This window comes from Xiphophorus hellerii, chromosome 18 (genome assembly GCF_003331165.1).
Source record: "Xiphophorus hellerii strain 12219 chromosome 18, Xiphophorus_hellerii-4.1, whole genome shotgun sequence".
Lineage (NCBI taxonomy): Eukaryota > Metazoa > Chordata > Actinopteri > Cyprinodontiformes > Poeciliidae > Xiphophorus > Xiphophorus hellerii.
The window spans coordinates 32979644-33051732 of record NC_045689.1 but is presented as its reverse complement, the minus strand read 5'-3'; the positions used below and the strand labels follow the sequence as shown (position 1 = coordinate 33051732).

The following is a 72089-nucleotide window of genomic DNA, read 5'->3' as shown; positions in this document are numbered from 1 at the left end:
TCCAGTACGGCTCTGAAATGAGAGACTTGTTGAAAGACAACGTGCTATGATTGTTTAGTTTGTCTTGTCACCTTTATTTTACTAATCTGTTTAAAAAGATTTACTGTTCCTGAAGTTTTGCACACCCCGGAATGTTGAAAGAAGTCGATGAGACAGCCAAGGCTCCCATGTCAGCGCTGTTTATACTGAAACAGACCAAGCTTTTCCAAACTTGACTCAGCACCAGCAGTATGTGAGATGAGCCAGTGATAACACCTTCCAGCAAAGGTGGAAATTGATCACTGTTCTGCCTGACCCTGAGGATGCTCAACAATCCTTTCCCGTCACACAGAACTGCTTTGGTTCCACACACAGACATGTGATGACAGGTTTTAGATAGGCTAGTGTGCTTCACTTGTGTTGAAGAGAAACTTTTGAGAAGTTAATTCTGAAAACTACCTGAGGGAACAGCATCACAAGAGTACGCCTCCTCCTAACTGCAGATGGATCCAGGCTGATTAAACGAATGTCACACAGAGGAACCAACAGACCTCTGGTGTCCAAACTTTCTATCACCTGGGCCAAAATTCTACAGTCAAAAATACTTTTGAGGAGAAGGGAATAAGAATATATATATAAAAAATAATAAGACTACAAAAATATATAGATTTTTTTTACCTGTTCAACAGTAAACTAAGCATGCAATATTTCAGTTACAAGGGCTGTATTAAGTATCTTCCAGCCATTTTATAGCACAGTCAAGTATTTATGTTTCCTTCAGTTATGGTATAACAAATATGACTTAAAATAGATTTCACTTTGTCTTTTAACACCTTGAGAAACTCCTGCTTTTTCTAACACTCTGATTTCAGTAAGTCATCAAAACATCATTCCTCTATTAACCTTTTAACAACATTTATCCAGCATTACACTGAGAAAGGAGTAATATATTGAACTCACCAGATGTGTAGTTCCACCAGGTGTTTGCTAATTGCTTCTGGCTAGTCTGAAGGAGCTGAGTGTGGGAGTCGAGGGGGAGAGGTGTCTCTGTGAGGCTTAAGCTCGGAAGCTTGGAAACTGCAGCTCTGAGAAGGAACTACATCTCAATGGGGGCGCTCGATCCATCCAGGCATGTTGAAAAACGAATAGTTGCCATGGAGATGAAAGGATTTCCCAGTCATAAGAAAGCCCTGTATAGTTCACTTTAATCAAACTATAGTTAATTTGTCTAGAAAGTCTGCTTCATTTCAGGAGGTGTGAATGCATAATCGAACTCTGATGGCCAATAAAGTGAACTCTGGTTCACCTGCAAACTTAGTTGAATGCCAACCGAAGCTGAGACCGCTCCGAAAACAGTAAGTGGACTATAGTGCAGGGCTTGGTTGCTTCATTTGACACAGTGCAGTGTGAAAGTGAACCACACCATCTCAAAATGCAACAAATGTTGCAATTTTGGCTCCAATCGAACTGAGACTACCGGACTTTCAGGTGTGAAAACACTCTCGGACTCATTTAGAGAACCAATGTACACATGAACTGAATTAGAAATAAAAATGATCTGAGATGCCACCAAAGGTGTTAATTTTTTTAAAGTGTAAAATCCAAACACAGAAAGTAAAACACATAATCTGATCTGAACAAAAGCATGTTCACTTAAAATCACCAGAGTGAGCACACGGTTCGACACTAGAAGAGCAGAGGTGATGAGAATACTCTGCAGAGCAAACAAGGGAGTGGAGCCTAAACCTTCAAAAAAAATCTGGGGCTGAGTGGCCCTTGGGTGTCAGGGAGAGTCTACCTCTCACCTTTTCAATTGTGTTTGCTCTCACATGTGTTTGCCTGCCTGTCTGTGTGTATGTTTGCACATAAGTATGCCTGAAAGTGTAATGTTTGCTCTGTTAACCTGCTTGGCAGCTGTCTCTCAGGCAAAGCCCTATCCAGTCATGGCCTTTCACCAACACTGAGTGTTAATGGAAAAATAAGCTTTGAAAGGAGAGGCCATCTCAGAGAAGTCATTCAATTGCTGGCAGGCTTTTGTTTTCACTGACTTTGAGAAATGGGATGTCATTGATCACTGTCTTGATCACGTCTTCTCAATGTAGAGTACAAACACTCTTCTAAATGTATACAACCTTGCAAAATACTTAAACAAGACATGAGTTGACTTGTTGATCAGTAGGGTTTGATTTTGTCATATTTTAGTTGATCTGAAGCATGTTGCTGATTGCTGTTTCCCTGTTTTTGCAGAGATCTCCATGAATAGATAAGATAGAAACTAGAGAATTGTAAACTGTAAATGTTCTTTGAATTTCTGAAAGAGTTCAATATTGAGAATCTGGACTTCTCAAGAGGTTGTGAAATATTTATAATATCTGTAAATATTATCTTTAGTCCTGAATTAAGTTCCATCCTACTGACCCTGTCCCTTCTGCAGGACATCAATATCTAAGGTGCTCTCTTCAGTTTATGTTAATTTAGAGATGTTGGGTTACTGCAATTAAATGCAAGATGTTCAGTTTAGTCATCAACAGTAAATAGAGTAAAATCTTTCCTTCTCATTATCTAAAGACATTAAGTATGTCACTTTTTATGAAAGGTGCAGAAAAAATATTCTATAAAGAATTGCAATTCTAGTCTTAGGAATTCTGAATCAATTCAAAATGCTCCAAAATCTATTTTAAAATATGTTTATTTTGTATGTCTTTGCCACTGCACATTGCATTACGCTTCCACTCGGCCACCGTATACACGTTGAATAATTCTTTTATATTTTTTTTATTTAGGAAAACCCGTGGTAGCTAAGCTAACCTAGCACTGGTCTGTGTCTGAATCAAAAATCATTACTGAATTGAATTGTGATTGTGATCCTAAAAATCTGAGTCGAGTCGAATCGAATCATTAGACACTAAAAAATTAGGATCTCCACGTTTTATCATGATTTACTTTGTACATCAGCGTACTGCTCACAGGTTGAAACAGGGAGAGACGGAAAGGTTTATCACTGATCTGAATTTCTTAAACACCTTTTATGTAAGGTTTCATGGATGCAGAGCAGGACTAAAGATCAGAGAGGAGGAAGTTCAAACTCCCTTCTGAACAATTTAGAACCAACCTGATTCTGATTTTGAAGCTAAAGATGTTCAAATCAGCAAAATTTTTTATTAAATAGTTTTTCCAGGGGGCAGGGAATGTCCCCCACTATCCTGTCCTGTCCAAGTGCAGCCAGTTATTTACAGACCAGCAGCAGCCTGGTGTTGAACTCTTCCTTCCCCTCAATCACTTACAGTGTAGAGTACATGCTCCTGCTGCAGCAGACATACTGTCTTGTTAATTTCCTGAATGTGTAATTATATCAGGATGTTGTTTGTCCTACCAGCAATGTTGCTAGTCATTGTTTGGGCTGAGTGTGTTTGTGTGAGATGAGTGCCAGTGATAGCACAAGCACGGAGCCAAGGTTTGCTATCTCAGCCATCAGACACAGCAGCTTTGAGACTCGTTCACATAACACTCCCTTTCATCCAGTTCTGCTTTTTCAACCACTGGGACACATGGAGCGAAGAGAAGCTCCATGTTAAAACTGTTCTGTATCGGTGCCACAGCAAGGGAAACCTCAGGAGAAGGTGTGTGTGCAGGCTGAGCGGATGTTTTTCAAGCACAGAAGGCAGACAGAGATCCTATCCAGCCAATTAACTGTAATTGTGCTTGTTTAGATTTCATTTGGAGAAGAGTGAGGTCTGCAGGAAGAGGGCAACGGAAGGGGAGGTGTCATCCTCTCACATCAGACATGAGGCTCCTCGGCCAGGAGGAGAGGAGGTGAAAATGAGTTTAGGTCCCAGCGAAAGGGGACTGAGAGATGGGCGTGATAAATTCCACTGTTGCTGTCCGCCCTTCCTGGCCCTGGTGATGATAATCAGTCTGGTTGTTTTGCCTCTGCTGCTTCATGATAGATACCAAGAGCTTCATGACAAGACTCTAAACAAACTTGTAAACTGATTAAGGCAGACAAGCGTTTCAAACAAGTGAGACTTTGTGCTCCAGCAAAGTTTTTAACTCTCTGGAGAGGGGCTGTAATCATGATCCCTGAACACACTCTTTGGGTGTAATTTTCAGCTCACTGTGGAGCTCTTAAATAATTCAGCTTATCTGATTTTGAAATAATTTTTTATCTTCGACAAAAGAAACAAAATGCCTTTTGACTCAGATTTAGTCTAATTATATACTTATGGTCCAAAGAAATTGCTCAAAAGTTCAGGCAGTGAAGCATTTTGGGACATGGCAACATTTTCCTGGTATATAATGAAGAAGAATTAAAAAAAACATTTTTTAAAGTTTTGGATTTGTGTATAGATCAGATTTATCTACAGAGTCTGTATTTTCTTATACCACTTACAGCTACATCGAAAACAATTTGAATATCATAACTATTTTTGTCTCATTTAAGAAAATAAAACTCATAAATAGATTATTTGCACATAGAATGAAATATTGCAAGTCTTTGAATGAAAAGCCAAGATTCAATGTTTCAGAACATTATAATACTATATAAGCTCAGCAAAAAAATAATATTTTAGACAGAAATGTTAGGCTTCTTAAAAGTATGAACATCTTTATACACTCTATGCATACAGACCTCTTCTTGCATGAATTACTGCATCATTGCAGTGTGGCATGGAGGCCATCAGGCTGAGGCGCTGCATAGGCATGGTGGTTGCTTTGATAGCTCCCTCAGGTCATCTGCCTTGCTGGATGTGGTGTCTCATCTTCCTCTTGACAACAACACATAGATTTTCTATGGGGTTAAAGGTCAGTGGAGTTTCCTGGGAAACCAAAAACAGGAATACCATTGTTATTGAAGCAGCTTTTGGTACCTTTGTGGGCAGATCCCAAGTGTTTTTCCAAATCAGGTCATCCATCCAGCCTGTCAGCAGAGGGAAGCATGAAGTTCTCTAGAATTCTGGGAGATGGCAGAATTGACTCTGGACATCAGAAAACCCAGTGGACCAGAACCAGTAGATGACATGACACCCTAACCATCACTAACTGGAAACTTCACTCTGGACTTCAAGCAACATGGACACTGATCCTCTCCACTCTCTCTTCAGATTCTGGGACCTTAACAAATGAAATGCAAACTTCAATCTGAACCACTGAGCAACAGTCCAGTTCTTTCTCTCCTTAGCCCAGATGAGATGCTTGTAGTTGATGATTACGAGTCATCTCAGCGTAGAGGGTTTGCATGCTGACTCCAGCGTCACTCCACTCCTTGTAAAGTTTCCCGAAATTCTTCAATGGTTCCTGCTTGACAATTGTGTTAAGACTATAGTTTTCCCTGTGGTTGGTTCAGCTTTTGCACCACACTTTTTCCTTCCACTCAACTTTCTATGAATATACTTTGAAACAGCATTGTATTCAGCTGGCTTCTTTACAAAGACCTTTTGTACCTTACCCTGTCTTCTAGACATCTGTCAAATCATTGTGATGGTGTGGGCCATAATTTGACTATTGCATAACATTTATACAGTAAAAATGCTTTACTAGAATTATTATTATTTTTTTTTATACTGAATTTTGTGTTTTCAATTATAAGCCATATTCATCAAAATTGTAAGAAATAAAGGCTTGAAATATTTCAAAATTGAACTTTTTCTTGGTATTGAAATTTTTCAGTTTTGTAATTCTCTGGCATGGTGGTTTTTATTTTTTTATTTTTTTTTATTTTTTTTTTTTTTTATTTTTAACCCCTCCAGGGGGTCTTTTTGTGGGCTCTAGAGTCCCTTTTCATGAAGTAGGCTGACAGGAAAGGGGGAAGGAGAGGGGGGAAGACATGCGGTAAACGTCGCCGGGTCCGGGAATCGAACCCGCGACAGCCGCGTCGAGGACTTGAGGCCTCCAAATGTGGGCCGTGCTAACCCCTACGCCACCACGGCACGCCCGGTTTTTATTTTTTTAGTTAAATGTTCTGACAATCAGATTTTACTTTCTGAACCAAATCCAGCAGGTGGCCTGTTCTTACTTCATTCTTGATTGGAGCTGATCACAGTTTATTGTCTCCACTTGCCTTCTGAGAACACATTTTTTAATGTGACATTATGAAATTCACAGATGTTTTTTACCTTAGTCTAAGTCTTACCTGGGTAAGACTGTGAGGTAAATTCTCTCTTTAATGGGAAACAACTTGTTCTGCTGCTTGCTGGACAACAGTAGACATGACTGCAGATTATGAAATTATGAAGTACCACATAATCCAGAAAACTGCTGTCGCTTTTTTCTTTTTTTTTTTTTTTTTACAAGATGTTTAGCGGCTGTCTCCTTTCATGTGTGACCTTTTTGATGCAAAGGTTGGCTGCACACTTTTTGTTTTTTGAACATCTGTTCATCTTTATTAAAAATTGGTTTTATAATCAGATTAATAGAGATGAACTTTTTTGCAATTTCTGTTTGCTGTTAATGTGACTGTATCTGGTGGAAGTATGCTTTTGTCATGTAACGCTATAGACAAATATTGCTGTTTCAATCAGTTAATATTCATGGAGTTGCTCTCCACAAATCTGAAGCTGCAGATTTTCACAGCATTTATGTTGCTGCCACCACTTCTGACCATTACTGTTTAAACCCAAATGTAAAGGTTTCATACAACCCAAAAAGCTGACACCTGGTTATTTTAATATGACACTATTTGGAATCATTCTTTCTTTAAGCAGTAGGGTTTCCTTTTCTCTTAGGAGCTGAATACAACATCTCGTTTATAACTTTGTCAGGTTGCTTCTTTCATGTTGCATAAAAGCACATTTTTAGTGGTTAGAAACTGTCCAAACTATGAAATCAGGAAGCGTTATTAATTGCATGTACATTTTCATTTAGCCAAAACTTCCTTGTATAAATGAACATGACTGAACTGAATATAGCCCCCAAACACACAGATTGTGTAGTCATTATATTCAGGCCATGAGAAGCCTGAATCTGTTGTCAATCTGGGTGAGCGACAGCGACTGGTCTTTCAACCCGACATTTGTTCAAGTCTCAAAGATGTATCAGCAGACCCAAAGTTTCAGGAATATATAAAGCACCTTTCAGTCTTCAATACTTAAATAAAAAATGATAATTTTTGTCATTCTGTCACCTCACCACATGTTTTATTGTATCAGTCTAATTCACTCAATGTGACATAATCATGTAATGAGTAATCGCCTCGGGGATCACATGAGGTATTTGCAGGTCTGGGGGTGGTTGCATGTCCATAGGAGGACAGGCTAGAGATCCGCGCCCAGCTTTTATGACATCTGTTGATCATTGTCTGCCATTGACACAATGCATAATGAAGACAACCTTGATGCAGTTTAGCATGTGTCCTGTAGCGGTTTCCTGCCAAAAAAGGCTGTCAGAATCCTTCCTGGAGCTGTTTTGGAACACATTATGGAGATTTCAATCCTGCATAATGGGATCACCCTTTAAATACCCTTTCAAACAGCTACGCTAACAGGATATTCGACCCACTCTTCAGCCATCTCTCCGATCAACCTGGCTGGACTGCGTTAAGTAGACACCTGATTTGATAGTCGAGCTTTGTCAGATCGTCACAGCCTAAGCCTCGAGGGGATGAGCCACAAATCACCTGCTAAGAGTCTTTAGAGTCAGAGCTGAGGACCTAAATCCTCAAGTTTACCTTTATTACCTGTGCTTAGGCCTCTTACTATATGCCCACTTCACAGGACACAGGGTCCTGTCCTGGAAATGCCAGCTGGTAATCCAACACCTGCTGGAAGGACACCTGGTGTCCAGATTTACTGAGCTTGCCTTCCAGCAGCCAGGCATGTCTTTTACACCTCCATCAACCAGCTTATGAGATGATTTTTCTTTGGGTTTTATCGCTTTTTTCTGTTAATTTCTTTCCTTCAAGGTTGTGTTCTGACCTTCAGAAACAGGCAGTTGTGTTTAAGCCTGTAGCAATGAGAAATTAATGATAAACTAAATTTAGCTTGATAATTTCCAATTTGACAATTATTATTTTTTGAAAGGCAATTTTGTTTACAGAGACTTTATAATCCATTTTATTTATTGTTTTTGGTTGTGTTTTATTTTAGAAATTTAAAATATCTTCCAGTTCCAGTATGAGGTGTTCTTTGCACAATTAAAGTTTACAGATTTTTGTAAGAGCAAACTTGCCTTATCATCCCATTATCAATTTAATACGTGAAAATGGTCTCAAAACAATACCTTTATTGCAATAATTGCTGGGACAATTTATTTTCCAACAAAATCTTATTGTGACAGGCCTAGTTGAGTTGAAGGTAACTAGTGATTTTTTTTAGGTAGCATAACTGAAAGTATTAGCTGATTATTTTTTTTTACCCTCATAATCAAGGACCAAACTCTGAACTCTTAGTGGACACCAAATGTTGAGCTTTGATGCCTTCTTTTGATCAGAATCCTGCTTATTAATGTTGCCACCCAAGCTGAAAGCTTCCCTTCATCTGAACCACTCTGCGCTCCGAGTCATCAGGGAATCAAAACATTATTTCAACAGCCAATCACAAGTCTTATTAGGAACCATGAAGAAGGAAGTTCTTTCAGTTCAGCTTTCTTCTCTTCACTTAGCCTGTTGACCAAGAATTTTTAACAGTTTATGAGCTGTTCTGGTTGTTTCGGCTGTTTTAATCGTAGTTCTTAATCTGATATGGTGACAGAAGAACATGATGAATGAAAAGAAAAAGAAAAGCCACTTAATGTTTTGTACTTTCACATTAAGTGGGAGAAGATGGATGGATGGACGGACGGATGGATGGGCAGTATCAGAGCAGGAAGTGGGGATGAACTGGTCATGGTTGTGTTTTTCATGCAATCCTGAGCTCCACCTGTATAGAGCGTGCAAAAAGGACAAACTTAGTGGTCTTATACCTCTCACCCAGCCTTTCTTTAGACACTTAATCACCCTCAGAAGGATTGTTCCTCCTTTGGCTAACGTGCCTGTCAGCAGCATGTGATCCCCGGTAAACCGTACTTATCAAAGTAAATACTTGATCCGGACCAGGCCGGCTGCTAAACATGAAGCTCTAAGGAGCCGGCTCAAGGTATTGTCATTACAGGCTTAATAGAGGATAGTCATCTTGGTTGGACGGAAGCCACTGCCCTTTGAATCCGGCCCTTGCGTAGTCTGGGTTCAGTGTCCTTTTGAGCGATGCTACCTCACAGAGTGATTAGTGAACAAAAATAAAGTCAAATGTTTTTTCTGTCATTGGCTTTCCTAGAATTTACTGATAAATAACATTTTATTTACACAAGTTGAAAAGATGGAAGACAGGCAGACTGGAATCCCACAAGCTTTTTAGGTAGACTTATTAGGACTCCTCTGTTTAGTAGGCAACAAAACAAAAAAATGAAAAAAAGATTTAAGTATTATTACTTTAAAACATAATTAAATATATATTTTTCTGCCCACAACATAAAATAGAAAGGCATGTATAGATATATTTTCTGAACAGATAACATTAGAACATAAAATTTAATTCTCAGGTTCTGTCTGTAGTTGTTCTAAAGGTCCTTTATTTTACTCGACAGATATAAATCATAAAGATGTCATTATCTTTTGTAGTCCAGCCAGACATGCTGCTCAAAGCTCAGGGATCTGCTCTATGGTCCACTGTACCGAGACATGTTGGTCTTATCAATGCAACATGGTAGAATCCTACTTCTGTTTGACATTACACATTGTAGCCAGTAGAGGGTATGAGCACTCCAAGAAGAAATCCTCCTCCTCCCTGCTGACTCTTGCCGAACACAGCGTGGATGTGTGTATTGTCTAATACTACCTCCCAATAGATCAACTGGGGGAACTGGAAACCATTTTTTGTACTAATTAGCATTAATTTGTGCTTAGCGGATAGTGAGTGGCTTTTTGAAAGTTGGGGGAAATAAACTTGCTATGGCAAGTCAGAAAAAGCCTTCCATACTTCTAAATAAAGGTAAACACAAATCTTAATGTAGGAGAGTTCCAGTTGCTTTCAGTGCCGTTCAGTTCTCAGAAGTTTCCTGGGAGGTATGTATGTACTTTGAATGGGACCCACTAATCCCAGATGAATTTGGTGGTGTGGGGGTTGGAGAGACTTTGGGTCTTTGTGTTGTGGCTCTCGCCTGAACTGCCAGGCATCATCAGGACGCTCCAACCAGAGGGAAAAGTCGGTTCAGGAGGTTAAAGGGAAATTTACTAATCCAAGCTGTGAATCTTCATGCTGCAGTCAGTTAGCATTTCTCCTCATTGTCAGTTGTGTGTTTTCTTCTGCTTAAACTTGTTTTTAATGAAGCAGGCTTGCACCCTCACCTACCTCACCCTGCTTCTCTAAAGGAAAGGTAAACATAAAGCAAAATGAAAAGATACATTCAAGCTGCAGTATGTAACTTTTATACAAATATGTTCTTCAAATATTTGTTAAAACTGACACTATGTTGTGACAGTATAATATTCTCATTGTGTAATAATATATACAGTGTCTTGCAAAAGTATTCACATTGTCAGTTGTGAAGCAGCTGACAATGCCACTAACTTTTTATATTTTGTCACATTACAACTACAAATATATACATTTAATTAGAATTTAATGTGAAAGACCAACACAAAGTGGTATGCAAGTATGAAGTAGACAGAAAACATGATCCAAAACAATTTTTATATTTAAAAATTGAAAAGTGTGGTGTGCAAAAGTATTCATCCCCCTGAATAAATACTTTGTGGAACCACCTTTTTTCTGCAATTCCATCTGCTAGTCTTTAGGGTTTGTCTCTACCAGCTTATAAACATTTTTGCTCCTTCTTCTTTGTAAATCATTTCCAGCTCAGTCAGATTAGATGCAGAATGTTTGTGAACAGCAGTTTCCTGATCTTGCCACAGATTCTGGTTTGGGTTTAGGTCTGGCCTTTGAGCCATTCTAACATATAAATATGCTTTGCTTTAAATCATCTTATTTTAGCCTGGCTCTATGTTTAGGATGTTTGCCCTGCTGGAAGCTGACCCTCCGCTCCACTCTCCATACTCCAACAGGTTTTCTTCCAACATTGCTCTGTATTTGGTTCCATCCATCTTCCTATCAACTCTGACCGTCTTCCCTGTTCCTGCTGAAGAGAAGCACCCAGGGCATAATGCTGCCAACACCATATTTGACAACGGGGATGGTGTGTTCAGAGTGATGTGCAATGTTAGTTCTCCTCAACACACAGCGTTTTGCATTTTGGCCAAAAAGTAAATTTCTATTCTGGTTTGACCAGAGCTCCTTCCACATGTTTTCTGTATCCAATATGGCTTCTAGCAAACTGCTAACAGGACTTCTTATGGTTTTCTTTAGCAGCGACTTTGTCTTCTTGCCCCTCTTCCATAAAGATCACATTTTTCAGTGATGACTAATAGTTGTCATGTGGAACAGATTCCTCCTCTGAGTTGTGGATCTCTCCATCTGGTCCAGAGTCACCATGAGCCTCTTGGCTGCATGTCTGATAAGAGCTGTCCTTGTTCAGCTTGGAGATTTAGTTGGACGGCCTTGTCTTGGTAGGTTTCAAAGTTTTGTTCAAATTTGAGCTTCAAGTTTGAGCTCAATCACCCTTGTGTATGCTCTGCTCAATGTGCTAATGGCGGAGAAACAGCTTAAGGTTACAGGAAAACTATCTCCTGTCATCGGTGGCTATGCTAACTAGCCTGATTATTCATGTCAGATTTCACCGGGGGGAACCAGCTGTAGGGTAGCAGAGAGCAAGGGAGGAGGTTTGATCAGTATGAACACGAGGGTGATGGTCAGAGCTAAGACCCTCCTCCTGGCTCTGATTGATTGTTTCTGGCAGGAAATGGTATATTTGTTCATTTGTTTATTTATTTCTTTGAGGTAAAAGTTGAATAAATCTGGAAATAACACCCATCATCTTTAGGTTAGTAATGTCTAAAGGACCTTAGTAACAAACTTGCATCCAGTAATTTGCTCTGAGTGACAGTAATTTGTCCTGCAGTATCAATACATGTCTATAATAAAAATAAAACATTTCCAAAAGCACCTCCTTCCCTCTTAACATGATTGTTTAGACTGAAGGCCATGCAGAAAAATCACTCCACGCATTAGTTCTTTCAGTCTCAACTATTTAAGTTCGTTTTTGTCAGGATCTCCACAAGATTCACTATAAAGTTTTGAGCAGCAACAAAACTTTAAACATTAAAACCATATTTTGGCTGCTTTTCACGCCCTGCCTGATAAATCCAGAACAGAAGTGAAAATTATTTTTCTTCTCACAAATAAAGAAGCGGTGCATTCTGTCCTAGCATGGCTCTATATTTTACCAATAGAACAGTTCATTCTTTGTGAACTGACACATCATAAATAAACTGTGTAGAATTGAATTGAACATAAATATGATGGAGTTTGGACATTTAGTGCTTGAAAGGAAATGCTGTGGTGGATTTCACAGAGCGTTGTTTCAGGCCTGCTCAGTTACCTTCCATTTCTAACCTGAAAAAGAGCAGAAGGAAGGAAAGAACCTTACCAGGCCACAGCTATGCCTGAACTGTGTCATACGGATTAAAGGAAATTGGGCTGGCAGGGGATTTCAGTTACCTGGTGTCCCGCCAGGCTGCCTCGCTTGTCAATGTAACATATTAATATACCTCTAGAATACAGGACTATCAGTATGATTATAAGATGCTTCTGTTTAATATTAGTACCTTTTTTTAAATATACAATATGATATCACAGTAGGAAGGAGTAGCTCTACAGTTGGAGTGTTTATATATATATATATATATATATATATATATATATATATATATATATATATATATATATATATATATATATATAGATCTATATACAGTACAGACCAAAAGTTTGGACACACCTTTTAATTCAATGATTTCCTTTATTTTCATGACTATTGACATTGTAGATTCACACTGAAGGCATCAAAACTATGAATAACACATGTGGAAATATGCACTAAACAAAAAAGTGTAAAACAACTGAAAATAGCCCTTATATTCTAGTTTCTTCAAGGTAGCAACCTTTTACTGGGATTACTGCTTTGCACACACTCTGCATTTTCTTGATGAGCTTCAAGAGGTAGTCACCTGAAATGGTTTTCACTTCATAGGTGTGCCCTGTCAGGTTAATAAGTGGGATTTCTTATAAATAGTCATGAAAATAAAGAAAACCCATTGAATTAGAAAGGTGTGTCCAAACTTTTGGTCTGAACTGAGTACTGACCAAAAGGTTGGACACACAGTTGTGTCCAACCTTTTGGTCTGTACTGTATATATACAGTATATACAGTATATATATATATATATATATATATATATATATACAAATATACACACACGCATTTTTTATGTGAAAGAAACTAGAATACTACTATAGACACACATAGCAAAGCACAAATATATTGTATAAAATGCAATTAAACTTATATAATACACATACAAAAATAGAAATAAATACAATTAAAATAAATTGCACTGATAATCATACATTTACAAAGTTATGTGTACTTTGCATTTTCATTGAGCTGCAAATTTCACTGCACAACAGTCAAGAAAAATCTAAAAAATCTTTTTAATAAAACAATTTACAACATCACACTTCACAAAACATTAAAATGCACAGTTGTCATAAAAACATTCTACCTTTTGTAAAATAAGACACAAATAGGCAACAGATTTAACTTCACAACTGTTTACTAAAGGGGCAGCTTATGCCACCGTAGAGGAGAAGCCGCCCTGGGCAGCTACCCACTTTACTCATAACAGAAATTACTACTGGGGCCAGATTGATTTGGATAGCTCCATTCATTACTGAAATCATCATTTCAAAATGGCCACTTTGTATTTATTCAGGTTTGTCTGATATTAACATGAATCTGATGATTTGAAGCCTTTACTTGTGAAAAAAAAGAACTAGAAGAAACCAACAGGGGGCAGATAGTTTTCACATAAGTTTATTTCCAGTACAGAAATAAATAAAGTGCCTCTCTGCTTCCTGGATGATTAATCCTATAACTCCTCTTAAGAACTATTCGTTTTTCAAATGCTTTTATCCGAAGCCAGTTTAAAACACGCAGATCTTATTTATCCTGCAGATTTAGCTGTGGTTCAGATCGCTTCCAGCCATCTGCATGTTTGATCACACACGCTAACAGTTTAATGTCCCTCCATCGGAGCTTTGAACCCACCCGGTGCCCTTTTGGCCCAGTTCTCCAGCCTCCCGTGCCTCTGAGCTGGGCTCCCTGTTGTAATCCCTCTGTGACTCTTGTGTTCTTCTGGCCTCCAGAACACCATTAATCTTTTTTTATGAAGGAGCATAACAAAGATGACTTGGGAAAAGCTGCACATGCTCATTATGTTTTACTTAGTTGTAAATGTGACCTTTTGTTTGTGACACATGGACGGTGAGCTGGCGTGAAGCTTTATCTCTCCTAGACTCTCTCTGATCCACATGCAGAAACAAAACATTTCTGCATGTGGATCAAATCAAAATCATCCACTAATTGACTATTTATGGGGCTCCAGAAAAGCCCTAATGGACTTGATATTAAATCCCTCTTAGATATTTAAAGTGTCCCTTTGGAGTGGCTTGCTGAACAGCCAAAGCCCTTTCTTTTTTACAAGAAGGCCAATTTAAGCCCATCATTGTGTCGGAATGGAGCAGCCAAGCCCAGGCGGCTGTTAGGTGGGATTATGGGACGACAGTAGGGAAGGGCAGCGCGATGCAGGGGAGAGGGAAACAGCCAGTTCTACCATCAATGACTTCCAGATGGGCTCTAATACCCAGGTCCTCTTACTGAAGATACACACGCAGCATGCTCACTCTGCTCTCCATGAGGGGCTCAAACATGGGATTTTTCTAATGAGAGTGACTGGGCTTTTATGTGGAAAGTCAGATAACATAAATTTCAATATGGCTTTCCTGCTCTTTAATGCACCATTAAAGCTTTGACAAAAAAAACTTAGTCTATTAAACCAAAGTCAGGGATCTTTGGTGTCAGCTACTTTCCTTTTGATGTGAAGGGAACCTCACCTGAAACTCTGCAGGGTTTACTGCTGGATTTCAGCAAAGACGTTCAAGAAAATAGTAAGGTAATATCTTAATGTTTAATTGAAAATCTAACTTTATCCTTTTGTTGTTTGCAGATGTGGCTGGCCCCAGCTGCAGTCCATCTCTGTGCTTTTATTTCTGGAAAAACTGAAACGGAAGATTTTTCTTCGGAGCATTGAACGCACCATTTAGGTTGCTTTTGTGTTCATCTGTACTTTGTCGCTTTCACATAAATACCATCAATTAGTAAATGTTTTATCTTCAGTTGGTATTGTTTGTCATTTGTGTTGTACAGAATTCTTATTTTTTATTATGTATGTAATTATGTATTGTTTTTATAAGACTCAGATCAGATGTAAAATTGACATTAGGAGTGGTGATCCAGGTGAGAGAGACGTACCTGCAGCTCCTCTTCCACTGCACAGTGCAGACATCAGCTGATGCAGACGGTGTGGTGGTCAGAGGGAATGGATGTCATTTACATACTGACCGCTGACTCAGTCTGAACAGCTGGTCCACTTCCAGCACCACTGGTTTCAGCAGGATGGTGCTGAGGACCCTTTAATGAAACAGGATGGTTTGTTTTTGATTGTTGAATTATTAGTGCTGGTCATTGTTTTACATGTGCTTGTATATAATATATATTTAGCCTTTTTTGTTTTGGTTTAAAAAGCAGGATACTTAATGTTTTTCTATGACTAATAATATAAAGTGATTCTTGCCTGAATTGAAATAAATTGTAACATAAAACACAAATCAAATTTCATTTTAACTGCTCAGAAAAAATATTCAGAATTTTCTACACTAAATAGAAATATGATTTACACCAACAACAACAAAAACCCAGTATGAGTGTTTATGTCAGAGCAAGAAACTGTGCTTTACTCATCTCAGGTATTCCTGATTTTTTATCAGGTTCCACATTTGAAGATTGCCAGTTGATGATTTGTTGATTGCTCTGAGAGCAGAACTCCCTTCATGTGAACTGCATGAACAGTTGAGAGGGAGATAGAGGAAGAGGTGCTGATGTAAAACAGAACCTGCATAACTCATGATCCAACAGGAGGTAAAGCAGCACACAGCGCTCTGATCATCCCATCCTGCTGTTACTTCTCTCCTTTCAGCAGACTTTTTACAACTTCACTTTTAATTACAATCTATTTCACATTCTGACTCACATTGATACTAAACTATAAAAATGCTATGCAGCAGAATCACAAAGAAATTCTTTTGAAATGACCGATATAAACACTCTTTCTCTTAAACCACACCAGGAAGTGGGAAACTGTTTCAATTTAACTCTTTACACATCTTCTACATTCTACGGAAGAGGATTAGGGCCACCGAAAAAAAAAAAAGAATTCTGACTTTAAAGTCAGAATTCTGACTTTCTGGCTTTAATCTCAGAATTCTGAATTTAAACTCAGAATTCTGACTTTAATCTTTTTTTTTTTTTGGTGGCCCTAATCCTCTTCCGTAACATTCTCACAGTGTTGTTGAGTAATTATTTTATTGTTAGAGAAGAAAAAATGACCAGGACAGTGTAAATATTTTTCTCTTTTTATTTAAATTGTCTTTATTTTCCTAGTTTAATTTTTGAAAACTACTGCAAGTGAATATAAAAAGGTTAGGAGAAGTACTGTTATAATCTTTTTTTACTTTAATAAAACTGACTGCATATCACCAGGTTGTAAGGAACCAGATATATGCACCAGATTCTGTAAAAATTCAGGAGTTTGCCGTTTCTAACATTTCTCAGACGTGCAATCTGGAATTGCACGTCTCAGACGTGCAATTCCAGATGTGAAATGTTTGACATGGCTTAAGCAGCCAAGATCCCCTGGCAATAGGGAAGGAATCTGAGCTGTGTGGTGACAGTCACACCAAACTCAATCCATTAGAAAAATAACACCAAATAAAGCTGACTGGAAATTAAATGGTTAGAATCAAACTGCTGGAAGAGACATGAACTTGTACAAATAAGCTGTTAACAAGTGTAAAACTACTCTGCTTATGCACACAGTTTGATTTGTATAGTTACTTTTTCCTTTTTATATAAATTTTTTTAGAAGCACTACTTGAATGTTCTGAATGTTTGACTGCTGAACTTCCAAATGAACAAGGGAGAGGAACCTATCAGTTCCTTTTGCTCTGAATGACAGGCAAATGAATTGTTATAATAATAAACTCTGGATTTGGATGCTGAATTTTTGTTCGACTGATTGACTTAAAGCTTTGACCCACTGATTCTAATTTCTCTGTAAGAGTTATAATATAAGAAAGGCATTGAGAATATCTTTTCTCTCCCTCCTGCTACGGGCGTTTCTTCATTATCTATGTTAGGTCCAGACGGTGACGACCTGGAGGATGTAGTCCTTTATCTCAGCTCAGATGTCCAGTCCTCAAGCTAAATAAAAATATGTTGATTCTGCATCTTTAACAATCATTCAGTTAGTTGTGAAACAGCAACATATCAGCCTGTCTGCAACAGCTTTTCATATTTAAAATCTATAATTATTTTAAATCCATTTAAATGTTATTGTTTTCTGTTTGTCACAGGCATTAAGTTTGTTACCAAAATCCAAACAGACACATTGTAACCTGAAAACAAAGCCATTATTATTCTTTATTTATTCATGCATTGTTTTAATTTTTATTTTATCAGAACTGCAAATATATAATTATATATTCCCATTACCCTGGGAATATATAATATTGTAGAGAGTCACCTGTCATGGTATCACTAACCGCATCCAGGCGTCATGGCAATAATACTTAAGATGTTTCTCAATAATATATTCAATAACTTGACAACAGCAGTATGTAGCAAAGCATTCTAGGAAAACATATTATGGCATTAAAGCTGAATCCAGCTTTTATAAAAACTATGCTTTTTGCATATTTGTTGAAACTGTCTCCATGTGGTGACAGTATGTAGTGAGACAGATAATCTGTGAAAAGATCAGTCTCCATGCGCCACTCCCGACAGCCGATCAGAGCCAGGAGGAGGGTCTTAGTGCTGTCAATGGATCTTATGTACTTGCTGCTAAATGTGCTAATGGTGGAGAAACAATTTACCATTCCAGGCAAGCCATTTAGTCAAGGATTCAATATTTTTTTATTGTCATACCAGCTAGCATTTGCTTTTTTGCAGTATGAAATTCAGACTCAAGTCCCAGATCAAGAAGCCTAATAAATAAATAATAGAGTATGCTATACTATATCATCCACAGTCATGGCTGGCCATGCTAACTAGTCTTAGCATTCAAGACAGGCTGTGCTAGCTGCAGCATAGCAGTGAGCAAAGGGAAAAGACAGAAGGAGGGATGAGCAACGCCGCATGGAGGATGATTGACAGAACTAAGATACCTCTGGGCTCTGATTGGATGTTTCTGGGAGAAGGCAGAGGAGCTAAATTTTTTTCACAGATTATCTGTCTCACACCACACTGTCACAACATGGCACAACCTTTTCAACAAATATGTTAAAAATATTGGTAACACTTTATTTGACAGGTTGTGAATAAGACTGTCATGACACCGTCATAAACATGAGTAAGTCTTTATGAATATTTATGACTCTTGTCATAAAGTGTTATTCGGTAAATAATGAAACTTTTAATACAAAGTTGACATTATTCAAAATGTCTTCTTTATGACAACTTGACATTAACCAAGAAATCATGATCTGACATAAATTTGTTATAAAAGTATTAAAGTATTAAACTTTAGCTTTAATAACATAAAACTACATAATTTTTAAAGTTTAATACTTTAATAATACTTTTATAACACATTTATGTCAGATTTCTTGGTTAATGTCAAGTTGTCATAACGAAGACATTTTGAATAATGTCAGCTTTTTATTAAAAGTGTCATGATTTACCGAATGACACTTTATGACAACAGTCATAAATATTCATGAAGACTTACTCATGTTCATGACAGGCGTTATGTCATGTTTATGACGGTGTCATGACAGTCTTATTCACAACCCGTCAAATAAAGTGTTACCAAAATATTTTTATACAAGTTGCGTACCGCAACTTTAAAAGGCAACTCAGAAAATATTGGTAGTAATATCATTGACCATTTTCCCTTTTATGCTTTCTTCATCTTCCTGCTTCCATATTTCGTGTGTATCTCCTCCTGGCTTGTTGTTGTGACCTGGGTGTGTGTTAGACACGTTGTGCTCCTCACACACACAGTTTGCATTCGAGTCTCAGAGTCATCTCCAGTCTTTGCAGCATCTGTTATATACCAGTATAAGTGGAGAGGTGGGCACTGACCGTTCAGTATATGGGTCAGTGCCCACCTAGATTACAGATGTGCAGTGCAGTTCAACAGAGACCATGACTGCTGTTCAGTATCACCGTACTTCAGTATCTTCAGCCGCTATGGGCTTTCAGAAACCTTTCATAATGTCTCACCTGAACAGATGGGTTTATCCACACATTAGCTGTCGGTCCAATGACATCCTGCATTACTCAGCCCCACTTGGTACTGATGGGAGGAATCTCCAATAGGCATCATTCTCTGGCTAGAACACGCTGAATACTCTTTCAGAGGCTGGAGTGGGGAGCCTGACTTTTTGTGGTACAAAGGTTGATGACTTATTACATCACTGGAACCAGTAAGAACTGGAGAGCAGGATGAAGAGGAGGATGACTGCGGTATGACCGGCAGACCCCTCTGAACCACAGCTGAGTTGTAGACGCCCAGGTCGGCCTGCGGTCGGGGTAACATTGCTGAGGCTGGCTGTGGCAGCATGGGGTGGACGGCTGCGGTGTTGGAGAAGGGGTGAGAGGTGAAGGGCTGGTATGGGACGGCCTCCACGCCATAGCGGGAATATGGCTGCATCGGGGCCCACATGCTGCAGTTAACAGAAGGAGAGATGGTCCGCTCATCTTTCTCTGCCGCCCCTGGCAACGCTCCGGGCTGGGCCTCCATCCCGCTGTACATGCAAGCTTCTCTGGCAGTGATGGCTTCACCACAGTAGGGACGAGAGAGCAAAGGCGACTCGTAGGAGGGAGCAGAACGGAAGAAATGCTCCTCTGACATCACCGATGATGACTCCAGATATGGTTGCTTGCATCCGAGCTCCAGATGTCGGCTGTTATCTGCAGAGCAATAGAGTCAGTTGACATGTGGACCGCTGCATACAGAGTTTGATTTTGTATTATTTCTTTATAAAAACAGAAACGTACCTCTGTGTTTGAAGCAGTGGTAAACTAGACTGGGATCTCTGCTCTGAGGAAAGTGGTTGGAGAGAGAATCCTGGGATTCTAAGTTTGACAAAGAAACTCCTGTGTCATACGGATAAGAAGACAGGACCTGAGCATGGCTGGTCAATACTCCAGCCCGGAGCTTCCCTGCCAGATGGCTATGTGAGGAGATGATCCTCTGACGAACCATGTTCTTAGAAATGACTGGATAATCTTTCCTAAACATCAGGAACAGAATGGCTTTGTCAGACATTCCTTGAAAAGTCAACATTTTCAGAGAGAAGTACAGAGTTCTGTCCAAAACAGTCTTATATAACTAAAAAGTATGCCAGTATCAAGGGTATGAGTTAGGGGTGCACCTATGAATCGGCCCTGAGTTCCTTGGTTTTGGGAATCTGTGATCAGCTGATACTTAGAGCCGAATTTATCCATTCATCTTATCAACCTTGGCAAAGGTCTGAAAATCAGTCACTGTCTTCTTTTGCTCTGTCATGAGAGGGTCTGACTGACAGACCTGCCCACCAGGTCATGTCTGCACATTTGCTGTTAACTATAGTTAACACTGTTGCCAACTCAGTGACTTTTTTACTATATTTAGCAATGTTTCAGACAAAAAAAATCAGTATTGGCCAAAATCAGAATCTGTAGAACAGGATTTTTAAGGATTGGTAATCGGCCAGAAAACTGCAAATGGTGCAACCATAGAGTGAGTTGTAATATGTTAAAGGATTTATGAGATAATTTCTTCACTGGTGGCTTACTGTAGAAACGTACCCCTCTAGTCTTGAAGCACGCAGGTCTCCTTCTTCACTGCCTCGGAACCCTTTAGCAAAGGGATTGTTTTCAATCTTCAGCTGAGTGATCTAAGAAAAATTTTTAGTACAACTCTTAGACTTTTTGGGTTAAATCAGTAAGCAAGCCAATAATTAGAACTGATAAGCAAATTTGCTGTGTTGAACAGGATCTCAGCAATTCTTCAAATGTCATAGCAGTAGAAGTGTTTTGTTTCTATAGCTAACAGATCTCAAATTTAATCAGAAACTGAGATCTGAGATTCAGACATGGACTGGGGGGTGGGACCCCTGACTCATCTCTTATCCAACTCTTCAGGAAGCTGTAGACATGCTAAGTCATTAAGCTATAAAGGAAGCACCTGTGGTTGAACACTCGTCAACCACAGGAGTGTTGAGTGAGTGTGACTTTGTAATGCAATACAGAGCAGCAGCACAGTCTGCTATGAGGGGCCGTTTAGGACAAAATTTACGTTTTGTCTCTCACACACTACCAAAAACTCTCGCATACTCCAAAAAAGTAGCCACGCACACTCCAAAAAATTACGTTTTGTCTCTCACACACTACCAAAAACTCTCGCATACTCCAAAAAAGTAGCCACGCACACTCCAAAAAATTACGTTTTGTCTCTCACACACTACCAAAAACTCTCGCATACTCAAAAAAATTACATTTTGTCTCTCACACACTACCAAAAACTCACGCATACTCAAAAAAATAGCCACGCACACTCAAAAATTACTCACGCACATTCAAAAAATACTCAAATTGCGTATACACACACTACTAAAATGTCACACACACACACACAAACGTTAACTTTCTCGCTCACATACACTACTATCAGCTCGCTCACATACACTGTACTAACAGCTCGCACATTCACAAACGTTAACTTTCTCGCTCACATACACTACTACCAGCTCGCGCACATACACCCAAACGTTAACTTTCTCGCTCACATACACTGCTAACAGCTCGCGCACATACACACAAACGTTAACTTTCTCGCTCACATACACTGCTAACAGCTCGCACATTCACAAACGTTAACTTTCTCGCACACATACACTGCTAACAGCTCGCACACACACAGACGTTTATCTCTCACATACACAAGACTAAAGTTGAACACACACACAGTACTAAGACTCGTTTTATGAATGTGTGAGAGCGACACTCTTTATGAATGTGTGAGAGCCAGACTCTTTTTGAATGTGTGAGAGCGACACTCTTTTTGAATGTGTGAGAGTTGTCACGGAAGAGGCGGGGCATAATTTTTGGATCAAACTGCGCATGCGTAGATCCTAAACTATAAGTTTCGATTGTTGACTCACTGTATGTTCTATTACTTAGTATATTTGTGCTTTTAAATATATATAGAACGTTTAACTTTCTTGTAGATTAATTGTGCTATAGAAATAAATGAATCTGATTGATTGATTAAAAATAGCAAAATTGCTGTAGTACAATCTGTCCACTGGGTGCCAGTATTACAGGAATTATTAACCGGCGCCAACTAGTGCCGAAGAAGAAAGAGTTTGCTATACCGAACATGGCTAACTCTAATTCGAAACGAGAGAGAATTGGTCAGGCAGCTGCCATTTTAAACACCATTCTATCTTCTCCGGAGGCAACCAGCACTTTGACAGGCGCATTAAACGATTCAACGACTGCCCGCAGTGCTACAATCTGGCACCCAGTGGACAGATTGTACTACAGCAATTTTGCTATTTTTAATCAATCAATCAGATTCATTTATTTCTATAGCACAATTAATCTACAAGAAAGTTAAACGTTCTATATATATTTAAAAGCACAAATATACTAAGTAATAGAACATACAGTGAGTCAACAATCGAAACTTATAGTTTAGGATCTACGCATGCGCAGTTTGATCCAAAAATTATGCCCCGCCTCTTCCGTGACAACTCTCACACATTCAAAAAGAGTGTCGCTCTCACACATTCAAAAAGAGTCTGGCTCTCACACATTCATAAAGAGTGTCGCTCTCACACATTCATAAAACGAGTCTTAGTACTGTGTGTGTGTTCAACTTTAGTCTTGTGTATGTGAGAGATAAACGTCTGTGTGTGTGCGAGCTGTTAGCAGTGTATGTGTGCGAGAAAGTTAACGTTTGTGAATGTGCGAGCTGTTAGCAGTGTATGTGAGCGAGAAAGTTAACGTTTGTGTGTATGTGCGCGAGCTGTTAGCAGTGTATGTGAGCGAGAAAGTTAACGTTTGGGTGTATGTGCGCGAGCTGGTAGTAGTGTATGTGAGCGAGAAAGTTAACGTTTGTGAATGTGCGAGCTGTTAGTACAGTGTATGTGAGCGAGCTGATAGTAGTGTATGTGAGCGAGAAAGTTAACGTTTGTGTGTGTGTGTGTGACATTTTAGTAGTGTGTGTATACGCAATTTGAGTATTTTTTGAATGTGCGTGAGTAATTTTTGAGTGTGCGTGGCTATTTTTTTGAGTATGCGTGAGTTTTTGGTAGTGTGTGAGAGACAAAATGTAATTTTTTTGAGTATGCGAGAGTTTTTGGTAGTGTGTGAGAGACAAAACGTAATTTTTTGGAGTGTGCGTGGCTACTTTTTTGGAGTATGCGAGAGTTTTTGGTAGTGTGTGAGAGACAAAACGTAATTTTTTGGAGTGTGCGTGGCTACTTTTTTGGAGTATGCGAGAGTTTTTGGTAGTGTGTGAGAGACAAAACGTAATTTTTTGGAGTGTGCGTGGCTACTTTTTTGGAGTATGCAAGAGTTTTTGGTAGTGTGTGAGAGACAAAACGTAATTTTTTGGAGTGTGCGTGGCTACTTTTTTGGAGTATGCAAGAGTTTTTGGTAGTGTGTGAGAGACAAAACGTAAATTTTGTCCTAAACGGCAGCTACCAACAGCAGAGCCATCTAATCTAAGAAATATTTGGATCAGCAGACTGATGCAGATACAACCATGTTAGATACGGCACACAATAACTTTTCTTGTATTTAAAGCACTGCATGAAACATCACTTCCAAATATAATAGCTGTAGCTGTTGACTGTGTGGAGAATAAAAAGTCAGATTTGTATACCTTATGATTCTGATAAGATGTTACTGAGATGAAGGCCGTCTCATGGAAGACGTGAGAACAGTAGGCAGTGTTCTTTGACCCAAAGGCGTTGTTTTCATCAGCTTTGACAATGTGAAGCCTGGGCTGGTACTTATGCATGGAGTTAAGGATGATCTAGGAAAGGGAAGAAGCCACATTTAGTTGAAGCCACAGAGGAACAGAACATAAATCTAAGACATTTTCTTGGGTTGTTTAGCTTTCTACATCTGTTTTTATATAGATAGTGGTAAGCAAATCAAAAACATATGCAAAGATTATTTATTGACACTGGTAAAATAAGCCTGTGACATGAAGACATTTGTTATGTCAGAGTTAACTGTGTTCAGAGAATCCAACCGGGGTTGTTCCTGCAGAGCAACATTTGCATCTTTTAGCCTGTAAAATCAGCAGCGCTAGTTGTGTTCTGTAAAAAAGAAAAAATGGAAATCATTAAAGATTCACACTTGAGATCAGTTTAAAAAGCTGTGTTGTAGTATAGAAAGCATGTATAAGTTTAACTTAAGCTATTGTTTGTGACGCAGGTTAGCTCAAAGGACCACAGATGTAACAGCTCTGTCTGACAGACCCCAACTTTTGTTTACACTGTGCGCACAATTATTAGGAAAGTTTTAGTTTTGATCATATCATCATTTTCATGCATATTTTTCATCTCCAAACTGTATAAATTTGAATGCTTATTGAGTATAAACATATCAGCTGATGTCTATTTGTTTAATGAGGGAGGGTGGGGCCTAAGGAGATCAACATATATACCAAGGTGTGCAGAATTATTAGGCAGCTTCTTTTCCTCAGGCAAAATGGGCCAAAAATAGATTTAAGTGACTCTGAAACGTCCAAAACTGTAAAAAAAAAAAGTATTTCAGAGGGATGCAGCACTCTTGAAATTGCTAGAGGTTATTAACATTTGGGATTGACTGAGCGCGTTGTAGTTGTTCAACAATAAAACGAATCCTCAAAACTATAACTTGCGTAATAATTGGGCACACAGTGAACTATGTACTGTGGTTACTATGGTTACAGACTGCATATTAGAGCCCAAAGTTACCTGTCTCAGACTCTGATAGGTGATGGTGGTGAGATATGTGGTTGGTAGGTGATTCATGCCTTTATTACTGTGGTTCAGCTTTGATACAGTAGAGGTGAATTTCAGAGCTGTTGGATCGAATCTATATCAGACAGAAAACCAAGTGTTTCCTATTAAATATTTCTTTGAATCTGGTGCTTTTGAGCAGAAAGCTGTTGGAGTCATTGAGATAAGTGATGAACTCCATCTTTGCATATTTCATCTGACTTGATAGGGACTCTGAGTGCTGTGTAGCAGGTGGCGTGTGTTGTGCGTTTAGGTTGTTAGGTGGCTGCAGGTCAGCTGACTGACATCCCTCTGCTCACCGCAGCGCCATGCTGTGCCCAGTCAGGCATTAGCAGCAGTAGAGCAGGGTCACCACTGGTCCAGCCCTGTCAGCCATGATGAACATCAAGCTCCTCTTCCCCTCCTCCCTTTCTACACTCTACTGAGAAGCCTTCACCTCAAGGGGGCTCCCAAAGAGAGGCAAAGGTTGAAAAGGCCGTGGGCTGCTACGCTTTGCTCGAACACTGAACGACTCCTTCCTCATTTTCTCCTCTTGATGATGGAGACTGAAATAAGCTCAGTATTTTCCTACCTCTGCTCTGCTCTCCGTGGGCAATACTGAAACTCCTGGACTGCCAGTGACAGGCTAAAGAAAAAGATTAGCCTTGTGTTTGTTTTTCTTCATTCACCAGGATGTTAGTTTTGGATCAGTTGAAAAGTTCTTTTTATATTAAGAACCCTAATCCTGCCACCATACTTGCAATTGATATTCACCCATTTACAAGTGGAATGAGTAAAATTAAACTCAGTAGAAAGAGATAATAGTGTGATTTAATTCAATTATTTTATTTATCTCAGAAAATGAATTGTTGTTACTCATCATCCAGATACATATTTTCAGAGTTGTTGTGGATGGAGATACTGTGGGTATGAAGGATCTCCAGTTGCAGTCAGTCTTGCAACTAATATGAGGAAGCCCCTGACTGAAGGCTCAAAATCTCATCCTGCGTATGGAAAATGGAATGTATGACACTCTCATGACTGTCATAACATAATAACAGCTGATTATCCAGACAACAGAGATGATATTATTCAGTAACATGTCCTGGATAACACAGCAAGATCTGCTAATCCATCTCATTTGCTTTTGCTGCTCCTCTTTAACTTTTGTGTGGCCGTTTGCTTAGAAAGTCGGCAAAAAGATGTTGGAGTCTGAGATCTGATCCTGTTATGATGGATGGAAGAGATGCTTTGAACTTCCTCCAATTTCCAGTAAGTTTCATAGCATCAAACTGGTGCGTTACATATGCCACGGGCAAACATTGGCAATACATAGTTATCATGTGACATCACACTTCCTGGAACATTGTAGCTGACCGACATCTTGGTAGGTATCTGCCACTGCCATGACAGTGGCTATGAATAAATCAGCTAAACTATATTCTCTGTCTTATATGGGTCAATCCCGACAGAGCAATTCTGTTGATATATCTTTCTCTTGCACATTGGTCAAGATTGTCAATATAGTTTCTTTTTGTTGGCAAAAAGAAACTATAACCATCCATACTGAGGGTTTGGATGAGAATCCAAACCCTCAGTATGAGGGCAGTAGTGCAGAACATGGCGCTGGTTTTTACCAGGCTTGATATCTTCAATAAGGGAAGAATATACAGTAGTTTCTGTAGTGTTTGGGCCGCTGCAGCTTCCGTACCCACCATTACCTGATTATGCAGAGCTCAGCTCTCCTCTCCATACAGACAGAATGAACCAGTCAGCCATGGTGAAAAATTTGATGAAACGCTAACATCTTCCCAAAAAGTAAATAAATAACTCAAGCAAAGTTGAAGTTCATGTTATATGAAACAAGAGAACATTTTTTGTTTGTTTTGTCAGCACATGGTTGATTGCAGGCGCAAAGATATCACTACTACTCAGAAACATAGAATAAGAAGCTAGCTAACTGCTAGCTAACTGCTAACTTGGTCCCGAATCAGACATATTTTTTGCTGAGCATTTTTAAAAGGAAGATTTCCTTAAATATCAAAAGAAGACTCTTACTTTTGCACATTATGTTTGTTTAATGTTCAGTTGAATCACAGCAGTTTGTATCATTTGTGTATATATAAGTATTTTTATTTACACTTGGTAGCTGATTTCAGACTGTTTGTTGGCCAAAATTAGTTAACATTTATATTTATCTATTTTATATGTTCTTTGACACATTAAACTTATTGTGAGATTTTGTATATATTTATATATGAATATATTTTTGATTTTAGTGACTGTTTATGAAGGAAAGAAAAAAAACAAACTTCTGTTTTGAAGTTACATATTTGTTTGACCAAATCCAAAATAAAAGAAAAAGCAGAAAATGTGGAATTTCATCTGTGACGGCGCTTTCAAATCATTAAAAAATTATATCATATTATTTCATGGCAACATGTTCTACTTAGAACATGTTTGATGTTCAGACTTGACAATAAAGGTTTTAAACAGAAATTTACAACACACTTTTCCAGTAATATAACATTTCTCCAGTTGAGAGTGAAGAGAAGAAAACCTTCCAAGGCTTATTTACATAAAACAACTTCCTGAAGAACACATGGCTTAAGAGAAGTTCTAACAAAAACAAAAACTGATAAAAAAAACACTTGCATTTCCATCACATGTCAATAAGTCTAAATATTGTTCTATTATTTTTCTTGAAACATAATGCCATATTTATATTTTATGGATTATTAGGGTCTATCACTTTATGACATGATTAATTAAAAATTTTAATGTTGAAATAACCTTTGAAATTGTTGAATTAGGCCTAAGGACAAATAGTACAGGATTTAAAGGGGCAGTATTATGTAAAATCGACTTTTTTGAGCTTTACTTTAAAATATACGTGGAATGTTGCCTTGATTCTTTCATGCATGTTTGAGAAATCCTATAATCTCCTTGGCAACTATTCAGCTGTGCAAAATGTTTAAAAGCTGCAGTTTCCAAGCTTCTGCCTCACAGAGCAGCCCTGCCCAGAACTCACCCACTCAGCTCCTTCAGACTAGCAGCAATTAGCAAACACCTGGTGGAAGCATGCATCAGCTGAGCTCATTATAGGAGCTACTTCTCAGTGAAAGGCTAGTAAAAACATTGTTAAAGGATTAATAGAGGAGCCATGTTGCAATGACTTCCTGAAGGTTTCAAAAAGACCAGAGGGGTTTAAAGAGAAAGAGGTCCAATATAAAGGTGCTAAATTACTTTAAGTCAGATTTCTTTTAAGTTATATTTGCTTTATATAGCATTTTTATAACAACTGAATTTAATACTTACTTGATTATTCTACGAAATGGCACTGCCTGCCAAAATACGTAATACCGCCACTTTAAATTCCTAAGCTGCAGCAAAGCATTGATATAGGAAGACTAGATGTCTAGTGAGTTCCTCAAAGCTTGCAAAACGCTATCATGTTTCAACTAGGTGGTTATTATTTATGTAAAAGTCTAAATTAATTATAATAAAGCCTAGGATCAGTTATAATTCCAACCAATACAGCACCTCCACACATCTAAACCTGTTCCCAGAACAGAACTGCAGAATTTCACCTCCACAACAGTCTCAAGTATTCAACAAGTTTTTCTCTTGTCTCTAACAAGTTTTTAGTTCCATCAATCTTCCCTGAAACTCTGACCAGATTTCCTGTTTCTGCTGAAAAAAAGAAAAGCATTACCATGTAATGATGCTGCCACCACCAAATTTCACAGCGGGGATGGTGTGTTCAAGGCCATGTGGAGTATATTAGTTTCCACCAAGAATGGCATTTTGTATGAAGACCAAAACCTCCACATGTTTGCTGCATCTCTATATGGCTTGTAGCTAAATAAACTTAGAACTTCTTTCTTTCATTAGTCTCTTTTATGCTGCCACCCTCACGTAAAGGTCACAAGTTGACCTCACAGCCTAGTGTCAACTAGAATCTAATCAGAATCTTTGGAAAGTCTGTAACACGATGATAGGACTTGATAACACCTCAATCTCTACATGAAAAACAAGTCTTTGCTAATTAAGTGAGTATTCAGACCCCTTTAATGTTTCACTTTGTTTCATTGCAGCCATTTGCTGAATTCAAAAAAGTTCATATTTTTTCTAAAGAATGTACACTCAGCATCCCATTTTGACAAAAAAAACAGAAATGTAGAAATTTTTGCAAATTTATTAAAAAAGAAAAACTGAAATATCACATCGTCATAAGTATTCAGACCCTTTACTGTGACACTCATATTTAACTCACATGGTGCCCATTTATTCGGCTCCTCCTTGAGATGGTTCTACTTCTTCATTGGAGTCCAGCTGTGTTTAATTAAACTGATTGGACTTGATTAGGAAAGACACACACCTGTCTATATAAGACCTCACAGCTCATGTCAGAGCAAATGAGAATCATGAAGTGGAAGGAATTGCCCAATGAGCACAGAGACATGATTGTGGCAAGTCACAGATCTGGCCAAGATTCCAAAAACATTTCTGCAGCACTTAAGGTTCCTAAGAGCACAGTGGCCTCCATAATCCTTACATGGGAGAAGTTTGGGATGAGCAGAGCTCTTCCTAGACCTGGCCGTCCAGTTAACTGAGCAATTGTGGGAGAAAAGCCTTGGTGAGAGAGGTAAAGAAGAAGCCAAAGGTCACTGTGGCTGAGCTCCAGAGATGGAGATGGGAGAAAGTTCCACAAAGTCAACTATCACTGCAGTCCTCCACCAGTCAGGTGGAGTGGCTGGATGGAATCCTCTCCTCAGTGCCAGACATATGTAAGCCTTCATAGAGTTTACCAAAAGACACATGAAAGACTGAGAAATAAGATTCTCTGGTCTGATGAGATGAAGATTGAACTTTTTTGGTGTTAATTGTAACACCAATGAATGGAGAAAACCAGACACTGCTCCTCAAATGCCCACTACAATCCCAGCTGTGAAAGATGGTGGTGGCAGCATCATGCTATGTGGGTGTTTTTCACCTGCAGGGACAGGACAACTGGTTGCAATTGAAGCAAAGATGAGTACAGAGAGATCCTGGAAGAAAACCTCTTACAGAGTGCTCAGGACCTCAAATGGGCCAAAGGTTCACCTTCCAACAAGACAATGACCTGAAGCACAGAGCTAAAATAACAAAGAACAACTCTAAAACCATTCTTTACTGGCCCAGCCAGAGCCCTGACCTAAATTCAATTGAACATCTCTGGAGAGACCTGAAAATGGCACCACCAACATCCACCATCCAACCTGACAGAACTTTAGAGGATCTGCAAGGAAGAATGGCAGAGGATCCCCAAATCCAGGTGTGAAAAGTTGTTGCATCATTCCCAGGAAGACTCATGGCTGTACTAGATCAAAAGGTGTTTTTACTCAATACTGAGCAAATTTCTACATTTCTGTTTTTTCTGTCAAGATGGGATGCTGAGTGTACATTCATGAGAAATAATATGAACTTTTTTGATTTTCAGCAAATGACTGCAGTGAAACAGAGAGTGAAAAATGTTAAAGGGTCTGAATACTTTCCGTACCCACACGTGAATTTCCTCAGTTGTGATTGTGATGTTTAGGGATTAATGAGATGAAGATGAGAATGATTGTCCTATATTGTGTAATGAAGATAATGAGCAGACATGGGGATCTGTTGTCCTCTGTGGACAGCAGCAGACCTCCTGGTCCCGCCGTCCCCTGCTCGGCCTCCGACTCCTTCTGTTCTCATTACTCGACCTTTTCACTGCCCAGGCTCTCAACCCGATGTGACAACAGGCTCCACCACTGATCTGAGAGGTTATGAACCTAATGAGCCCAGTGATGGGATGGCTTCAGACAAGCTATCCCAGAGTTCCCCTGGGGAGAACTGCCACAGTCACACTCCTCACACACTCTCCTCTGCACTCATTCTCTCCTTCCATTCCATCATTTAGAAGTCAGCACATGAAGAGGCCCTCCATCATGGTGCTGCTCATCTCTCACTCTGGCAATATTAGGCTGTAAAGTAAATAGCTTAAACTTCACTTGAAGTGAAGAAACTGTCTTGGATGACTATTTGGTTTTGTTTATCCTAAAACAATTAGACAGAACTGATTCGATTTTGCTCTTTGAAACTCTATTAATAGATATGTTTGTGTAGATAGCTTATTCTAAAGAACATCAAGTCTTCTCATTAATTTTTCTGTTCAAACTCGATGGACTTGATTTCGGAACAGACTCAAGTGGCTTTTTAATTCTGGAAGAATGTCATACATTTTCAAACTGATTGTGTCTGTAGCATGGTATTTAATATATTGTAAAGTCCATCTAACAAATAATATCCTGTGAGAACCCACTGCTCCTTATGGGGCTCAAAACCTGGGCCCCATACGGAGCAGTACTGTTTTGGGGCTAGGAGTTACGTCTAGAGGCAAGGTGTGAATTTAGTTTTGGGTAGGGTTAGGGTAAGGAAGAGATTAGTAATGGTTGGGATTAGGAAAAAATACAATTTTTAAAACCAATAGAAATCAATACAAAGTCTTAATATGGCTAGAAAAACAAACTTGTGTGTCTGTGTGCGGGGGCGTGGGCATGTATGGGCGTGTATGGGTGTGTCGGCGTGTGCGGGCGTGTGGGGGTGGGTGTGTTTGTGTAATAATCACCAACATATGTATTTTAGATAAATGAGAGCACATCTACTCATTCCTGTCCGTCCATCTGTTTGCTCTGGTCTGGGAAACATGTGATGATGTTATGCAGTTTTTTCAGCACTATGTTTAGGGACAAAAGCTGTAATATCAGTGTCATGTTCCATTGTTTCTGTTATATTCTCAGTTATTTTAAACCCTCCAGGGTTTTAGGTGTTCATTCTTCTTGAGGGTTTAGAAAAATAGAATATAACTATCCTTTATTGCCCCAACATGGATACATTTTTGAAACAGCATTAAAGTGAAAGACAATCAAGTCAAGTAAATAGAATATAAAATATATAAAAACAGAAAAAGGAAAAAAAAATAGTGTACCTCCAAGGGCAAGATTTTAACAAAAATACCATGTAGTTATATACTTTACTTCCAACTCTCATGTTTTTCTTTGTGAATCCAGTTAACTTTTCTATTATTAGCCTTGTTCTGATGACTTCCTGAAGGTGGATTGAGTGAGAACCAGAGACAGAGGCCCAATTCAAAGGCATTATATTTTGCAATCTAATTTCTTTAAAGTCATATTTGATACATATAGCATTTTTATAGCAACTGAAGGTGACATAAGCTGTTTCCTTGCCAAATGTGCACAAATTTTTGTCTATATTCTGCTAGTGTCCCAATCGCTGTGCTTCCATCAAATAAGAAATTAAATTAAAATCATTCGAGACTAAGCTTGTTCACACAATAAGTCATTAAAAATTATGGAAGCGATGGATGTAAGTTTTGTAATTCAACTGTGGCGCTACACTCATCATCTATCAGCCATCAGAGGAGCCATCAGGTGGTGGAGCAACAGGCCTTTTATAAAGAGCAGCTGCATCTGTGGTGTTTTGGGGAAATTGTAGTTGATGATTTTACAGAAGACCTCTGGATTCAACATGTTAGAATGACACGTCCAACTCTGTGGACGTGTTGAATCCAAAGTTCTTCTGAAGAAGTCACTTTCTGTTTTCTTCTTCGTGGTTTTCGGCTGTTGATCATGTGACTTGTGTGATGCAAAAAAAAATTGTGTTTCCACTGCAATTCTGTGAAATACAAATATTTCGATATGGTTTAAAAACCACCTCATCCCAGCCCAAAAACGTGAGTTTTTTCAAATTCAGCATGTATCCATTAAGCAAAGTTATTTTCAGAATTTCAATTGGCACAACTAAAGTTAGTGACTTTAGTGACTTTCTATGAGTTACTTGATTGTGCTATAAAGTGTGTTATTATGCCCCCAATTTAAAGGGGCATAATACTGCCCCTTTAAATTGACATTTAGATCTTCTGGAACTCACTAAGATGAGAGCTACATGTAAATCATTTTTTAGACCCTGATGCACTCTGTCAGGTACTCACATGTCCGAATGGGTCCAGGTGATTATTTGTTAGTTTCAGCTTCTGAAATGACACCAGTTGCCTCATCCAATGAGCTCCTGTAGCAGGGGAGTCAGGATGAACGTAGAGTCTGCCTGGCATGGCAGGCTCCGCCTTACCAGCCACCATCCTGAAAACACATTGGGATGTGAGAGGAGTTGAGGCCTGTCATACATCGAGCTCATCCAAAGGGCTGTAAGAGTACAGTTTACCAGATACAGCGTCCTCATGCATTATGGTGAAACATTAAATCACTGCGGTTAATATGAACAGCTAAGAGGCTCACCAGAAACATAATCAATAATTATCTAACTTAAATATGTTGCTGAACAACAGCAGAACCCCCCAACACCAGGCATTAGAGTGCCTTGCAAAAGTATTCACACCTCACACTATTTCAATTTGTCACATTACTGTTCCATGAGTAACAAGCACAAACTTTAATGTTTATTCAGATGGTATGAGTCCCAACTAGTTTTACTTATTCTTGGTCTTCCTTCATATCTAATATCCTACATTTTTTTTATAAAGTGCAGAATCTTCCCATATTTGCCTCCAAAATAAGGAAGGGCTTGTCCCAAGGTGCAAATAAAGAATTTAAATATTCATGCAGTAATTAGTGTCAAAGTCAGCTACATATGAAGAAGCTTGTTTCATTGAGGGAGTTCAAATACAAACCATGTTAAGTTGTCAAACATCTGCAGCTGTTTTATTCTGATAATTTCTCTGATTTTACTGCCTCTCTTTTTCATTTTGTTTCTATCTTAGTGAACTTTGATGTTTATAATATGTAACATTTAGGGGTTTAATTGTACACTATAGTCATGATTTGGTACATACTTCGTTTTTACAATCGTGGTTCATTAATTTTTATATGCAAAAGAAAGGTTGGACAATTTCATAAAGAATATTGACTTAAATTTGTAAAATCTCAAAGAACTCTTTGTTTTTAAGGGAACTTTCATCAATAAGTAGCATTAATGAGTAAATCGAACAACCAGAAGAGAACAGATGTGCTTGATGTGTGTACTGAGAGGAGAAGCTCCCTGCGGTGCAGGCCTGTCTTTGCTGCATCTCTATCATCGTAAAACTTGTATTTTTCATGTGTAAAATCAAATCTTTCATTTTATTTTTCTCTGAGAATTCTGATATCTGTTGCTGTGTTACTGATCCACTGTTTACTGGGAGGAGTTTTGTTCAACCAGCCTTACCACTTGTTGTCACAGAACTTGTAGCGGTGGTCATCAGCTGGGACAACGTCAATGAGAAGGATGTATTTGGTCTTGGGGTTCATGCCACTCACTTTAACCTTGTAGCTAGGAAACATCCTCCTGTTAAAGAAAATAAAAAGACCTTTAGACACACTCACCTTCTGATCTGTTTCATCCTATAAACATAAAAACTGGCTCAGAGATAATCTGTTTAGCTTTGTTTTTCTCTGAGATGAAGACCCTAAAGGAGACATGGAGTGGGCATCAGAACAAGTTCATGGCAGACGGCTGCTCACACTGAGCCAGGTTTCTTCTTGTTAAAGGGGAGGTTTCTTCTCCACCGTCACTACATTGTTCCTCAGTATGAGGGATTGGTGCAAAGTCATCAATTCAGTGCAATGAGATGCTGCACTCAGCATCTCATTGCAAGTTTCTTAATGGCTTTAATAGATTAAAGTATAACAGGTGATTAATCTATTAGTATGTCCTTGTTTATGTTTTTCTTTGAAAAAAAAAGACCAAAACAAAGTCACATTTATTTGTGAAGGATTCATCGTTCTATTTTTTTTACAAGCAACAATAAGACAAGTACAACATGCATTTCTTCTCAGACCTCTTCATTCTGTTGCCACGAAATAAAATTAGACATAACCAACAGTCTTTAATTAGTGAAAGGTACAGCTGTGTTTAATTTGATCTCAGCAAAAATCCAGAGGTCTGTTGGAGAGCATTAGTGAACAAACAGCAGGGAGGAGACTGTGGAGACGTTTAAAGCTTCTAAAACAGTACACCAATCTTTAAACATTTTACAGAGTGCCGTTTAATCCCTCATTAGAAAATGGGAAGATAATGGAACAACTGCAAACTGACAGAGATCAAAGCATGGGAATAATGAATTAAAATGAATACAAACACCCACCACGTCTTTTCAGATTTCCACTTGTAAAAATGTAAAACTATGATGCATTTCCTTTTAACTTTACAGCTGCTTTTGAAAAACCTGAGGGAAAGTGTGGGATTATCTCTCATCCATTTAATGCTTCCAGACCAGAAGACAGAAGAGTCTAATACAGAAGTCAAGGCTGTAAAATACAAGAAGGAAGCTACATTTGGTGACCTTTCTGGGAAAGCAAAAACATTTTCATCCCATCTGCACCAAAGGAAATTTCACAAAGAACTGTCTGCCTTCTTATAAAACCCTAAGTGGTTTTTAATGGCACCCGGCTCGGACAGTTTAAACAGCTGGCTCGTCATTGCTTAAGAGGCTGCAGTCAGTAGGGCCTGCAGTTTGTGTGTGGGTACTGCCCATAGCGACATGCTCAAACATTAGACAGCACACTCAGAGCAGGCCTGCGTGCCTATCTGGGTTGATGGGAACGCAGCAAACCCCGTCGTCATACTTGCTTCTCCAATTGGTTCAATTGTTGATCTTCAAAGGCTCATGTCTCCGATCATGTTACTGTAAATATTCCCTTTCGTTAGACAGAGGGAGGGGAGAGGGATTGAGGGCAGGTAATTTAAATCTCTCTCTGAGGCTTCAAATCCAATCAGTGGGGCAGATCAGATCTGCTATCATCCTCACTGAAAGACAGGTTAATCTTAGGGGAACATTCAAAACAGACCTCTGCTCATCTCAGGCTTCTCTCCCAGCACAGACAGAGCAGATGGAGGCCTGCGTCAAGACATGTGGGCCCTGGATTTGGAGAATATGGTCATAACGGGGGAGGTGAGGCTGAGGCTCTGTGCTTCAATATGGAAGAGACTCAGTTAGTCCTGGCAAATAAAATGCACATAAATCTGTTCATACATTTATTAGGAAAGGAATATGAAACTCATTTTTTGTCAGGCGGATTCTGAGGTCTTCAGGCGTCAGTGTGGCGGTTCATGTTATTTGCTAAGCTAATATTTTTTACTGTCAGTTAGAAACCGGTGAACAGGTAACTCAGCCTCAAAGCATTTCAAATGTAGCCTTAATTATCCTAAATGCATTTTGTTTTGTCGGTTAGATGTTTTTTTTTTTATGAAACCAAAACTAAGTTAAGCTGTTTCCTCTTGGTAAAAAGGAAACTGGTTTCCACAGGCCTGCTGGATTTACCCAACATTAGAAATGTCATTTATGAGAAATAAAAAAACAGCATATAAACTGCTAAAACTTCAGTTTTAGCAGTTTGTAGTTTATATGCAGTTTTTTTGTTTCAACATCAGCTAAGGTTGGCCAGCCGGCCTGCTCTTGGCCAGCTTTGTTGTCATAATACAGACTAAATAATCACCTGTTATACTGACAATGAGAATGGAGAAAAATAAAGAAATTGGAAACAAAAAAGGTTGCAGATATTGGGAGTGAAGACTCTACAAGCTGAGAGCCGGGACAGGTTTGCAGTCCATCCCAGGACACCACAGATAGACACCATGTAGAGAAGCAAATTAACTGTTTTTAGACAAATAGCTGGAATCTCCATAGAAGACACATGTATGCATGGAGAGAACCTGTACTGCCTCTATCTATGATGTGAAACTAGAACCTTCTGGCTGCAGAGCCATCACAGCACTGTCAGCTCCGCCCTGCGTTATTTCATTTAATAACAGCAACAAGTGAGTGGAGGTAGTTGATTGTAAGTTTTCTCACTCTCCAATATTTTTTGAAAAGCGTTCATCATTCTACATCTGCTATCAGTTATAGTGAAGCAGAGGAACCTGACACAGACTTCAGCTTTCTAACCTTTATCTGTTGGAGATCAAAAGGATCTCATTGTACAATATGACTCAACATATTCATTGTGACTACAAGTAATATTAATATTTCATGGATTTTTCCAGTTATCAAATCAAATTGAACCAAATTTATTTATATAGCACAATCTCTTTTATAAGAGCGTTCTGAAACTTGTGTGTGAATATGTGAAGACCCTTTGGAAGGTTGCATAGTCAAATCAAGATATCAATCAATGAGTCAAATTTACATTTTACAACAGTCTCTACTGAGCCAAGGTGATTTCCATTAATTTAAGAATAAGGGCTAGAATAAAAACAAACCATTGTAGGAACATAGGAGTGTCACAATAATGCTATGTGCTGAAGGAAGCTCTAAACAAACCTGCTTTAGCTTAAACTGAACCAAAAACAGAACATTGAAGGCAGTGAATTTCACAGCTTTGGACCATTCTGTGAAACTCACTGTTTCACCTCACGGTTTCTCCTCATATTTCACTTCACTATTGAATCTGAATTTAAATACATCAATATGTGAAATCTTCAGAGTATTTATTGTGATTTTATTTGAATTTGTAAGCTCATCGTATACAGACAATGGTCTAAAACCGATGATGGAACTCTAAACACGAATAAGGAGAAACAAAAGACGAAGAGGTCAGATGAATACGAGCAGCATAAAAAGCTCTGAGCTCTGTGGTTTCCTTGCAGTGCTCCTACATGATGATGGAAGATGGCAGTTAAACACATTTTGAAATGTCAGAGAGTTCAGGTCCGCCGATCGCCAAAGACAAACAGTATTCCCTCCATTTGCTGGTGTGACTAAGTGAGTTTAAGAGAAGCATGAGAAACAGCAGTTGGAGAGTACATGTGTGATATCAGTGTCAGGGTGTATGTGTGTTTCTCTGGCCAGCCAGCTGTTTCTCCCAACAGTCCCACATGTGTAGGGCCTCCAGCGATCCGTTCCTTCTCTGGGAATCTCCACCGCTACGGCCAGATCAAAAGGAGCATCAGAGGTGGGGGTTAAAGTGTGTGTGGGGTGATGAAATGATCCAAACGTAGTACTCAGGCCTAGTGAGGGCGCCGGATTTCTCTTATCAGCCTGCTGCTGCGGCTCTCTGACGGGCTGTGTACAAAGAAGGAGAGTGAGGGAAGAACTGCACTGCGCCTGGCGCTTTGAAGAGGGAGGATTAGGCCTGGACAGTGACACTCATCATAACAAGCATCGGACCCGGTTGGTGCTGTTTGAGGAAAGGAGCGAGCTGGTGTTGGAGAAATGTTAAAAATGTGGGTTTGCATCTGTCCTTCCTCCCCACCGCCTCTGCACTCCCTCTTCACACCTCATAGATGGCATTCTCAAACTCACATCACATTTTTTTGTCTTGGTGCACGTTATAAATCAATCCATTGGTCTGTTAGTGTCCAAAACTTACTGCAAGGGGTCTGTTGTCTCAGACATGGCTGTTTTCTGATCATTACTTACACTGACAAAAACTATTACTATTTCTGGTAATAATTATTTCTAAACTGTATAAAAAGTTAATATTTGAAAAATTCACCTGCTTTGTTGATGTATTTTGAATTTGTTGTTTTGAAATATGGATTTTATTAAATCCCCATAAAACTACCAGGCAATTTTAAAATAAAGCACAAACAGCAATGCTTGGGAATTTAGTTCAAGAGTAGAAGAATGGCTCCCAACAAATCCTGCTTTGCATATTGTCACAGACTTTTTTCAGGTTTGATAAGCAATCAGAAATTTGTGCAACATGTGTTTTATTAGGATTCTATATGAGACCCAGACTACTCATTGAGCATGTAACTGCCCAAATTGGAATTATGAAAATAAATTTGCTTATTTAGAAAACATGCAAATTTTCTAAATTTCAAAATTTTTCTTTTAGAAAAAAAAGTTTTTTGATAAAAGGTTTTTCGGCTAGGATGAGATGATTTTCCAGCTCTACCAAAATTAGTATATTTCACAAAACTGCAACGGAAACTTTTTTTTTCGCATCACAAGAGTCATGTCACTCATCATCCTCCCACTATGTAAGAGGATGATGTTGTTGTAATGACTTATTGTGTGACCAAACTCATTCATGTGTGATTTTAATTGGGTTTCTTATTTAATGGACGCACCGCAATTGCAAAAGTGTTTTTTTTTTTTTACATTAGTGGATTTTAGAAAAAGTTTTGTGCACATTTGTAATGGAAATGCAGCTATAGAGAAGTGTGTAATTATTTAGGGTTTTGAAATAACACAGCAAAAATTGTATTATTCAGAATGTTACCAGAATTCATATTGCAAAAACAAAAAACAATGCCCCATGAAAACAGTGCATCAAATGCTGCTTCATGGTGCTTTATGATATAAAATCCCAATAAGACACACAAATTATAGTTTTGCAAAATAGTTTATTTTCTAAACTAGTTAAAATCTAATTCAGATTTGAAGTTAATTGTATAAATAAGCAAACATTTTACATTATGGCACATTGGCTTATTCCAGTGTGATACTGTAGGAATATGTAGGAATGCAAAATCCTATTTTTATATGAGAACGTGCAGAAGCAGCTGCAGAATATGTCCAGTTAAAACCAGTCAGGGACCATCAGCTGCAGTCTGGCCTCAGAATGGCTGCAGGTAAATCCAGAAGGCCTCCAGCCTGCATCACTACATAGTTCTTCAAAGGATGTAAAGTCTTCAGAAACCACTATCAGCCAGGGAAGCGAAAGTCTATCTTCTATAGTTATGTAGCTCTAAGCAAAAAATGTGGTGACCTTTTACTGGAAAAAAGCTCATTGAGTGAGGAATGAGAGGCAGAGGTCGATGTGAGTATTCTCAATCTCTGGTTAATGTCCAAAAGCTTCACTACGTAATCCTCAGGCCGCATTAAATCCAACAAGGCCAGCAGTCATTTGTGGTTTCAATTATGTATGTGGCAGGAACTTTCCGTCTCTCCGTTAATTTTATCTGTCCACACAAGTGGCAGCAGGGAGGTATCGTTCTCATCACAAAGACTTACTGTTACTTTCTCCAGAAATGTTGAGGAATGGGAGCAGCTTTCAGCACATACAACACTGAGCTGGTTTTTTGGTGATGTGTAGAAAACTTTATTTCTTTCAGCAAAGGGATTATTACTGATCTCTATCACTATTTGTGATCCATAAATCCTGGACTTTAGGCTCCAATACCTTTCACTATCCATCCCTTGCCCTGGAAAAAAACCCAACCACAGTTCTGATTGTGTAGCCGCTGCAGGGCGGAGCTGCTCTGGGCACATCTGCTGATCTGCCATTCTTCTACAGCTTTACCTTTATGTTAGTTTAAAAGTTCCCATTTTACTGTAAAATATATTGTTTTATAATTCAACCAAAGTTTGCATTAAGGATAATTACAGAAAACTTTAATGCCAATTTAGAGTTTTTGACCTGGAACCTAAGTATCACTTTTCAATCTGAAAAGTTCTCTTCAAACAGAATGATAAAAAAATAATCAATTATAAACCAGTGTAAGAAGGTGTTGCGATTAGTAAGCTTTTTACCAAAGTGAGGTAAGCTGGAACACAAATATAGCACACGCACACACACACGCCCACACGCACCCCCACCCCCTCTCCCACACACACACACACACAAACAGATATTTTCTTCTCAAGAACTCCCCAGTGACTTCATTCTACCTATAGAAACCAGGAGCATCTACTTTAATTGTCCAAACAGTAACTCTAGTGCTGCAACTAACAATTATTACATTAAAGTATGCGCATAAACAAATTACTAAGCTCTTTTTTAAAGCAAGAAAAATTATTACCTAGATTATTAGCTACCTCTTATTACCTAGAATGGAATAACAGCATTCCTTTAGTGAACTCTTGATCATATGTAGCTCTAACATCTACATGTGAAAAGCTCAGCTCTTTCTGCCTACATAGAGTTTAGGATGAGCTAAACATCCTATTTTTTGGATTTACCAGCTAAGAATTGGATAGCAAAAGGTGCATGAAGGTCCAGAATTTGAACCAGGTGAAGCTAAAAGTGCCATTAGAGGAGTTCTGGATATAATGAATATATAGACAAAGAAAGTTCTTATTTCAATTCAGTTCCATTTATTTCCATAGCACCAGTTCACAACAAATTCTTTCTCAAGGCACTTTGCAAAAAATAACTTCATTTCAATTACAAATGCATTCCAATTGATCCTAGTTATTAAATGGTGCACTAGGCTCAATGAATTACTGAAGTAGATTCAAATGTTTCTGTCTAAGGAAACCCAGCAGATTCACTCCTGCTGGATGAGCATGTGGCAATAATTGTTTGCATTGTGTTATTGAATTAATATTAAACATAAAATGTTTGTATTTTTGTACAGTTCTGGCTTCATTACTGCTCTTAATCCATTGTTTTTTCAGTAAATGGCCTTTTTTAGAGTCTGTATGCTCAAATTAATGATGAATTGATTACTAAATTAGTTGATCATTATTTGTATAATCGATTCATTGCGATTAATCCGATTCGTAACAAATTCAGCCCTACTCTGGACCCCTCAACGAGCAGAGGCAAAACATCCCTCTGCCTATAAAAACGCACATTTTTACACAAGTAGGGAAACCAAGCCACACACAGATCTGCTCCAGACTGAGAACATGAAGCTTTCACTGACCTTCCAGCTTTTGTGATGATCATCTCAGTTCCAGCCTCATGGAACCTCTTCCACAGCTCCCTCTCATGAAGGACCACCTTGATGTTCTCAATGTTCTGAAAGAGAGCATGAAATCCCTCTGCATAACTCCAACCATCCACTGCAGCTGAATTTTACATGCCAGCATATGAAAAATGAGATACTAAAATATTTTAACTATGTATTTAAACGTAAATACATTCTAGCATTTCATTAACTAGTGCATAATTGGTCACAGGTTGACTTCAGATGTTTGTACTGCCATCAAACTTACATATTTCTAATTAAAAGAACCTCTGGGTGTCAGTGAAAAATAATTGGGTTCTTTAAATACAGCCAGAACAGTGGTCAGCCAGCAGCTTCCATTTGTACCTGGTCAGGCCCAGCTGAGGTGGGAGCGCTGGGAGCTGTGGGCGCACCAAGTTGGGACTGGTCTGGAAGCAGATCCGTCTCGCCGTCGGCCCGGACCTGGCTCACACGATCATCCGTCACAGCTGAAGCCTTCTCCTGCAGCATCTCTGCAGCATTACACAAATACTCAGCTGTCAGACTTATCAGAGAGGAGATAACTCAGGGGTCAGAGGAGGGGTCATCATGCTGCAGACCTGAAACAGGACTGTCTTCACCAAGAGTGGCTACTCTCCTGCATGCCCCACCACCACCGCTGGCTGATCTCATTCAGGTTCATTTGTGATTTGATTAATGAGGAAACTATATTTGTTCTGTGAAACAGCAGCTTCCTCACTCTGAGGACTGTCAGCTTTTAAGCTTTATGTTTTCAGTCTCTGGTTTGTTTATGTTGTGTCTTGTTTTTGTTCAACTCACATCGTTTTTTGGGTTGAATAATAATAGATGAAAATAAAAAACTAAGTATTTTAATTAAGTCATTTTCAGTTTTCATCAATAAAGTAAATGCCTTATTTTTAAATCATTAATAAAATATATCTTCATATTTATACTTGTTCATATTTATTTTGTAAATGTACTTTTTTTAACAACACAATTTAATTCCATATTGTTATAGTTCAGTAATAACCTGAAATGCAGTGAAACTTTATTCTGAAAAATTCATCATCATCATTATTATTATTTTGTGTGTGTGTGTGCACGCGTGCGTGCGTGGGGGTGTGTGTTTGTCCAAAGTTTTCACTTGAACAAATAACCACATTAAATCCTCTTAGTCATTCTTCATATTAGCCAAGTTCAGGAAATGGAAATTAGCAACTTTGAGTTTGGATATCAAAGAGCATCTGCTGATTATCCAACAGTCATTTAAATTCTTTTATTTCATTAAGATAAAATTATCATTATGTAAAAATGCTGTTTCGACTCTGGAACATGAATATGTATAATGTGATACAACATTTACATTTTAAACTGTGGAGGGAAAAAATATGTTTAACAATGTGCTTTAAGATGAAAAAACATAAATGTATGTTTAAAGCGACGTGTTTAGAGAGGTTTACTATAATCAGTATAGACGGTAAAGATTTAAAAAATGATCCAATCCTTCTTCTGGTTCTTCATGAAATAATACATTATTACTCTTATACCCCTTACTCTTACCCCTTATAATCTATTTAAAGAGCAATTAAAGGACTGGTTGATAACACATCAGATCTGTCAACATTTTGAATAATAAGAACCGTTTCCTCCACATGTCCACCTGTGTTTTGCCATCTAGATGGAGGATTAGTTTAGTTTTAATTACTGTTATACATGTTGATTGTCTTGTAGTTTCCTAATTTTATATTTACAACAATCTGTAAATACAAGCAATACAATCATTGCTTGTATTTTTTGTATTTATTGAAAGTTTATGTTGTTAAGTCATTTTAACCTTCATTGAATAGTCCTATTTAAAAATTGTCCAGGGATATCAGATAATAAATAGTCTTTAGGAAAATTGTTTAGAATTGTTCAAAATTAGATGTTCTCCCTACAAAATAAATTAAATTCATTAAATTAGTAAAAAACACATAATCACTATTTAAATTTTCCCTTCCTACAACTAAAATTATACTTTTAGAATTCAGCTTCAGATTAAATTTCACAATTAGGACAAAATAATCATTTCATTGCCTGTTTGGTCTGTTTAAAGTTCGAGCATCAGGAGTCTCAAAATACCCCAGATCAACAAACATTTAGCAAACTTCAAAACCTTCTACCATGTGTCGATTCATTCCATGACGAAAAAATTCCCGTAGGCCGTCTGGTCACAGGCACAGACCCGGCTTTTCAGAAAGCTTTCTGTTACTGAATCTTTGCTTCAGAACCTCGACAGCAACACCTGCTCACAATCTGTATGATGAGGATTGTTGGGACAAAGCTGCAGCGACCAGCGAGACATGGCAGACCCTCACTCTGCTGCTGCAGTGACCAGCGAGACATGGCAGACCCTCACTCTGCTGCTGCAGCACTCAGCTGCAGACTGATCACACACTCCTGAGTGTTGCTCACGCTTAGTATGAAATATAAATGTAATATAACTGAGCTATTTGAATGATTTTCTTTTTAAAACAATAATTAGACTTTTAGAATATGTTGTACCTCCTGCACGTTAGGTAGGAAGTACCTAACCTCCTATGAAGTGAAGATCCTTCATCCTTAATGAAGGATCTTCACTGATCCTTCATTAAGTGAAAAGTGATTGCCCACAGGTAAACCTGTGCAGTGTGTCCTGCTACTGTCTCCCAGACCCTGAGAACCTTCTACTGTTTATTCCTCAGGGCCGACTGTTGGTGCAGTTGGTGCAGTGGAACACAGAACGGCCACTCTCCAAGCCAACAAAGTGGACCAGAAAGCGTGCAATGTAAACGAACAGAGACATTTGTTAAAGCTAATAAAGATAACAGCTGACAGAGCAGCAGCCACACTGTGAATCTGGGCCTTTCACTGATCCAGTAGAACCAGGAATTATGAGCCACCTCAGCTTTTCTTTGTCAGCGTGAAAGTACTCGCACTACTGCCTCGAACAAGCTGGAAACATATGAAATCATGCAAATGAAACTACTATCATTTCTGCATGTTCAGAAAACAGCAGATTTATTTTAACGTGTGTAAAATCCATAAAGGAGTCTGGACTGTACCTTCTGCTGGTGCTGAGAAGTGTTTGCTTTAAAGCTCGCTGCTTTTAAAACACTACTAGCCTGAGTGAAGAAGAAGTAGCGCCCTGTGCAGCAGTAATAAACAATGTTACTAATCACATGTCTACAAACCTTTAACTCTCACCAGGAAAAATCTCTCTGTACAGCAAACATTATTGTTACTGATCAACGCACATACATTTCATGTGGGAAAGTAACAATGTTATAGAGGTCATGTGGTCTATCCTCTGCAGTGAATATTTAAAATATTTCCCAAAGCATATTACTAACTGACAAAAGCCACGTCAAAGGCTGCAACAAATATACCAGAGGATTCTGCTGGTTCTGTTGATCGGCCCGCTCTATCTGACATGTAGCCATTAGTTTCTAGGCCCAAAATCCAGACACTGTTGTAAAAAAATACATTCAAAGCACTTTGACTGTCCAGATTACCTGCTCTGAGGAAAATATGTATCCAAATTGATATTTAGGAGCAAAGAAATAAACATTTTTAAATTACAGTAGCTATAAAATCTTATTGTTTGAGATAATTATTTTGGAAAAAAGACATTCCTCTGAATTATAATAATTAATTTAAATAATTATCAGTATGACTATATATCTAATAATAATAATAATAATAATAATAATAATAATAATAATAATAATAATAATAATAATAATAGTAATAGTAGTATTTGAAAGATTATAATTAAAGTGAGATTGCAAAAGTTGAACCTGTACACTATTTGTAAAATGTCAATAACAACGAAAAGAAAGAGGAAATAGTAAAACCTAAACATAAATAAATACAGTTGAGCTCAAATGGCCGTTACTCCTGGCGGATTTATGTTTAATAATCTAATTACTAAAACACGTTTCTTGTTATTGGTGGTAAAATTAACGTTTTGGAGCAGCCGAACCAGACTTCTGTCCAGAATCTGATAGCCAATCTGTGAAGGGAGTCAGAGATTAGGGTGATGGTCAGGAGGCCTGTCAGCCTCAAAAACCTTTCGGTTATCACAAAAATACCAGTGGAAACACAAAAAGCTGGTCAGCATTTTAGGAAGAGCTTGCCCTTTCACTCATTATTAAAAAGGCTATCAATAATTTTAGACACTCCATTTTTAATAAACGTAAATAAAGCAAGTATGTAATGTATATTATATAACTCCATTTATACTGTTTTATTATTTTTGAGAGATACGTTTCGTTTCCTACCAGACAAACTTTCTGACTGAACAAAAATAATTGAAATTAAATGTAAATCTAGCAGAAGTTTGAGTAATTCTGGCGAAAAATAAAGAAGTGATGAAGAAGCTGGAGCTCCGTCTCTCTGTCAGGCTGAGCGGTTCCCCTGTCAGAAGGTCCTGACCGCGGCTCAGAGTCCTGCCTGGAATATTGACCTTCTCATCCCCGCCGCCCTGCTCACCAGGCCGCCTGACACCAACACACCGCCTCGCTGATCTTTAAGAAATGTTCCCGGCAGCTGGTGAGCAGCAGCCGCTCCTTTGCAGCCTACCTGATGCGGTCACCTATCATCCCCGCGCACCACTGATGATGACGATGATCTGTCTATTTGTCTCGCGGCCTGGCTTCCCCTCAGTCAGCGGCTGCACGCGCAGGCAGGAGAGGTGCCCACGCGCGGCTCTGGGTCCGGTGCTGAGGGCTGTAGCGGTCCGCTGGCAGTGGCTGTACTGTCGGCGTGTCGGTTCTGTTTAGAACCGTTCAGCTTCTCCAGAACCCCAGCTGCGTTCTGCGCCTGTGCAGTGCGCTCTCTGCGCCCAAAGGGGGGCGGGGGGGAGTTCGGTGGGGGCTTAGTATTTTTCTTGAACAGACACACACACACACAACTATTGGCTGTCTGCAGTGTGAAAGCAACGGAGAGCGTGATTGGTCTCCCTGTCTCTGGCCCTCCAGTTGTCGCAGAGCAGGAGTTTCCCAGGCGGCCTCAGAACTTTAATATCCACACCGGCCTCTCTGGACAAACAGTCCCGTCACCGCCTGGACTTGGCTGCTAACCCAGCATCATCATGCGCTGCTTTTCTTTGGTGTTCATTCACCCAATCAGTGGGACTCATTACTGCCTCCTGACCACCTCATTATAGGGCCACAATGCAAAACTCAGTAGATCAACAACTAAATATGAATCATGATGTCAAATAAATACTATACTGGATGATGTTGATCCTTGACTATGAAAAAGTCTCACCAAAGCACATCAGTGTCAACCTGTTTGTCTTCTAAAGCGCCACAGGAAGACACTATCTATGGAGGGAGTCAAGCTGTGACTAAACATGGTCCGATAACATTTTATTGTTATTTATAGCAGAATAATTTTCACGCGTCATGTTTTTGTCATCCAAACAACATCAGCCCATTTGCATGAAACTTTCTAACAGGGGGCTTCCCTCAGGGCAAATCCCGTCCGCCTGATTAGAAGGGGCCGCGAATTTCCAAGGTCCTTAAGCGTTAATGTCACCAACAAAATAAATACATAAACAATCGAAGGTTGTTTGGATCTCATTAAACATCGGATTAAAAACTTGATTTTTCTAAGCTAAAGTCACGACAACAAAAAATATCAGCATTTTTTTTTCTATAGATTCAACCGAAACATTTTGTGTCAAGCTGAAGAGAGACAAATGCTCCAGATGTGAAAGCAGCAGGTTTAAGTTGAGTTACTGAGCTGTGAGGTTGTTAGACTTTAGTCTCGGCTCCTTGTTCTATGACTGAAAAGAATCAACGTTGGTTGAGAACATTTGTTCATTCTCTGGCGGGCTGAAGAACCGAAGTATTCCTCAAGATTCCTTAATGGAACACGGAGTGTTTTAAGAGCAGGATCCCACTTCTACATGAACTGTTAACAGTAAAACTTTCCCTTTTCATTAAAATTTTAGCTTGCGGACTCAAAGTACACTTCTTTTTCATTTTAATAAGAAAGATATAATATTTAATTCCTGTGATTATGTTGGCCTCTTTAGTGGAGGGTCGGTAATATTGTTATTTTAAGATTTTTTCTTTCAGAAAAAAAAACATCAGTAAGTTTAGAAATGCAGGAGAAAAACAGATTAAAACTACCTTCAAATTTTACATAAGTGTCTGATTTTTAAATGAAAAAATTGCTTTAATTACAAAAACATGAAAAAACACTCTAGCCGTGGAAATCACAGAAACGCCCCAACATCTCAACCCGCTGAAAAACGATTCAGTTTAAAGTCTGCGGACTTTCAGGCCCAACTGCGTGTTTCCTTATTAACGGGTCAATGGAAGCTTCTTCCGCCCTGAAACGTCTGCCTGAGAAATCCAGAATGATGTGAGCAGAGGGCCAGTATAAATATCCTGACGTGACAAATGTTCCTCTTCACACCGAGCCTTATCTCAATCTGGCCATAGCTCTGCTGGACACACTACTGTAGTGTGGACGTGTGTGAGCGGCCCGCGGCAGCATCACTCCTCGGCGGAGGCCGCTGGGTCCGCAGGTGAATTATAAGCCTGTGGTTTTACAGCAAATGGAGCGTGAGGCTGCGGCGCGTCCATAAATCAGATGCCAGAGTGACTTATATATCTGCTTGGTGACATGTCTGTGTGTGTGTGCGCGCGCGTGGGCGTGTGTGTGTGCGCGCGCGCGCGCGCGTGTGTGGCAGCCTGACGTGGCTGCTGACAGACTCTTGATTCTCTGAGTTGTTGCTTTATTCCCCAGCTTCAGACCGAACCAGTCGTTGCTCTCTCTGCCTGGTCACTCACACCCTCTCTGCTTCCTTCCATTCCAACCAAAAGCCATGTTTCTGGTTTTATTTTTCATTAAATTGCTATCTATAAAATTAAAACAAACGAGTTTAGCAGAGACCACTACTATTTACTACCTGACTGAAAAGGATTTTAACGCAGTCCGCAGTTGTTTTACTTTCTGTAAACGCCCTTATTCCAATTAGGCAGATCAATTAACCACAGACAGCTAATATTCAAGAGATGGTCCTGCTGTAATTCTCTCTGCGGGGAATTAGACGCAGCGGTGTCAGAAAACCTGGTGTTCAGTTCTGAATGGATTTGGACAAAGGGGCGACTCCTGCAAAGTTGGGGATATTTTCCAGCGTTCAGATCATTCATAGTTAAAATATAAAACCTCTTTGATTTGCACATCTTACATTAGGAGAAAAATCCCAATAAAAAATTCTTTCAAACTCCAGTTGCAAACAACAACAATAGCCAGAATAATGCAGCTCCTACCTCCTGCTGCTCCCCGCTGCGCTCCTCCTGCCTCTTCTGGAAACAGTCCTCTCACTCAGGCAGCTCCCTGCAGAAGCATGTGCTGCAATCAAAAAAGTTCAATTTTTCTTTATAGCAGCAGAATTGAGCAGATTGTTGGAGGGCACGCGAACCTCCACACACTCCCACTGTCACGTGGTCCTCTCTGGAGGTGGTTTCATTTGCAGTAAGTCATGGACAGAGAAATACAAGAAAAAAAAAAGCCATTATGGTCCCCAGACTTATAACCAATTGTTCAGTCTAACTCTATTACCTGCATGTAAACCCTTGTTGATAAAAACAGGTTTGTGTTCAACATGTTGAAAAAAAAACCCATTTTGTTTGATTAATAAACAAGATAACAAATGAAAATTAGTTTGCAGTTTGTTTTGTTTCTCTTTTTTAGCAATTTTTCTATGCTTAATTAATGCAAACATAATTTTACTGCATCTGATCCAAGCATCATCTTCCTCAGTCTTCTATTGAGTTAGTTTGGTGACTGTAATCATAGAACTGGAAAAAGATCAATATTGCTATTATTTTAATAAATGTTTGATGCTGATTTTGCAAGTAATTTTTTTAAACAAGTTCTAAATGTTAATATGTTGTTGTATTGCTATGCTTTGTTGATATGGACCCAAGTGAAAGCAAGAGAATAGGAGTCTCATTATGCTAGTGATAACAGTAACAGGCACACAGGGATTACACCAACAATGGAAGGATCTGTCAAAGAAGTCATCAAATAGACTGGCTGCTAACTACGGGGAAGGTGAATGAGTGACATTAGAATAGTGTGAAACTAATCAGAGGAAAACGGAGGATCTGAAGAAGAGAGACTAATTAACACTAAAATTAACACAGAGGGATCTAACTGAACTATAAGCTAAATATTTACACTAAAATAAACGTCAGCAACACAGGAAGAGTTCAGGTTCACCAAACAAAGATAAGGAGTACAGATTGCTGTGAGTTACGGTACTTAAAATAAGATAGATACACATCATCATATCACCCGTTTTATCCTCTTTACAATGGCTTCCTCTTAATTTTAGAGTTGATTTTAAATTTTGACTGTTTATAAAGCTTTTAATGGCCTTTCCCCTTCTTACTTATCTGAACTTTTAAGACTTCCTGTTCATGAGAAGACATGAACAGGAAGTTGGTTTGAGGTCATCAAACCAACTTTTATGAGCTTTCTCAAGGATAAGGCTTTGGGACTTTCGGTGGCAGCCAGAAGCCCCTATACTGTCTATACTCTATAGGGAACAGTTTCCCTATAGACCACAGGTGTCAAACTCCAGTCCTCAAGGGCCACTGTCCTGCAGTTTTTAGATGTGCCTCAGGTATTAAAAACACTGGAATGAAATGGCTTAATTACCTCCTCCTTGTGTAGATCAGTTCTCCAGAGCCTTGCTAACTACCTAATTGTTCTATTCAGGTGTGGTGCAGCAGAGACACATCTAAAAGTTGCAGGACAGCGGCCCTTAAGGACTGGAGTTTGACAAGCCTGCTATAGACCTTCACTCCATCTCTGACCCGTCCATCTTTAGATCTAAGCTCAAGACTGATCTCTTTGGACATGCAGGTAGGGGCATTTCCCTTTATTTTTATTGATGTATTGTGTTTTCTTTTTCTTGTGATGTATTTTTACTGTAAAGTGCTTTGGTCACCTTGGTTGATTGTTGTGCTAGATCGATCGATCGATCAATCAATCAATCAATCAATCAATCAATCAATCAATCAATCAATCAATCAATCAATCAATCTAGTTCAACTATAAAATGAATTGATGATAAAAACTGGAGACACACTGACTTATTATGTTTTACTGCCAGATTTTGCCCCTGATTCCCACTCAGGGAAAGTCTTTGTTGGTCTGTGGGTGAGTTGGCATAGAAATCTGTCAGAGTGAAGACCAGAGCCTGACCACAGTGTGAGGGGCACCAACCTGATCTCAGCTGCAGTCAAACAAACATGTTTTGATTTCTTGGGGCAGATTTGGATGCAGTTGGTAGTAGGAACAGATTACCAGCCAAACTGCAATCTTTTTTTTTTTTTTTTTTTTTACCTGAAAATGTTTTCATGTCGTTATGCAAACATAGTAAACATAAACAAAAATAGTAGTGGGCATAATACAAATGATCATGTACCTAATTACAATCACATAGTGATAAAAAAGTAAAATAAAAAAACAGATACTTGAATATCTAATAAATATTGATGTATAGAATATTGTTTTATAGAAATAAACCAAACATCCTGTTTTACACATGAAGGTGTTGGGGCTTTTGAAAACATTAATTCCTTAAACCTATTTTTCAAACATTCTTAATTTTTATTTTTGTGCAATCAAGTCCAAACATTTTGCTACGATTTTTTAAGTTTGAAATAATTATATTGTTAAAATACAGCCACACTGTCAGTCATTTAAAAACCCACAAAGTTCCAAACTTTCAACATGTGTTATTAAAAAAAACTGTCTAAAATCATATTGACCTGTGAGTGAAACTGAACATATTAAATTGCATTTCATTTATTTTATGGAAGAGAATAAATATAACCCCGTTAGATTCAGAGACTATCCTCTGTCACTACGTCTACTGGTGTGTTTGTTCCCTTAATCTGTCGCTTTCACAAGAGTTTCCACGAGCGTCTGAAGCTCTCAGTTGGTTTAAATTGGTTCATTAAATCCTGTAGTCTGATCCCTCAGTAAGATCACAGACTACACTGCTAAGTGTGTGATTCTTAGTTTTTCAGGCTGTTAGAGTGAAAACCTGTTTTTTTCAAATTCTGGGATGGCCATTAAAGTTCATCTAGTCCCCAATTTTTACACTGAGCAAATTTGAGTTTTGCTTTGAGTTTTGAATGAAGTAGAGTTGAACCGTGAATAGTTTGGCTGGTAGAAGAAGCTTCCTGCCAACCTCTGGACCATAAATGACTTCACGCTTCTTACTTCCACTCATGTGGGCTTCATTCTGACTTTCATTCTTCTTCTCTATAGCTCACATCTGTCAGTACAGCTAACATAGAGCTAGCTAGGTATGAACAATGTCAGTCATTTTTAGCTGAAAATATTTAGTCAAAATACGCCACATGACCATGACCTGATCCTCCATGTGTTCAGTAACAACAGAGCAGCAGCCTCTAATCCAGGTGATGATAGCAGTGCAGATCAGCTGGATGTTCACTACAGCATGCAGTTCTTCATCTGCATGTGGTTGACACCTAAAACTATCTACAAAACTCTGTTACTTTTATTAATTATGTGCTACTGAAATAACAGTTGGACACCACATGACTTAAACTTGGACTGTCTTTGTTTGTGCTAATTTGTTGAAGTGCTTTTTAAATAGTCAATATTCATCAGTAATAATGGAAGATTGGAGATTTGTTAGAAGCACATCTGTTTAAAATTCCTTTTATAAATGTATTTGGTAATAGCAGATATTTTATCATTGCAGTCTTGTGAGCATTTTTCTTATCTTTCATCATGACCTAGATGAGCTCTGCAGGTTGTTAAAAAATTTGTACAAATATATTATTTTAAGACTGACATCATTATGATTTGTATCCTTTATATACTGCCATTGTAGTTAAAACATCATTCAGTGGTTGATAATAGAAAAAAAAGAGAGAGTGGTGTATAAGCTGCGGGTGATTTTTACTCTTGCTGGCTCTGTTTGGAGGAAGCAGGGGATGTTGGATTGCTGAAAGTCTGGCCTTTGCTCTCCAGAATATTTTTTTTTTCTTAGAAGCTTGGAGGGGTGGGAGATGTTGTGGGAGGAGGCGCCTAATCTTGCTGCTTGCAATGTGCTATGGAGCTCTGTGTTTCTTATGCAGTCAAAATGGCGGGGGTTAGATCTGTGTTCATAGTCTTAATAGACTATTAAGACGTGATATTGGTCATTTATTGCTCTCCTCCAGGTCAGTGATGAAGTGTGAGTGTCTGTACTGCATCACAGAGAGGGTGGGGGTTTCAGTCTGCTTTAGAATTAACAATGCATGCTTTCAAATAACATTTTTATTAACAAAACGTTGTATTGTTTATTTTCTGCAACTGACTAATTTCTTAATTATAAAACTCTAAGTTATTTAAAAATAGACATACAGGTCTTTTCTGACATTCTTTGTAAAGTTATTCTTTCTTATTTTTAAATTTACTCTCATTTGAATATTAGACATAGTTTCATAAGTGAAAGACTGAAATAAGAAATCTTATTTCAGTTTTTCAGGTTGATTCCTGCTGCCCATTTATCAGCAACAGTGAACTTTGTGTTCTGCAAGTAAAAACAGTAAAGTAAATGAAGGTTTTATCTCTGCTCAGTTCTGTCAAGATTTTATGCAAACTCAGTAATCTGTGGTAGATTCTATCTTTTGCCAGAGACAAAAAGTCAAATTATTCTCTCTATGAAACTCACTGGCTCCTGAATTATGAAAAAATAATAATGCAGACTTCATAGTCTGTGTTTGTTTGTGTAGTGGTGCTGTATTTTGTAATACTACTACTACTACTACTACTAACAATAATAATAATCTATTGGCAGCAGATGAGTTTGTGAAAGTCATAATCCAACAGTGTAGCTGCTTGTAACCAATGGTTTTTACTTGTACTCAGAATTATAGAGTTTTGCCGTTTTGACTTAAAGAGAAACATTAAAGTCTACATGTTTGTTCTAGAACACGAACAGATCTAACTGCAGTGTTTTCTCTGGGATAAAAACACAACTCTAAAGGGAGTTTTGATCTATGCACTGACAGTTAGATAGTAATCAACATGGTGTCTGCCTCTCTCTGTGTGTGTGTGTGTGTAGGTGGGTGGGCGTGTAGAAACCCAATGTGTTGGGGTGTTTTGATGTCACAGAATACGTCTTCATTAAACAGAGGGATTAAGCCATGTGGTTACATCAGATCAAGCTCTAAATCCACTGTGGTCAATTAATGGAAGAGCGGTGGTTTGGGTTTCCTCTATGGCATTAAATAAAGTAACAAACAAAGCTCTGACACACTGGGAATTTGGCTGGCTGTTTCTCCCTCTTCTGTGGGGATTTCTCCAATGTAAACATCTTTGCCTCAAGTGGCCTATTTGTGAATATCACTTAGTGCAGTCAATCATAAGATGAAATCGTTTAAATATTGTCATAGCTGACATTTATTTTTTCTTTAGGGATCTGCAAAGTCCCAGTTCATTAGACCAGTAAATGCAGTGAAACAGCAACACAGAAGGAGTTGGCATATTCATCCTCAGCACTGGCTCTGCCTCAGACAGCAGCTATGAGTGTCAGTCTTCACCACAGAGCAGTTAACCTACAGCTCAGAGCAAACAGTGGAGCGCTTCGCTCCGCCGCACATGAAGCGGAACAGAGTCACTCAGTCAAAGTTTGCATCATGTTAGTAAATTTACAAACCGGTTGTTGGGATTCTGTTGTTGGAATTCAATTATGTTATATAGCAAGCGCAGACCTACGAGTGTGTAGTTCATTATGAATTTTGAAATAAAATGATAAGAAAAAAATATTTGAGGGATCCATGTGTAAATAACTTGAACATGGTGTTGAATGTTGAAGAAAGATTTTTTTTTCTGTCTTATGTTTCTGCTTTGAGATTCTTATCTAAATGTAAATGACACATTTTCAGTTTTCTTGTATTTTGTAAGGCTTTTTTTAATCTGATGTGTAGGACCGACCTTGGCCTTCTGTCTGAACCTTTTCAGTCAAGCTGTTCAAATTGTTTTCATGTTTTGATGTGTTGATAAATTATTAGATATCTGACAGAATAAATACAATATCAATCAATCAATCAATCAATCAATCAATCAATCAATCAATCAATCAATCAAAAAATCTATTTTCTTGCTTAAACTCAGTGTTGGAAAATATACATAGTTTCAATTTCTTTATCAAAATTACATTTATAGCAGTACACATTTTATTCATTTTATGCTTCCCTTTAGGATTATCTGTATGGATGTAAATTCTGAATAAGAATTTTAAATAAAATGAACAAATCTATAAACATTGTTTATATTTCTGTATGATTTCTTGCAAACCTATCACAGAATAGTGGGATAACAGATTATTTAAAGATATAGTGAACCATGATGCTGCAGCATTATGATCTATTTCTTGCTTATTGTGAAAAACAAAAAGCAGATCTGTCTAACGGTACATGGAAATCATGTATTGTCCACATGAACTGAGAAAGATGCATAGCATGCAGTACATTTCCATGTTTTCCCTCCATGTGCTCCCCACTCTTGGCCCATACCTCTGCTATTAATTAAGAAGTGGGGAAAAACATTGTGGCCAATTCCTGTTTGGGGCGTTCTACTCTCAAATGTTTTATTAATGTAGTCATAACAAAGAATTACTTCTTTTTTTCTTCTTTGTGACGCAATGAAACGGTTCATACTGAAGCAGCCAGGACCTGAAGCTTTTAGTGAGCATGTTCTAACTCTGTTTAAAAGCAAACTAGCAGGATTACAGCTTCTATAAAACTCCTCCTGTTTATCTGGCCTGTCCCTCTCTGCTCCACCTCGTAAGCTCTGGCGTCTCACAAGTTTTTAAACAGTGTCATGCCCTTTGTTTTTTCGACGTGAGCCCCCGCACTCTTTGAAGTGGGCGCCATGTTTGCACTGTGACCGTTTAATTCGGGGCGCAGCTTGATGATATTAGTGTCAGGGTTAATTGCGGATTTCAGCTGGACTATAGAGAGGCTGCCTGGCTGGCGGTATGTAGGCATCATGTGCTGCCCGGTTCAAGATCTGGTCAGACCAATAGTCTTAGTTACACTCACATACACACTACAGTTTTTCCAGCCCCTCTGATCCCTGACTATGTGACCAGGCAGACATGTGACCTGGTTACTCCACTCAGCCGGCACAGTGGAAGCTGTTTCTCAGACCTCCCAGGAAGGATCCTCTCACCTTTTTCCTTCTTGCTTGAATCATGAGATCACCGAGGCCCTGAGTCTGGTTTGTTGTGTCTGAGTAGAGGAATGTCTCTGAAACATGCAAATATAGAAGCATTACAGCTTTAAATCTGAGATGACTGGTTTCTGACCATAAATGTGAGATAAAATGGGGTTTCAGAGAGACTCATTTACAAACCTGACATACCTATCACTTCTAATCTACTGGTTTCACCAGGCGCTCCTTCAATGCCAAAGGTCTCAATCAGCGCCAATCCTCCACCACTACAACATTTCTGTCTCTAAGTCCCAGCTTCTCCGACAGTATTTCTGTTTTTCTTTTTGAAACACTCGGCTTCTGGTGGGCCTAAAACTCCCCCTGTAGTTGGACTTTTGTCACTGTTTCAGTCTCTGAGCTAAATTAAAACCAGCAGCATATATTTGCCTGTGATATTTGTGACAAAGACAAGCTCCTCTGAAATCTTCTTTGCTGTTTGCTTGAGGGGTCATTAAAGTTCAAAGGGATTGTGGGATTGTTAGGATCTACGTTTTTTGCCCCCATCATCCCAGTGAGATCCTGCCAGCTTTGCTCTGTTGCTAGCAGTAAAGACTGGGCAGCCATTCATCATGTTGCACTTCCCTGTATCTCTGCTTTTAATTGAGTGCGAGTGACCAGTTAGCGGTCATCTAAAATGCATTTAAAATGGACTTTCTGAGGGCCTGCTTGTGTGAAACAAAGAAATCCCTTTGAGAATCTCACAGGAGAAACTCAGATGGTATCAACATGTAACAATAAAAGTGGGTATGTTATCCAACTACCATATCTTTTTACTAACACTGTAAAAGTAACAGTATCAGTTTCTCTGTGCACTGAGAAACTGGAAAATAATGAAACATGTGACGCAGATTTTCAAACATTTCAGGGGCATTAGACTCCATGTGTTCAGTTGTTTCCAGACTCTTGATTATTTTGTCTCTTGGTTTATTTTTTCAACACATGGCAGTGACCAAGAGTAAAAATAATTTCCTTTTCCAAGTCCCACTGAAAGAAGAAGTCACATAATTAGAACTTAAGGAGTAGGAATTTTCAGTTAATTGGTGTTCAATTTTCAGTTCACATTGTTGTGAGAATGTTTGCCCCTTCATGATCTCTTATTCTTTTACATGTCAAAAAACTTCTGTGTTTCAGAACCTCAAACCAGTTTAAATATTAGTCAAAGATAACACATATAAACACAAAATGCAGTTTTTAAATGAAGAATAAAATCCAAATCTACATGGATCTGTGTGCAAAAGTGATTGATAAATTTTTTATTGTGGTTTATCATAACTGAGTTCACTGTTTCACTTAGACAAATTGAAGTACACCAAAAGATCCTCGAAAAGTTGACATTCATGACAGAGATCCAAGGAAATTCAGGAAATAATACAAAACATAAGACAGGAGATCTATGAATTACTTTCAATGTCACTTCTAAAGCTTTGGGACTCCAGTGAGCCTCAACGAGAGCCGCTATCAATCCACACATGGTTGAAACATGGGACAATGGTGAAGCTGCCCAAGAGGCTGGTTGACCAAAGAGTTCAGCTATGACTTGTCCAAGAGGGCACAAAAGACTCACAGTAACATCCAAAGAACTGCAGGCCTCACCTGCCTCAGTTCAGGTCAGAGGTCATGCCTCCACCATCATAAAGAGACATGGCAAAGAGGACCTTCATGGCACAGTTCCAAGATGAAAACCACAGAATGTCTCAGTTTTTCCAGAACACATCTTGTTGATTCCCAAAACGTCTGGGAAAACATTCTGTGGACTGACAAGACAAAAGCTGAACTCTTTGGAAGACGTGTATCCCTGACATATGGAGTAAAAGTGACAAGGCATTTCAGAAAAATAACATCATACCAGGAGTAAAGCATGATGGTGGTAGTGTGATGGGCTGGGGCTGTTTTGCTGCTTCAAGATGTGGAAGACTTGATGTGATAAATGGAACCATAAATTCTGCTGAAGGAAAACATCTGGCCATCTGTTGGTGACCTCAAGATGAAACCAACCTGGGTTCTGCAGCAGGATAATGATCCACAACAGAAGGAAATCACTTTTTCACACAAGGTCATGTTTGGATTATTTTACCCTTGATAATGAAAACCTGTATTTACAACTGCATTGTATGTTTACTTGTGCTCTCTTAGACTGAAATTTAAATTGGTCTGATGTTCTGAAACACCGAAGTGTCACAAACATGAGAAATAGGGAATCGTGGAAGGGGTCCAACAGTTTTTCTCACCACTGTTTTGGTTTGATTTATTCCACTTGTGATGCCGCCTCTCATAAAGGTTTTGAACTTTGTGGTGGTTTATTGTATCATGTTGAAAGTGGCAATCAAAGATAAAGGGATGGACATGTTCAGCATCAACATGACAGTGGTTATTAATTAATGCCCATTGGTACTAATATTGTCATGTTTCTTCTCCACATTTCTACCATAACTTCTGAATTTTGGAGCTGAAGTGGACCAGCAGTGTTTTATTCAGTATGCTGCTGTTTTATGTTGTTGAGCCTCAGTTTCCTGTTCTCAGCTGAGAGGAATGACACATGCTGCGGTCTCCTGCTACTGTAGTCCATCTGATTCAAGGTCTTGTGTTCTTCAGAGATTGTATTCTTCATATTTTGGTAGGAAAAGTGGATACTTCTGCTGGAGAACAGTAGAAGTCACTGACCTGTGTTCTCAAAAATAATGAAAACAGAAATTCAGTCCAAATCTGTTAATTTATACCAGTTCATATTCACAGTGTATTGTCTCAAGACACTTCATCAAAAAAGTACATTCAATCAAATCAATTTGATTCTCAGTCAAGTAAATCAATTTCAATTCATCCTTGTTATATGAAGCAATGCAGTCAAGTTTAGTTTATCATTCAAATAGTGAAACGTTTTCTATCCCTGCAGATTCCCAGCAGATTGCATCCAGCAGCCTTCGCTCCTCCTGCATGAATGTAGTGACAGGGGAAAAGAAAACTCCCCTTTAACAAGAAGAAACCTCCAGCAGAACCTGGCTCAATGAGCGACCTGCCATGACCAACTGGAGATTTTTCACACGCAAAAAATGAAACGAAACACAGAAGCACTGATCCAGGTGTACTTTCTATGTTGAAGGAAAGAAAAAGTTGATAACAGCAGTGGCTCCTTTAGTGAGAACAGATAACAGATAAACCTTGAGCTGGATTTGGAGCTCAGAGGGCACAAACAGTCAGTCATAGTGAAACCTCAGCAACAGCTCTGTCTAGGACAGAGAAAAGGTTAAACATCGCAAAAGAGGGTCAAGTGTATCATCTACAGCAAAAGTATGTATCAAGTGTATCAAGGAGAATGTTGAGTTGTTGGCAGCAGTAGATCAACCCATATTCTCCTCCAGAACAGTGTCACAACCTAACAGTAAAAAACAGGGGACATAAAGGTCAAAGTTGAAATGACAGGAAATAATACAAAATTGGGGAGAAGCAAAGAATGTACCAGAGGAAGAAATTATCAGTTTGTCCTCCAGCAGCCTGGAGATTATCTGACGAGAATTAACTGCACACACACACACACATGCACCCCTCCGCACACGCCACCCCCCCCCCCCCCCCCCCCCCCCCCCCCCAACCCGGCACACACACACACAAAATGAAAATAAGTCACAAAATACATTGTGATTTATATATAAACCTCCAAAGTTTTCAGTTCCCTCATCAGTATGATGCTCCTCACAGAGAGAGACGGCTGTCAGCTGCTGCTTTGCCTCGGTTCTCACTCCTCCCATCTTTGCTCCCAGCAGACAGACTTCAGGACTTATTAACAGATCTTCCTCAATACTTAAACATAATCAGTCTTATAGTTTTTCTCAAAACCTCTTAACTTCTAGACATGTCCGCCACATATGCATCAGAGTTTCTTGCCTTCTACAGTCCTGCTAATACAATTGTGACACAGTTTTAGGTGGCTTTTTTCAGTTACATATCTTTGATGGAAAATCTTTATCTATATGATTTTATATTTCACACATTTAGAAAAAGTTGCTCTTATATTGCTATTGTTCAAAGGTGACTTGTTTCCTTAAACCTTGTTCCCATTGTTGTTTGACTTTAACTTTAACAATATTACCACAGAATGTCCAATCTTTTAAAATGTGATATTTAGGTTGTCATCTGATGCAATAGTATCAGGACAGGATTGTTACATATTCAGGATGTTTTTAACCCAGCAGGGTTTTGTATAAATCCATGCTTTGAAGAGTTGATACCACTAAACAAATAGTTTTGGACTTTTTTCTGATGCACTTTAGCTATGTAACACTTGACAGAGGACTCATTGAAACAAAAGTGTAGTGCTTATATCAACAATATGCCCAAGAAATCAATTCTTGGATATTTCCCAGGGTCACTTTACCAGAGACCAACAGAGAACGCACCAGTTTTACCAGTCAGCTCCCAGTTTAAAGCTCCAACTGGCTGCATCACCTGTAAACTGTCTTTGTTCTGAAAGAAGAAGCTGAAGAGGCAAATGTTGTCTGATCTTCCTGAAGAGTCGGGGGTTTGTATCTGGTTCCCTCTCAGCTTCTTGACTCGGTCCACATAACCATTCATCATTACAGACAGTGTTAGTCTAATCTCCGCTCACTCAGTGTCAGCTCTGTGTGTGGGGCCAGGGCCATTACAGCAAATAATTTCTACCTGGTTACATGCACTTATGCCACATAACTCTCCTTTTTTTGCCCCTTTAAACGCTTCCTTGACGATTCCAGTCTCTCTGCCTGGACACCCAACAGGCTCCTACTGTGTTTGAAATCTGGTCTTGCGGTTGTTGCTGCCATTTTATCTAAGTCAGAGAAAGGCGCCGGCTTCAACACGGTCTGCCACGGTTTCCTTTTGCAGTAACGAGTGTCAAAATGGAGGCTACCCAGTCTGGGCCTCTGGAACCACTTCATTAGTCGTCTCACAGTGTTTGGCTTGGCTATGATTTACTGCTTTTCCCTTCAACATCTCCCAGTTTATAATTTATCTTCAGAGCAGCTCATAAGAGGATGAACCATAGTCTTAACATAAAAGTTTTTTCTTCATGTTTTTTCATCAGTCATGGTCATATGGTGTTAAAACAACTCAACTGCTCAGAGTTGTTGGAAATTTTAGATAAATTTATATGTAATTTATATTTCTATATTAGAATGTGTCACCTCTAAGAAACATTGAGAGATTCCACATTTCTTTAGCTTGACTTGTTCTTTATTTAGAGTGTAAAAATCAATAAGGACTCAACACCCCTGAAGGACTGATTGCTATGTTTGTCAGCAGGTCAAACATGTTGCAGTAAAATATGTTGTAACTCATTGCATGTTCACAATAATGTAGAATAACATTTGCTTGTGCTGGTGTAAGGTGGAGCTTGTTAATTTGCGTCTCCAGACAGGAGAATAAATGTGACTACTTCTGACATAATTTGGCTGAAACATCATGAAGTAAAAACGTCATGATGAATACTGATACCTCAAGTATCAGATTTTATTATACTGTGTGGATGATCACAATTCCCATCTATAATGTTAGAAAATTTAGTAACTTCAAATATTAGGAAAAGTCATTAATGACAGTAAGATCATTAAGACAAAGGAGTTAATACTGTTTTCTTGCTGAATATTTACTTCATTAATATCTGATTTTGGAATTATTGATGAAACCGTCACAGCAACATTTTTGTTAGTTTAAAATATTTGTAATTTATTTGTAAAATATTTGCATAAATGATTGTTTGGTTAGTGTATGTTGCTGGGTTTTAAAACTGTTCTTAAAAGTGTTGAAGTCTACACAAAACCTACTTTGGAACATTTGCCTGGAAAAAACAAAATAATCAATGTATTAATTTATGTCTTTGCATATATTTTATTTGGGTAGATTTTACTCCTTGTAGAAATGATGTAAGTTAACCTGCTGGTTAACATTGGAATTAGTTCAATTCCTGCCAGCTAATTGTGCCGCTGATCAGCACGACTCAGACCAGGAAGCTTCAGCATTAGAGCTTCTTTAAACTGGAAGCAAACTTCAAATGTTTGCATTAAATCAAACAATGATCTTCATCAAATTAATGTACTGATTTCTAAACACAGCATATCACAACATCTCAGCATTCCGGGTCAGTACTGGACGCCGGAATATGGAAAGCAAGAATATTAAATTTGAATCTAAATGTTTCGACTTCCTCCCACCCCCCAAAATAAAGTAGTTAATTTAACTTTTATTTAACATTACATTTGCAAACTAAAATACTTTAGTCGAATTTAAAGATTTTAAATAGCTATTAATATCCTCCAAAATGTATTTTAATGGAGCAAATATTATTCATCATTTTGTATGTATTATATAAAACTACAGAAATTAAAGTAAGTAAGCCTGCCATCTAGTGGCGGTAGAGGTGAGCGGCACCATCCTTAGAGTAAAGTTCAGAAACATGAATTAGCTTTAAGAACCTGATTCTGCTGAGTGAAGCTCGTTGGTGGGACGTTCAGAAATCATTTCCCAGAACATTTTACAGCAGACCGCCGTCACCGGGAGGCGACTCATTTTTCTGTGTATTTTTAAAAAGGATGTTGCTAAAATAACAACAGCAACATAAAAACCTACAAGAACAAACAATTATTATTTTGTATATAAACATAGAAACATTTAATGCTGCAGCTCGCCCCAACAGCTGAATTTCTCTCTCTGCAGCCCATCAAACTCCGCTTGTTTTCTTTCTTGGATTCGGAGTCATAAACCGATATGAGGGCAAACAATGAACCTAGTGAACTAGAAGGAATGTTTTGCAGGAAATGAACGGTATAAAAGTCGTTCTTTTGCTCTCGGCTCGTTTACTGCCTTTGTGTCCAGGAGGGGGCGACCAGCCTGCATGCCTGCTCTCATCCTGCACCTTAATATCCAAGACAAGCAAACAAATAAAGAGAATTGGATTTAAAAACATGCACAACGTTTGCTGAATACAAATTCAGCAAGTTTGGAATCTGCTCCTTCTGATTCCCACCTAAACTGGGACTGCGGACCACGTGACCTCTGGCTGTTTCTGAGGTGTTTTATTAGATCTGCTTTCGTTAGAACTGTTCCCTCAAAGCTGTGTGTGCTTTTTTCATTAACACAACCCAACTTTTATCTGACAAGAGGGAAATGTTGCGCTGTCTGGCTTTGTTTATCATATTGTTTGTGAGAAATGAACTCCCCAAAACTGTTACAGTGAGGTAACAGGCTGAGTATTTCAGCCCTCCTCTTCCTCCTGTCTGCCAGCCCCAGCCGGAACACAGCGGGCTGTGATTGGCTCCTGGCTGCTCAGCTGTGGACCAGTGTCAGGGCTGCACCTGAAGCCAGCAGCCAATGGGGTGGCTGCCCTGCCAGCGTGACGGATTGAGCATTCTGCAGAGCTGCAGCACAACAACACTCCTACAGGGACCAGGCACGTTTTCCCCGCTCATGAAGCGCCGTGAGGCCCTTCATGTTGTAATAGTTCCCTCTGAGTCACAGACAGATACATCCGAGAAGCTTTGAGCAACTTTACAGCAAATCAGGAACTAATTCTGGTGTTTAGATGCCGTGTCAAGTTTAAGGTCATTATGCGTAGAAGGTTCAGATTTTAGTCCATTCAGCTCTTTCGTTTCCTCTTTTTGTATTATAACCTCCGGAGCCGAACACAAAGCAGACAAATCCAGGTGAAATTAAAGCAGATCTGAGCAGTAAAGTCTAGAGAAACACAAAACAGCTAAAGCTTCAGTTTAACAAAGACATCACATAACTCCTGTTGAGACTAGCCATTCCAACTCTTCTTCCAGTTCCACGCTTTACAGTAAACAAGCCAGACTGCGCGAGGACCCAATATTCAGCTTCCCAAAATACTGAGTTGCCACATAAAAATCATCGTATAAAAAATTTGTAGTCGGGTTTTGTTGATTTGGTCATTTCATTTTGGACATAAATAAATGAATGTAAAATAAATGTAAATTGTAATTACTTATCAAAGATATAAATATGTCTGAGCTCCGGACCATCTGATTTCTAAGTCCCAAATATGGCAGCTACAAATAAAACGAAATGCAAAAAGAAGAAGATATCAAATGTAAAATACATCTAAAGGTAAATCTGTCAAACAAAATGTTCATTTCTGCTGCAAGCATTTTCCCATCACACATAAAAAAATAATAGATGCAATCTCAAATTTATTAGATTAGAAACGGACCTAAACATGTTGATAGTGAAGAAATGTAATACTTATCAGAAGTAGGCTATTGCAAACTTAATAATAAATAATTAAATAAATGGGAAAAATAATTGAAGTGCTTTATATTATTGTATTAAATTCCAGCTTCCTGTCATGAAGCAACGCTTCCAGTGACAGAATTATGATTTAACACTGGTTACTGGGAATGTGGCTCAGCCCATCAGAGATGCTCCTCAGTTTTCACGCTGCCCCAAACAGGGACAACATAAATGCGCTGTTCGTCTTCTGCGCCAAAACGAACTGCGCAGCTTCACCTGCTGCCCTGCAAGCGCTCAGACAACAACATGGAGCCGCACCGATCATTTCACAAGTTGTGAATAATCCTGGCCTTTTTACCCCACGCCGTCACCAGTCATTAGTTATGATCCACGGGGCCTCCACGGGAGCCTATTGATCACCCATTGACTGATTGATTTAGACAAATACTTTTCTCTCCCGGAGCGCCAGGTCCAGTCGCTCTGCTCGTTAATTGAAGATAACAGAGTGACAACAATGGCCCCCGTGATAGAATGAGAGTTTTGTAATTGTCCCTGCAGAAAGAAAAGAAAATGAAGAAGAAGAAGAAGAAGGGGAGGAGGAGAGGATGATGGGTAGAGGGGGGAGGAGGGCTTCTCTAATTAGGAAGCGGGGTGGTGTGTAGGCTGTGGCCGGCAGGCAGGCGACAGGCGCCGGGTCCCGGACAAAAGGCTGTCTGCTTCCCCATAGTCCCCCTGACACACACACACACGCACACACACCCAACACACACCCACACACACACTGCTGCGTCATGCTCCCGCACAGGACTGACACACACAGTTCACACCAACGAGTTCAGAGAAGCCGGCCGACTGAAACTCGGTCTAATCATGTTTGTGTCGCTGAGTTCAGCTGCAGACATCACACTCTGCTAATGAAGAGCTCCATTATTATCATCAGGATTATTTATTTTCATTTTCCCACTGGACAGACTGGGAGTTTGTTCCCACACCAGGTCCCCACTTCACACTGAAACACTTGGACTTTGTCGTCCGGCTGCAGAGGATGTGTGAGAGAGTTTCCTATAAATACAGACATTACTCGACGCTTTCTAAAAATACAAGCGTGCACACAATAGTGAAGGAAGTGCTGATTGATTGTGAGCAAAACAGTGAAAATAGACCTGGATGACGTCACACACCTAACATAGACTGCAGAATAAGCGCAGGACATTTGTGTTCTATTTCTTTTGTTCATGTTGAACGTGACAGGCCAAATGATGACGACGGTGAGGATGAAAATACCGACCAATCAGCTGCTGCATTAACGCAAAATCATCTGATTACTGACCATTCAAACCACGTATTTTACATGTAGATCGATACTTTGAATCATGCATACATAAGCCGTATATTTCTTTTCAAATTCAACAAACCGCATTAAAAATTCGACTTTCTCTTTTCATGTGACCGGCAGATGGCGCCATGGCACCACCTGCTTTTGCGTGAAAGCTCTGCGCGAGTTCCTGCCTGGCATCATTTAAAGTTACTCGCAAAATTTCTGCCAATATTTCCTCTAACCAAACATCAGGATAAAAACAATAAAAATGATGGAAGCTTTAATCACAACGATTTTTTTTTATTGAAAGTGTGAGACAACTCAAAAAAAGAGGAAAACCAGCATAAACAAGACAGTTCCATCTTTAAATAAATTCATGAGCATGAATGTTGCGCACATAAGAGGAACTCCTGACTTTATTAAAATAACCTGAGGTGAGTTTTTTTTTCCTTCTTTGAATCCTTGCGGATTTCTTTCTCGTTCCTCGCTGTTTGTTTGTGGATGTGGACAAAAACATGGCACACTCATCTCCTAAAATAATATTACAATTAAAAAAAAATTGCGATACTCCATACAGTTGTTTGTTTTTTTTTCCAAACCAACAAGCGCTAAATATCTCCAATTTACAGTATATGTTCATTTAGCATAGGGAGGTGAGGGTCAACGAGAAGGGGGATCAGGAAGGGAAACGACAAAAAAAAAAAAGTATATATACACGCTAATATACAGCATTGAATAAATTAATACCAATTGCATATTCTTGATCTTAGATTTATTTACAGAAATTTTTAATTACATAAATAGTTCAGCAAGAATATTTCTGGCATGAAATGATGAGCGGTTAGTCTCTGTCAGACGGAATTTTCACCTTCCATCCCTTTTTTGTGAAATAAGCAGACCTGCCGTCATGAGGCTCCTGTTCCAGGGTCGGTTTTGCAAAAAATAAAAAATAAAAGAGAGAGAGAAACAAAACAAAACAAAACAGAACAAAAAAACAAAACAAAACAAAACAAAACAAAACAAAACAATATATTAAAAATAAAGAAAAAAAGTTGGATGCTGAAAGCTTCAAATGCTTCATATATGTGCGTGCCCCTCTGGGCCCCTCCAGGCCCCTCTGTGGTTTATCCTAACATGACCACATGCCAAAGCTACTCTCTGCTCCACGTCCTTGAACGTAAGTGGTTAACTTTTTGATAAGATATTTGATTTCTATTGCTGTAATTTCGTATTTTTCAAATCATTCTGAGCTCATGTAAAAAAGCACGATGATGTACCTGGTGGGTTTGGGCAGAGGGTGTCAAACAGCAGGACTCAGTGGTTGTGGTGAAAATGTCTTAGAGAGATTTTCTCTGTAAACCAGTCAGCACGGTAGGAAACCTTCAATACTTGTGAAGTAAAAAAAAAAAAAAAAAAAGAAAAAAGATTTCTTATAATGACAGACTATATCTTTGTGTACCCGCAGCTTTGTTCTGAAAATATTTTTGTAATTAGCCTTCATAGACTCTCGTCTGTCAAACCTCTCATGTCAGTGTCTGTGATGTGCTGTACAGGACATATGCACCCAAAGTTCTCTGGTAGTCTTCACCCCAGACACAAAGTCCTCATCACTTTGGAGAGTCTGCAGTGGGAGAGGGTTCCCGCTGGCCCTCCAGGCCACTGACCAGTCTCTGAATGCTCTGCAGCTCGTTTACAGAGTCCTTCATGGAGGTTTTGGGAGAGGCAACCCTTCCACCCAATCCCCCTGTCTTATGGTTGCTGTGGTGATCTGGGGCCGGGCTGCTCTCCCTGCTGCCAGGTTTGGATGACTCGTTGCCCAGGCTGAGGCCGCTGGGCAGGCCGGTAGTGAGGAGGCTGGAGCTCTGGGCCAGCGACACGGGGAGCTGGTAGGGGTTGAAGCGTAGGCGGGGACGGGACGAGCCCAGGAAGGGATTTCTGGAGAGCGGGCTGGAGGTGCTGGTCGCAGGGAGCGCCGAGGCCGAAGCTGCAGCTGCTGCAGCTGCCATGTAGGTGTACGGATACGGGAAAAGACCTCCAAAAGGAGGCATGGGGATGCCCTGCAACACACAAGAGGAACAACTTAGAGAAACTTTCAGACAGATCTCATTCACTGCAGGAATTTACAAGGCAGGGCTGATGTGACACCAAAGTGGTAAGCATCTTTATCTTCTGAGCAATGTATTATTTTTATTTTTATTATTATCCTCTGAACCCAGTGATCTATTCTAAAAAACCCCAACAAAAAACATGTTTTTATGAGTAGACTTCTGGTAAACTCTTCTAAATTAACAATAAATTACTTAGGAGTTCTACACGCTTCGTGCATTTTACTGCTCATTCTTACAACCTTAACTTGAAAGAGAAGGGAAAAAAAACCTGCTGATTCATGGTAGGTTAGCTCCTGGCATGTGAAGAACTGTGCAAAATGAGGTCAGAATAAACGGTAAGGTGCCTCAGAAGGGAAAATCTAGCCTGACTACACTCAGATCCAAGCTCTCTGCTTGGATCTGCTTTGCTGCTGTCAGATAGTCTGATAAAGCTTACAGAGGTGCAACATTTTTGGTCTGTGTGACCCTCCTTACCTGAGAGGCAAGCATGTGCTGAGACAGATGGAAGGGGAAAGGGTTAGGAGTTCCTCCTGTGCCCTGGGCAGAGAGGCTGCCATTTTCCAAACCACTTGCTCCTGAAACAGAGGCCAATAGATGCCCCATTCCCATAGCAGAAAAGGCTCCAGGGGCCATGGCAAACTGGCCGGGATGAAACAAAAGCGGCGATCCGGTGCTCAGGGGGTTAAAGAACTGCTGACTGTGGAGCCCAGACAGAGCCAGGCTTTGTAGGTGACCTGGGCTGAAGTGCGAGGGGCTCTCAGTTTGGACCACTAGAGGGGAGAATGTGTCCTTAGTGGCAGCAGTGCCTCCAGCCTCAGCGTCCTTAGTCAACACCTCTGTGGTGTCCTTCCTGTGCCTGCTCTCTGCTTTGTCCTTCTCTAGGTTCCTTATACTGAATATGGATTCATCCTTCTTCTCGGCACTGGGCCGGTCCCTCACACGCTCCTCACACCTGGAGCTGTAAGGGGACACAGGTTCAGTCCCTGGGCTGTTGGAGCCTGTGCAGCGCTCGTCCTGCTGCTCCAGCTCCTGCTCACTGTCCGTGAGTGTTTTCTCATCTGAAACACAGAAAGTGGGAAGATGTATAAGTCCAGTTCCCCACCGAGCAAATGAGCAGAGTATGAAAAACAACCAGACATCTTGTAAACTTCAAAGGTTGCTCTCAAAATGAACGGCTTGCCTACTTACACTCTATAGCCTGGATTAAAAATCAATGGGGTTTTAAAGTTTGTGGTGTGTATTTTTAATTTACCTGGGCTAAAAATAAATGTGTTTTGTTTCTAATGAAAAAAATAAAGCAGTGGAATTAGGCACAGATTTTAGCTATTATGCATTTAGTGTCAAAAAATGTGTCACAAATATGCTGAAAAAATGAGGTCTGGAGGAAAAGAGAGAACAAAGTTTTATAGATTTTTCAAAAGTTCAAAAACAGAGTTTTAAAATCCAAACTCGATCTTTTCATCGTCATATATCTGTACGCACTAGGTGCACTCAAAGTTAACAACAGCAACAACTACTACTACTACTACTACTACTACTATTATTATTATTATTATTATTATTATTATTATTATTATTATTATTATTATTATTATTATTATTATTATTATTATTATTATTATGTTGTTGTTGTTCCTGCCGGTAAATACCAACTTTCTTATAAAATAGCTAAATTATGAGAGACAGAATATAATCCAATTAGTCAACATAACACTGGACTGAAGGTTCGGATTCCATAATTCATCCACAATGATTAATATTGCTGTCCTGCTCATCCAGGGCCGACAGACAAACAGACCAACAGCAGGCTAATATTTCTCACCTCGGCTGGGCCTGCTGAACCTCAGCGGGCTGGTGCTGGCGCCCAGCGGGGAGTGGACTGCATCCCGGCCGGCCTGAGGCTCGCTGGAGGAGGCGTCCGAATCCGCGCCCTCCCGGTCCGCTTTGCATTGGTCCTCATACATCCGCAGCGAAGGCATGGTCAACTGTTTCCTGTAAATAATAATAATAATAATAATAATAATAATAATAATAATAATAATAATAATAATAATAATAATAATACAACAGTAAGGGGGACGCGCATGCGCACATGCACTCATTTAGCAGGTGTTGGTTCCGTACCTTTTCTCTCTCCTGCCGTTGCCCGTGTCTCTGAATCCTTTAGCGAAAGGGTTGTTGTCAATTTTCAGCTGCGTTATCTGCCCAAAAAGCACAAACAAGAACATGTTTATTACATTCAGCCTACAGTTAAATGAAGCACAGTTGGTTCCACCAGCTGGTTCTTATTGGAGGAAAACGGCTGGGATTAACACAGGCCGAGAGCTGGGCAGCAGCCACTGCTGCCCTGGATTTGCATTATTAATAAAGGTGTAAAATGGGGGCGTTATTCTTATCGGCCCCCAGAGAGAAATTCTACTACGAAATATTCTTTATGGGCCTTGACGAGTCTTTGATCGTCAGCAGGGAAAATGGTGCCATACTGGAACAAATGATTAGTATCACAATAATTAATAACGCGATTTGGATCGCAGTTGCGAATGCCATGTGTTCTGAACCAGACCGGGTCTGTGTCGACCTATGACCGGACACGGAGCAGAAAAAAAAAATCCGTTTTTTTTTTTTCGGGGCTCCTGGAGGCCCTCAGAGCTCAGCTAATAAAACGCTTCCGGCATTTTTCAGTCGGAACAGACAGAATGTCCAGCAGCTCTCGTCTGTCCTGGACCTCTAATCGATGGTGACTCTTTACCACAAACTTTTACAAAAAACCCCCCACGGTCCTCCAGAAACACACCTCGATTCCACCCGTCCGGACACAAACCCAAATTATCCTCACGACTAGAGATAAAGGCGCACAAAGTGAGCTCCGAAATGACAGTAATGTTATAAATAAATAAATAAATAAATAAATAAATAAATAAATAAATAAATAAATAAATAAATAAATAAATAAATAAATTCAAACTGATTCTACTTGAAGCCAAAAATGAACCAAACACTTTTTTTGTTATATTTATTCGACCAATTTGTTTATTATACATCTTAGCCTTCCGTTATGCGTCCATGCCGGCAGGGAACACGCGGCCAAGACCCTGTGAGATAAATCTTCTCCACACACAAATCCAAGCAATTAAAAAAAGCAAGTGGAACATGGGAGTCCTAAGCAGGAAAATTAGGCGACCTACAAAATCAGATTAAGTCTTCAGGGTTTTTGGCGGCGGTGGTGGGGGGAGGGGAGGTGGATGCATGCAGGACATTTATTATGCAAACCATTGCGGCCATATTAGTGGCCGCCGGCGGACGTTGCAGGCTGCAGCCGCAGCGGCTCACCTTGTCGTTCTGGTAGGCTGTCACCGCCACGAACTCAGTCTCCGGAAACACGTAGGTTCTGAAGGTGCTGTAGGGCAGCTTCAGGATGTCGTTGGCCCGCACTATGTGGAACCTGGGCTGGTACTTGTGCATGGAGTTCAGGATGGTCTGGACCAACACACACAAAGAAGCACAGCTTTGGCGTAAATATCGGAGCATGACTGAGGCTAAATGTGCAGAGCTGGATCATCCAGCGCGCTGTTATAATTACTGGCCACATAACACTTGTCTGTAATTAGTTCAGGGTAAAGGGACAGAAGCAGAGCAGGCCACACATGTTGTCATAAGCGATCAGAACCACAGGAGGGGAAAAAAATTATATATTTACATTTTTAGTGGGGGAAAAAAATCCATTGAAATTATAGATATTTAGCTAGAATTTTGGAAATTATTTCGACGGTTATTTTAAAAATAATAATCGTGATATTTGACATCAAATATGTAGAAGTTTTAAATAAAACCAGCAATAAATGTGAAATATATTATGCTAATTTTGTAGAATATTTCCAACCAATACAGGCACATTTAAACGCGTGAACACAAAAGTCCTGCAGCAGCTTTCATAACGACTGTTTGCTCCTGCAGCCCGGACTCTTTAAAACATTTTATTCGAATAAAATACACCGTACAGGCATCATATTAGTAGGTTGACATATTATAATATATTATTAGGTAACAGGCTTCTTTGCCTTTCGCACACATTTCATTTCGTTTGTCTCTGACCCGATTCGACAACACACCACCTAATCCCGCTAACACTCGGCCCAGATCTTTTTTTTCTCTTTCCTTTTCTTCCTCCCAGCGGCGGCAGCAAGGATCCGAGGAGCCGCCGAGCAGGAGCAGGAAAACACAGCCTGCCTCTAAATCAGCCGCATGAATAATCTCTGTCAACAGACTTGGACTCATGTGGACAAG

General features: G+C 39.2%; 2 protein-coding genes across 4 annotated transcripts in view; both read right to left on the bottom strand.

Moving 5' to 3' along the window:
- Positions 1–18971: 18971 nt before the first annotated feature.
- tbx4 (T-box transcription factor 4) lies at positions 18972–49262 on the bottom strand. 2 transcript variants are annotated; one of them, XM_032590269.1, is made up of 9 exons: positions 49187–49262; positions 42243–42388; positions 41853–41947; positions 34482–34601; positions 33253–33400; positions 24119–24271; positions 21034–21122; positions 20242–20477; positions 18972–20154 (listed from the first exon to the last, which is right to left on the bottom strand). In XM_032590269.1, the coding sequence occupies exons 2-9, from the start codon at positions 42384–42386 to the stop codon at positions 19490–19492; spliced, it is 1650 nt and encodes a 549-aa protein (XP_032446160.1). In that variant the 5' UTR covers positions 42387–42388; positions 49187–49262; the 3' UTR covers positions 18972–19489. The 2 variants fall into 2 exon arrangements, with proteins under 2 accessions (XP_032446160.1, XP_032446159.1); XM_032590268.1 differs by lacking the exon at positions 49187–49262 and adding an exon at positions 46479–46717.
- Positions 49263–65976: 16714 nt separating this feature from the next.
- tbx2b (T-box transcription factor 2b) overlaps positions 65977–72089 on the bottom strand; it is an 8237-nt gene continuing 2124 nt past the window's right edge. The window contains exons 3-7 of one of the 2 annotated variants that reach the window (XM_032590295.1): positions 71136–71288; positions 69930–70006; positions 69628–69797; positions 68280–68863; positions 65977–67754 (exon numbers count right to left, since the gene is read on the bottom strand). In XM_032590295.1, coding sequence (XP_032446186.1) covers positions 67305–67754; positions 68280–68863; positions 69628–69797; positions 69930–70006; positions 71136–71288 — 1434 coding nt within the window. In that variant the 3' untranslated portion in view covers positions 65977–67304. The remainder of the gene's footprint in view (positions 67755–68279; positions 68864–69627; positions 69798–69929; positions 70007–71135; positions 71289–72089) is intronic. The other variant, XM_032590296.1, reaches the window with a different exon arrangement.

What these genes read in the sequence shown, in the direction of transcription:
- tbx4 (XM_032590269.1), bottom strand. Translation starts at nt 42,386, where the DNA reads ATGCTGCAGGAGAAGGCTTCAGCTGTGACGGATGATCGTGTGAGCCAG. An exon ending in AAGTTCTGTGACAACAAGTG is followed by an intron (nt 33,401 to 34,481) that starts GTAAGGCTGGTT and finishes ATGTGTTTTCAG; the next exon opens with GATGGTGGCTGGTAAGGCGG. An exon ending in ACCTGGACCCATTCGGACAT is followed by an intron (nt 24,272 to 33,252) that starts GTGAGTACCTGA and finishes TCCCTTTCCTAG; the next exon opens with ATCATCCTTAACTCCATGCA.